The 72,089-nt window shown below is 34.3% G+C and overlaps 2 protein-coding genes across 2 annotated transcripts; one reads left to right on the top strand and one right to left on the bottom strand.

The window, feature by feature from the left end:
• The first annotated feature begins 49,898 nt into the window (after window positions 1-49,898).
• On the top strand, window positions 49,899-54,280 carry LOC149562865 (uncharacterized). Its single transcript, XM_089828031.1, has 6 exons — window positions 49,899-50,060; window positions 50,168-50,267; window positions 50,445-50,562; window positions 50,755-52,387; window positions 52,580-53,377; window positions 53,597-54,280. Exons 1-6 carry the CDS (start codon window positions 49,899-49,901, stop codon window positions 54,278-54,280), a joined length of 3,495 nt encoding a protein of 1,164 aa, XP_089684157.1.
• A 3,651-nt stretch (window positions 54,281-57,931) lies between these two features.
• Window positions 57,932-67,081, bottom strand: LOC149562864 (adenylate kinase 1, chloroplastic-like). Its single transcript, XM_089826319.1, has 4 exons — window positions 66,510-67,081; window positions 62,036-62,176; window positions 58,662-58,937; window positions 57,932-58,521 (listed from the first exon to the last, which is right to left on the bottom strand). Exons 1-4 carry the CDS (start codon window positions 66,816-66,818, stop codon window positions 58,375-58,377), a joined length of 873 nt encoding a protein of 290 aa, XP_089682445.1. The 5' UTR covers window positions 66,819-67,081; the 3' UTR covers window positions 57,932-58,374.
• Between the last annotated feature and the right edge of the window lie 5,008 nt (window positions 67,082-72,089).

Below are 72,089 nucleotides of genomic sequence, written 5' to 3'. Positions count from 1 at the left end.
TCCCTATTAGAAGATTTCAACCTTGTTAAGAGTTGTAGAAGGCGGATGGACCCACTATCCACACAACTTCAGGGGAAAGACCACCGAATTCACTGTCCAACTAGCCTCTATATTATTCCTTTTAGAATAATAGAAATGAAACTGATATTCACAAATCAAACTCTTTCTTTGTCCTCTTACTATGCCAATACTACACCAAATATCTTCTCAGATCTTAATACCAAATCTTCAAATTTGCATCACATCGATCCCTTTGATCACTTACTCACATCTACCAACTTTTCATATCCAATAAAATTTTCTTACAACTCATACATCATCACAAGGAAATAACCTTCCTTTATACCATATCCTCAAAATAATTCTTTCAGTCAGCCTTGAGGCTTTCCCAAATAATTATAATAGGACCTCATTAAGATGTTACAATTCATTACATCTTTGTGCAATTACCAAAACACTGTTAGCTCACAATAAATACAAATTCTCAAATGTGCGACCTTGCACACTCACTGACGTCGTCATCAGTTTGTCTATTGTCACTATCTAACTTTTCTCATCACATTTCTATCCCTATTAAGAGATACCATCCAAACATCAAAAACCACTTCTCAAGTACTTTCTTTGTACATTATCCTCTGTAAATCTTAAATAGATTTCTCACGTCTTCAACTCTTGGAATGTGTACTTTTCCACATCATCAAGACACATTGTAGAACATATCCTCAACTAAACTTGACTACATCATCAATAAATACTCCATACAACCTCGTTCTTTGTCTGCTACTCTATTAGTATTTATAGAAATAATACTATGTTGACATCAATGACAAACACAATCATAAATGTAACATGCCAATCATGCTAAAAATCTCCCCAAGTGTTCTATAAATTCTTAGGATACTCCCCCAAAGGAATACCATCAGCTTTCATGCTAATAATATCCCCCTTTGGCATTGATGACAACATAGATGAAAAACATCTAAGTTTCAAGAATACCAAATCCAACTTTGTTGCTGCTACTGCTCAAAGTGTCTTTATCAGTCAAATCTAAAAACTCACAGGAATAACTCTCCATCTATGTTTCCTCATTCATATATGGATGGCATTTATTTTTCACACTTCTCCCTTGTTGATATACTTCCTTTTTGACATCAATATGTCATGAAAAATTCCCCCTCATATACATCTCCCACATATTATCAGATGATGTTTTTTCATAAAATATCTCCCCCATTGACATCAATAAGAAAGGAATCATTATGTCAATCATCTACTCAAAGTCTTCAACCCACTCAAGTGTCCAAAGAAAATATTTTATACTAGTTACCAATAGTCCTTAGTAACTTTGCTCAATCACAAATATTCCCCCATATAGAAAGCATCAACACTCAGTCTAGATAAATAATAGTGCTATGTACCACTGGATTGATGCATTCTTAGCATCATCTACTCAAAATTCGGCAAGAGCATAACCCAAAGCATATCTCACAAATACTCAAATGTATCCTTAGGATAGGATTCATAAAAATATCTATAATATGCTCTTCTATATTCATATACTCTAATTTGATCTCTTTCTCTACAACTTTCTCTCTTAGAACATGATACTTGATAGATATATGCTTAGTCTTAGAATATAACACATGATTCTTAGAAATACTCACTGTACTTATGTTATCACAATATATGATAACATGTTCTGTAAACTCTATCCTAATATCCTTTAGTATTTTTTTCATCCACGTGATCTGATTGCAGTTGTTTGTTGTTGCTACATACTCTGCCTCTGTTGTACTCCATGAAATACAATCTTGTTTCTTGCTTAGCCAAGAAACCAATCTTCCTCCAAAAAAGATGCTCCACCACTTGTACTCTTTCTATCATCCATATTAACACATGTATAGATGGGAAAGTTAGGGCCAAGGGCACACCTAATAGTCCAAACACCTTGCTGAGTAAACACACCAGAAGAAACAATATAGAGAAAAACACCAAGGGGAGAAGGAACAATAAATAATTTATTAATTCATCAAATTGTTTGTATACTTTATTAACTATGAGGTCTTCTAGGTTATGGCCAATACAAGTTTTACAACTTCAAGATCCATGATCTCTACAAATATAACTCTAAACTCACTCCTCAAGGATCCTTTGTTCCAAACTCTCTAAGTGATATTTAACCTAATCCTAGACACCCCTACTTATACTTGCCAAAATGGCTTATAGAAGATTCTAGATCATTATATAATAAAAGGATGACCCTAAAATATTCTACACACATCCCAAGACAAGATCCTTACATTAAATTCATGACCCAAAATAAATGCATTAGTCAACTCCCACTAGGAACCAATCACAGACAAACTCGATCAAAGAAGGAATTGGGTATCAAAAACTCAATCAGGCTTTCTTAGTACACAAAGGAATGATTTTCCAACACTGAAAAACTTGACGCATAAAAGAATGCTTTGCCAACACTAGAAAACTTGACACATAAAAGAATGCTCAGGCAACACTTGGGAAGCAATTGCAACTTGACAACCACTAGAGTTTGACAATTGGTGCAACTTGACACTTACTAGAAGAATGCATAAAGATGAGTAGGATAGTAAGGCAACCTAAGATGCTCCTGCATTAGACAACTAGGGTTGAAAGAAATGATTCTCTTGAATCATTGAGATGTCACAACCCAAGTTGAATCCAACTTAGATTGAGAAATCCATGTAGCATCTTCAATAGACCTATGTTCCTCCACTTTACCAAATATTCATAGTAATCATTTCCTTTGGTGCATTTACCAACTCTCTGGTCTAATATCTCTTCAACCTCTTCAATCTTCTTCTTAGGATAATCATATGATACAACAACTTCATCATATGACTCATGATACTTATGAAAATCAGCAATATTGAATATAAGAGATATATCCATGTCATCAGGCAACTCAACTTCATAAGCATTACCACTATCAAATTTCCTCAAAACTCTTCAAGGACCAAACTTCTTCATTTTTAGCTTACTATATGTTCCCACATGAAATCTACCCTTCTTTAAATGAACCATCTATTGACCCTATGACAAGACATATTGTCAATTAGTTAAAAAATATTTAAGTCATTCGAGAAGGTTGGTTAATGCTGCAACCAAGCTTTCCTTCAGTAAGCATGTTTTAGTGTAGCCTGAGAAGATTAAGAGTATCTAGTGTAAATTGATTCTATAGTGTGAATTGAGTTCTCAGTGTGAACCGAGCATCCAGTTCAAGCAAGGCTTCATAGTGTCACCCGACTACATAATATCACCCAAGCATCCAATGTTACCTAAGTGCCAATGTATCACCCGAGCTCACTGAATTGCCCAAGTATCAACATAACACCTAAATGCACACTGTGACTAGAGCATCAACATTTATCTGACTTGAAGATTTAATTTGATTAATTGTAAGGGCACCACTTATTTGAAGTCGGCTTAGAATGAAAATATTGTTTGATGGCTATATAAGAAAGGTAAATTGTTTTGTCTAAGATGTGAATAAGTGTGAAGAATGAAAAATAGAATGAGAGAGAGATATGTTAGCAAGTGAAGCAAGTGAGTATGGAATATTAGAAGGAGATAGAGCAAATTGATTAGCAGGCTATCAAGAAATATAAAGGGTAGAGCATAGACACATCTATCATAGTCAAGTGATTACAATCTTCAATGGATCTATATCAACAAATAAAGTTGCAAATAAGGATCATCCTATCGATTGCATCATAACAGTTGCATCAGGTAAATCCTCTAACAAGGTGGACCTAGTAGTCCTTTGTAAAATCTCTTAATAGAGTACATACTTCATTGTATTGTAAAATCCTTTCACAAGGTGGACCTAATAGTCCTTCATTCCCCTAACAGAGTAGATCACCAAAGTGATGAATTGTAAGCTTTAACATGCCAACCTTATTACTGTAGTAGTGAAGCATTGTGGTTGTCATCCCCGCCCCAGTTTTACCTTCTCTTTAGAGGGTTTCTGGGTTACCAAATGTTGTGTCAAAGTGTTATGGTATTGGTTTCTTCATCACTTTATGTTCCATGCATGGTAGTAGATTAGACAATCTAATAAGTAAAGAAAAAATATTCTAAGTGAAAAGTTTTAAGTGGTTGCTGATTCATTCCCCCCAACCCCCTCTCAGTTACTTGTATGTCATTAAATTTCTAACAATTGGTATCAGAGCAAGGTTCTCTTATCAGAGACTTAACAACTTGAGAATAAATATCTAAGGAATTGAAAGTGTATAAGTTAGAGAAAGCTATTGATAATAACAAACTAGATATACATATGGCCATGGAACAAGTCAAGAAACTCAAGGAACAACTCACTCACTCTCTAAAAAGAAGAAAAGAGTTGGCTATGAAAATGAATGACAATCTATACATATAAGAAACAATAGAAGACCTCTACAGAGAAAGAATTTTAGAAGAAGCAGATGCATCCATAGAAGATCTATTAGGAAGGAATACCTTTCTACAAGAAGAAGTTAGGAAATTGAAAAGAGAATAGGAAAGTCACTCAATCAGGCTATATGAAGTCATGGAATAGAAGAAAAAAGTAGAGAATGAAAAATAAATGGCAGATGAAGATAAAAGATTGCTTACAACAATATTGGAAGAAAAGACCAATGAAATCCAACAGCTATCACAACATTAAGCAGACATGGCAAATCAACTAGATGATGCAAACCATGAGATCACCAATCTAAGAATAGAGAATGATAGACTCCAAAATGATCTAGAGTTGAAGAGGAACTCAATGAAAGAAGGTTGAGATCACAAGAAAATGTAAATCAATTGTATGAACAAACTCTAAATAGACCTAAAGGCACTACTACTAGCTCACGGTATACTAATCAAGGAGAATAATCACAACAAGGGCACAAAAGAACAAAAGACCTACATATAAAAATTGTGGTAAAATAGGTCATACATCAAACTTTTGTTGGAGTAATACTATGCAACCTAAATTGAAAGTTTATTGCTATAATTGTAATACGTATAGACACAAGGCAAATGAATGTAGAACTAGATCAAAGTTTAAAGGAAATTGTTTCACATGTCACAAGCATGGTTAGAAATCTTTTGAGTGCAAATCAAATTAATGGAATCCAAATAATCAACACAATGGAACTAGAAAAAGATCATTTATTAGTTGGGAGTAAAACACATGGGGAAGATATCATCTATGTCAAGAATATGACCACATTGGAGTAAATTATATAAGAACTCACTTCAGAAAAAGACATACTAATGTGAGATGCTATATATGCAAAAAGATGAGTCATTTGGCAAGAAACTATATGGATTGAGCTACAACAAATTCTAGTGAAGAAAGAAAAGGAAAACAAATGTTAAAGAAATAAAAACTTAGATGAATCAGAAATGGGTAAGAAAATCAAAGGCAAATACAAGGCAAGACATTGAAGTTGTTGTCATCCAATCCAATGAGTTGGGTGAAGCATCCACATCCAACTAAGCATTCAAGGAGATGGATGGAACTATGAATCCAAAGAAGATCCTACATTTGTTCCAAATAAGCAAGAAAAGTCTAATTCTTTATACTAAGATGTAGTAGGGCAAGTGGAAGAAACTAAGTTGAATTCTAGTTATAACCGAGTCGTCTAGCATCACCAAATCAAGTCAGGTTGGAAACTAGTTCTAATTGAGCTTCATGATGGATAGTTCATGCCAAATTCAAATTTGAAGACCTTGTCGATTCATCTCACCTACCGAGCACAAAGTATTTATTAGGCCCAAAAAGTTGAATTTTTTATAAAATATAGAATTGGGAGTTTATTCTTTTATCATGAATTCAGAGATCAGTTTGAGCCAAGCAATTTTTGAACCCCCAAGCAATCAAGAGAGAATTTTTATGTTGTTGAGAAAATTTGTAATACATTTTAGGAAGGTTATCTATCAATATAATTCTTCATTCACCAACTAAAATTCTATCTAGCTCCATTGTGAAGGCGAAGAAGGGTTTTGATATGTTGGTGAAGAATGTAGTTTGCAATGCACCAAAGTAAAAAAATTCATCCTCCAATTGTTGAGCAAAAGGACCCCATGAGAGTTCACTCATTCATTCCTCTAAAGGTACTATTGATCCATGATATTAGTTCATTTTATTACTGCACAATTTAAGAATTGGGTTCTTTTGAGTTAAATGAAGCATTTGGTGCAATGTGTGAGGATGGAGTGTTCAAACCTGCACATAGACATTTGGAAGTCAAAGGTTTGACTCATGTACTACATATGTCACAAAATTTTCAAATCAAGTAGATCAGATACATTTTGAGTAGGGTTCACGATATGTCGTTATGGCTTGAGAAACTAGTTAAGATCACAAAGAAGATGATCTATCAACTCATGGGTTACCTTATGCTAGATAGACCTAATACCACCAAAACCTTATCTCAAAGCAAGCTTGCAAAGGAAACCCTAGCTAAATGGGATGGTAGAAGTATGAAGCTAAAAAATGTTACGAATGTGGAGATCAAGTTTGGAATCCATGTAATTGCCCACAAGATCTATAACTCTAGAAGACCTAACAATGTACCTTATGAGACAGTTGACCTTTTATTCAAGGTTGTGAAGAACAATCTACCTTTCAACCTATCTGAGATGTAGTTGAATCAATAAGGCAAGAACATGGAGAAAATTTGGGCATCAAAGAAGAATGTGTGAAAAGATGCAAAGAATGTAGAGATTAAAGAGAAGGAGAAAGAAAGTGCTACATCCACCCAATTAGCTACAAAGAAGAAGACTCTGACTACCTTTGGGCCAAGCATAACTAAGCATAAATTAGACAAGGATGAGGGCACATTAACAAAGGAAGCAAAGAAGAAAGCAAGAGTCAACTGAGTGGAGAAGAGAAGAAGGATGAAGACAAAGGCAAAGAAATTATACTTTCTCTAAGCACCAAGGGAAAAGAAAAATAAAAAGTTATAGAAGAGATTGACCTTGATAAAGATATTGTGGTTCCAAATTGGGATCAATCTAATCTCTCTACTGAAAAAATGGAGATTTTGAGCAAACTATGGAGGAAAAGGGCTCAACAAAGGAAACTCAAGGAGAAAAGGGATAGAGGAAAGGTTCTTGAAGATGTCAAAGACATGTTTTTGGATGTGATGCAAGTTGAGGTAAATAATAAAGCCCCTATCATTGAGAAATTGATTGACATTTTACATAAATTCAATAAAGATTTAAATGGTCAGGAAAAACTTTTGCAAAGGGTAGAAATAAAATTTGAGAATAATGTTTTGGAAAATGTAGCCAAGAAGATTGTCATTGATCAAGTGGAATTGTCCACTCTTATTGCTACATTAGAATGAGTTGTAAATAATGTTGTCTCTTGATTTACAAAATTATGTGACATGTCAAATTTCACCAAGGAAATAAAGGACAAATTGATCAAGATAGATGGAGACTTGAAGAATAGTGCCAGTCAGTTGGCACTTGACTTGAGTTCTAGCTCAAATCATTTTGTGAAGGTCAGATTTTTGATAGATTTACAGGTTGAACTATGAAGGGAAGAAGCTAGGATTAGGAAAATAGTAACAGATATTCAAAGTATGATGCTTCCTCACATGAATGTAATCCAAAAACATCTTGCACATGCAAGACACTAGTTCATGATACGAATTTCTTAGTTGCAGATCTCATGATGGATTTATTAGTTGAACTACATATTGAACTGCACATTTTGAAGGCATTGAAAGAAAATTGGGATAAAACTATGTCTTTAATTTTGAAAGTGCATCATGATTTCCTCAATCATTTTTGTATAGCCTTGCAAAGATATTTTTATGACATTTGTAACAAAAACAAGGGGGAAAATATAGAGTAAATTGTACAAAGGGAAACATCTATGTATTTGTAGAGGAATATGTACAAAGGGAATCATATATGTAGATGTATATAGAAAGAAGACGTACATATGAAAAAAACAATTTTGAAAACCCAAAATTCATTCAGTTATGCTTGAGCCACAATTTTTCAGTTCAAACTGAGTTGTAGATCCAACATATGGAAAGGGCGAGTTTGACTGGAATTTTTTATTAAGAATTTTTGGATTGATGTCAGAATTGCAAATGATAATTTTTTTTGTCACTAATGCCAAAGGGGGATATTTTTGACCCTATGTCAAGACATATTACCAATTAGTGACAAAGCACTTAAGTCATTTAGGAAGGTCAGTTAATATTGCAACTGAGCTTTCCTTCAGTCAACATGCTTTAGTGTAGCCTAAGCAAATTGAGAGTATCTAGTGTAAAAAAACTCAGCAATGTTCACCAAGTTCTTAGTGTGAACGGAGCATCCAATTCAAGAAAGGCTTCACAATGTCACCCGAGTGCAAAATATCACCTGAGCATCTAGTGTTACCTGAGTGCCAGTGTATCACCCAAGCTCATTGAATTTATTGAGCACCAACATAATACCTAAGTGCATAGTGTGACTCAAGCATCAACATTTAGTCGACATAAAAATGTAATTCGATTAATTGTAAAGGCACCTCTTATTTAAAGCCAACTTAGATTGAAAATATTGTTTGATGGCTATATAAGAAAGGTAAATTGTTTTCTCTAAGATGTGAATAACTATGAAGAATGAAAAATAGATTGAGAGAGAGAGAGAGAGAGAGAGAGAGAGAGAGAGAGAGAGAGAGAGAGAGAGAGGAGAGAGAGAGAGAGAGAGAGAGAGAGAGAGAGAGAGAGAGAGAGAGAGAGAGAGAGAGAGAGAGAGAGAGAGAGAGAGAGAGAGAGAGAGAGAGAGAGAGAGAGATGTTAGAAAGTGAGTATGGAATATTAGAAGAAGATAAAGTAGATTGATTAGCAGGTTACCAAGTAGTATAAAGGGTAGAGCAAAGACACATCTATCATAGTCAGGTGATTATAAATATTTAAAGGATCTATATCAACAAATCAAGTGTAAACATGGATCATCCTATTGATTGCATCCTAATAGTTGCATCAAGTAAATCCTCTAACAAGGTGGACTTGGCAGTCCTTTGTAAAATATCTTAACATAGTACATACTCCATTGTATTGTAAAATCCTTTCACAAGGTGGACCTAATAGTCCTTCATACTCCTAATAGAGTAGATCACCAAAAGTGATATATTGTAAGCCCTAATAGGCTAACTTTGTTATTGCAATAGTGAAGCATTGTGGTGTCATTCTGACCTTAGTTTTACATTCTGTTTGGAGGGTTTATGGGTTACCAAATATTGTGTCAAAGTGTTATGGTGTTGGTTTCTTTATCTTTTTATGTTTCATGCATGACAGTAGATTAGAAAATCTAATAAGTAAAGAAAAATTATCCTAAGTGAAAAAATTTAAGTGGTTCCTGATTAACACCCCCCTCCCCCCCCCCCCCCCCTCTCAATCACTTGTATGCCATTGCATTTCCAATTCACCACATCATCACCAACTTAAAAAACATGATGTCTCCTAGACTTACCTTCCATTCTCCTTATATTTTTTATTACTTTGTTCCAACCTCAACTTCACCTCCTCATGCAAAGACTTCATAAAATCAGCCTTCACTTCCCCTTCAACACTTTTCTTCTCTTCACCAACAACATCGCTCAAATATGATACTCCTCTAGGATGCATTCCAGTAACAACTCAAAAGGTATTTTCCTAATACTCCTATTCATAGAATTATTATATGCAAACTCATCTCGTGCCAATACCATATCCCAATTACTCAACTTATCTCCAACTAAAAATATTTATAAATTACCCAAGCTTCTATTCACAACCTCTATGTGTCCATTTGTCTGTGTAGAACCAGGATTCAACTTAGTATCCAACTTCTTCCACAAAGTCCTCCATAAATAACCAATAAACTTGTTGTCTTTGTCATAGATAATACTTCTTGGTAATCCATGCAATCTAACAAAGAAAACCTCAGCAACATGCACAACATTTGATGTCTTCTTACATGGTATGAAATGTGTCATTTTAGAAAATTTATCCACAACAAGAAATATGCAATCATACCCTCTTTTTGTCTTAAGTAATCCAAGAACAAAATCCATACTGATGTCACTCCAAGGCTTCTCAGGAACAGAAATAAGTGTATACAATCCAGTATTATGATTTACTCATTTTGAAACTTGAAAAATTCCATAATTCCTAACAAATTTCTAAACATCCTTATACATATGTGGCCAATAATATGTATCCTTAAGCAAACTAAAAGTCTAATCAATCCCAAAATGTCCAACCAATCCACTACAATGTTTTTCCTTAATCAAATTAACTCTCATAGAACTTCTTGGTACACACAAATGAATTCCTTTGAACAACATGCCTTCTTGAATGAAATACTCATCACACTTATTCAGTTGATTTCATAGATTTGGTGCTTTGCACTCTCTCCATGCCTCAAAAAAATCAGGGTCAGTATCATATAATTCCTTCATCTCATCAAAACCAAAATATTCAACATTCTTCTTGGTCAACAAAGAATGTCTTATGTTCAATGCATCTACAACTCACTTAGTGATTCCACTTTTATGCTTTATCACAAATGTGAAACTCTACAAATATTCAAACCACTTCATATGTCTATGATTCAACTTATGCTAACTTCCCAAATATTGTAAAGCTTGATGACTAGTATATAAACTCCTTAGGAATCAAATAATATCTCCACTTCTTCAAATCTTGAACAATAGCATAAAAATCTTGATCACACATAGAATGCTTCTTTTTCACATCATTCAACTTCTCACTAAAGAAATCAATGGGTTTAACTTCTTGACTTAACACAGCTCCTACTTCACTACCACTTGCATCATATTCAACATGAAATACCTTATTGAAAAGGTAAAGTCAATACAAGTAACTCAACTACCTTTTGTTTCAAAGTCTCAAAACTCTTATCAGCTCCACGTGTCCACTTGAAATGATTTTTTATCTCCTCTCATAGTCTCAGTCATAGCATTACAAACATAACTAAAATTCTTTATAAATTATTTGTAGAAACTAACCAAACCATGAAATGCTCTTACCTCACCCACATTCTTAGGTTTAGGCCACTCCATAATTTCTTTAACATTCTCAAGATCCATTCTCAAACCATCAACTGAAATCACAAATCCCAAATACACAATCTCCTATTGCATAAAGGAATACTTTTTCAAATAAATCACCAATTTCTCCTCTTTCAAACTCTGCAACACTTGCCTAATATGATCAAGATTTTTTTCCTTAGTCTCGCTGAATATCACAATATTGTCCAAGTAAACAATCACAAATTTTTCCAAGAATATCTTTATGAACTCATTCATCAACCTAATAAAAGTACTAGGTGCATTAGTTAAACCAAAAGGCATCACCAACCACTCATTCAAACCATCTTTTTTCTTGAAAGCAGTCTTACATTCATCACCTTCTCTGATCTTGATATGATGATAACCACTCTTCAAATCAATCTTTGTAAAATACTTTGCTCCAGTTAAATAATCCATTATGTCATCCATCCTCAGCATAGGAAACCTATATAACACTATGTTCTTGTGAATAGCTCTTGAATCAATACACATTCTCCATTTTCCAATATTCTTAAGTGCTAATACAATAGGTACAATACATGGAATCAATATTTCTCTGATCAAACCTTTATGCAACAACTCCTAAACTTGTTTGTTAAGTTCTTCATTCTCTTTAGGCATCAATCTATACAATGTTTTATTCAGAAAACTAGCTCCATGAATCAGATCCATACAATGACTTATGCTTCTTACTGGTGGTAAACCATTAGGGATGTCCTCAAAAAAAAATCCTTGTACTTATTCAACAAGTTTTCAATTCTTACTGGTACTCGACTAATTTTATCAATTTCTATTGTTACTCAACCTCTACTATCTTCAGTTGCTTGACCTCTGTCCATCTCTTAGTCATTACTATACTCGGTCACTCAACCATCACTACCACAACTTGTCCCTCTAGGAATTTTAGAAAAAATGACTTGGTTCTTTTTCATCTTCTTCCCAAAAAAATTCCATTAACCATGCAAACTCTAATAGTAGTACAATTTACTTCATCAGGAACCTCAATCAAAGGTAATAATGTTTTCTTCTCTCCATGTACCCAAAGAGTATATTTATTTTATCTACCATCATGCACAACATGTTTATCATATTACCAAGGTCTACCCAATAGAATATGACAACAATCCATAGGCATAATATCACACAGGAATCTCGTCAAAATAGTTTCCAATCTTGAATTTCACAATACATTGTTCAATTACCAAAAAATTATGCTCATCCTTGATCCATGACATGTTATATGGTTTAGGGTGTCTTAACCTCTACAACTGTAACTTTGTAACCAACTCCTCTGACGCCAAATTCATTGAACTTCCACTATCAACAATCACTTTGCAATATTTTCCTACCATCTTACACCTAGTTTTGAAAAGACTTCTCCTCTGGACAGGTTCCTCATAAAAAAAATTATTACATAAAGTCCTCCTTACCATCATATTTTCTCCAACCTCAGGTCCATTTGGTGAACCCTCAAGATCCCCTTGAACCACAACATTTATGTTACCTTGTTCATTTTCACCATAGTACCTACATTCAAAGGATCTATACGCTTCTTTGCCACATCTAAAAAAATTACCATGAAAACTACCTCTAGAATAAGAATTACGCCTTCCTTGGTAAGAATTACCACCTTTCCACTTGGTCTTGCCCTTTTCATCACTTTTCCATTCAGATTTTCCCTTATCTTGTGCAGAATTGTTAGATCTATCACCTTCTCCATAAGATCTACCTCTACCTCTCTAAAATCTACCGTCTCTACCTCTTTGTCTTTGTTCATGCTTCTTTATTAAGATATCCTTAACTTTCAATACATATTGATATGCTTCTTCCACACTATCCAATTTTACGAAACTTATCTCATCTTGAATTCCAAATCTAAATCCATATAGATACCTTAAAACTTCCTCAACCTCATCATCTACATGTCTAGATCTATTGTCTAATCTATGGAATTCCTCGGTGTACTCTTTCATAGTCATGTCCTTTTGTCTTAGATTTTGCATCTTTCTCAACAAGATAACTTGGTAATTAGTAGGAAAGAACTTCTTCTTCACTTTGTTCACCATTTTCAACTAGGTTTTGATATTTTCTTTTCCTCTTCTATGTCTATCAGTTTGCAAATGCTCCCACTATAGTGAGGCATGACATTTCAACCTAGTGATTGCAAACTTCACATTCCTATTATTAGGAGTGCCTTCAAACTCAAATAACTTCTCCATATCAAATATCTAATCTAACACAACAATTGTATCCAATTTTCCATCATAAGGAACAACCTCCGTAGTAGGCTTTGAATGTTCCCTAGACAACACTCTCAATAATCTTTTCTCTTTTTGATCTTCCTTAGGTTCAAGATTAGGGTTTGGTTCCATTGCTTCATCATCACTAACATCATCAAGATGCGCTCCTATCCTTTGGGTTGTCTCCACAACATCTAATCTGGCTACAATCTATCTTAACATATCCAATATAGTAGTGTCCACATTTCCCCTACCTCAAACCATTTTGACAAATAGGTTCTTGCAAGATTGTAACCCTCTACATGTTATAGATCAAATCCAAAGATCTACCACCCTACAACCAAATCCAAATTAGGGTTCTACACGATCTAATCTCATCAAGGATGAACTTGAAGCTCTGATACCACATAACATAGGTATGGATGATAAAGTTAGGGCCAAGGGCACACGTTGTCCAGTGTTGGCCAAGAATTCTTGTATGTGTTGAGCTATTCAGCATTTTACAATTATTCCTTTATGTGCTAAGAAAGCTTGATTAAGTTGCTAATACTCAATTCCTTCTTTGACTAAGTTTGTTTCTGATTGGTTCCTAGTGGGAGCAAACTTATGTATTTATTTTGGGTCATGAATTTAAAGTAAGGATCTTGTCTAGGGATTTGTGCAAACCATTTTAAGGTCAAACTTTTATTATGTAATGATCTAGAATCTTTTGTAAGCCATTTTGGAAAGTATAAGTAGGAGTGTCTAGGATTAGGTTAAGTATCACTTAGAGAGTTTGAAACAGATGATCCTTGAGGAGCAATTTTAGGGTTATATTTGCAAATATCATGGATCTTGAAGTTGTAAATCTTATACTAGCCATAATCTCAAAGGCCTCACAATTAGGCATGTATACGGACAATTTGATGAATTAATAAAGTAGTTGTTGTTCCTTCTCCCCTTGGTGTTGTTCTTTGTGTTGTTTACTTCCATTGTGTTTACTCTACAAAGTGTTTGGACTATTAGATGTGCCCTTGACCCTAACTTTCCCATCAAGATATGTGTCACATACTACTTGCCCAATAACATCAGTGTATCCACATAGAGTAAAGTCATTTGATCTATCATACCACAAGCCAAAATTAGGTGTATCCTTCAAATATATGAATATTCTTTTCACTACTATGTAGTTTCATTCCTTAGGGTCTAATTGAAATCTTACTACTATACTAGTTGTGTTTGTTATATCTGGTCTAGTGTGAGTCAAATAATGAAAACCTCCAATCATGGATTTGTACTTCTTCTGCTCAACTATAAGTGTCTCATATTTGCTAGATAATGTGTGACTAATTATCATAGATGTATCAACATGCTTAGAACTTTCCAAGGAAAATATTTTCAACAAATCTTTCAAATACTTAGTTTGTGATAGGAAAGTACCATCACTAATTTTCACAATTTTTAAACCTAAGAAATATTTCATCTCACCAATCATACTCATCTCAAATACATTCTTCATTTCATCAAATTGTTTTCACTTGCTTCATCATTACCTCCAAAGATTATGTCATCCACAACTATCACAATAACCAACAAGCCATCTTCAATCTCTTGCAAATATAAATTACTATCTACAGTACATTTAGCAAATCTCAACTTTTCCAAATACTTGTCTAATCTCACATACCAGGTTCTAGGTGCTTGCTTTAGTCCATACAATGCTTTCTTCAACTTGCATACTATATGCTAGAAATATGGGCCTATCTTCACACACACTTCAACATGATCATTATATGTGGAATCATCCTAGAATGAACATTGGGTTGTTCATCCGAAACAATTCGGCAAGCCAATCTGTTGCCTCCTAACTAGAATGATTATATTATTGCCCTTAGACTAAGAAGCTAGCAACCAGATATCTAGAATGAAGGATTTATTAAGCTAAATGATGTGCAATATTAATCTAGATGAAATGTAATATTAATCTAGAAATAAAGGAAGTATTTTAATCTAAATGGATGCATTTAAACTAAAATGAAATTACTATGCAAGAATGAAAATGCTATGAATGAAAATGCAACTTGAAAGATTAATTCAACATAAATTTGATGTAAATCAATTGTTAACCTCCAAAATGAGGGATTGAGAACTTCTTAAATAGAATCCAAGAATTTGATCAACAGTCAAGATCGATTAGAACGAACGGTTGAGATTTGAAGAAGATTCATCTAGAATAGAAAGCTTCCTTATGAAAAGGAAGTTAACTCATTACTTTTGAGTGGAATAAGGAGTTAACACATTTAATTCCTTTTATGATTTTAGTCCACTCAGAGTTTCCATTTCTAAACTGAAGAGAAGATTTGGAGAATATATTTAATATAATAAAATAGAATTTGACCTCATAAATGGGTATTCTTAATTAATTGAATAATTAAACTCAATAATTAAAATGAAGATATATCTTATTAAATCAAATACATTTAATTCCTTAATATGAATTTTAGAAAAAGGGGTAGATTTAATTTAATCAAAGTGCTAGGACTCATAATTAAATTAAATTAATTAATAGGTTTACCTTTGCTAATTCGATTAGACTTAGGAATTAAATAGAATATATAATTAATGTAGATTAGGGAATTTTTTTCATTTGACACTTAGGTCAAGTAGCAATTATTAGAATTCAAAATGACCTAGTAAAATAGGACTTAGAATTTATTAAATAGACCAGAATTGGTTTTGCATGGTAATTTTAGGGTATTACACATACCATGTATCCTTCTATTGCCAAAGGAAATCCTTCAGGCTCCTCTATGTATACTTCTTGAAGTTCTCCATTCAGAAGAGCTGATTTCACATCTATCTGGTATAATTTGAACTTCTTGCTACATAAGCCAAGAACATCCTTACTGCTTCAATTATGGAAATAGGGGAAAATGTCTCTTCATAGTCTATACCTTCTTCTTGTGAATCTCCTTTACATACTAATCTTGCTTTATTTCTCATAACTCTACCTTATTTAGTTATCTTGTTTTTGAAAACCCATTCAGTTCCTATAACATTCTTATCTGTAGGTCTAGGAATGAATTCCCATGTCTCATTCTTTAAAATCTACTCTAGTTCTTCCTTCATTGCTTGAATCCAATGATCATCCTTGCATGCCTCATCTACACTTTTTGGTTCAACTTGAGAAATCAAACACAATTCTTCATGTACTTTGTTTCTTGTCATAACTCATTTTTATTTGCTTCCAATAATCTAATTAGCAGGGTGACTCTTTGTCAAGTTCCTATTAGGTGTAGGTGTCACTGACTCAATTCTTACTTCTTCTCTAGGTTCATATCTTGGTTCTTCTCTCTATTCCACAACTTGAATATCATTCTTCAATTCATTATTAGTCTCAAAGAAAGTTTTAACATTTTCTATGATAGGCTTGGGATTAGCTTCTTCATCATCTAAATACTTCCTCTTTCTCAACCATTCAGTCTCATCATCACTATCATTCAAGAAACTTTCTATACTTGCTTTAATTTTTTTATCACCATCAAAAAGGAAATCATTTTTAGTCTTCTTTACTCTCTTAGGACATCTAGACAAAAAATAACCAAATTATTTACATGTCCAACAAATTAAAAAAATTCATACCATCTGGCTCTATTTTCATAAGTAGGGCAATTCCTTCTTCAATTTTCCTATCTTCTTTGAATCTACTTGTGATTGCACTCCTTGATAAAGTGTGTTTATTCTTTTGTATGCAAAAAAAGGATTATGGATCTAGAAACTCGATGTTCTATTTTGTACATAATTATGATATCGCACTAAGGAACTCCATCTTATGAATATCAAAATTAACTCCATCAATCTTAGGACTTTCTTTTCTAAATTGACCTATCATTGATCTCCTTAAGTTGTTTAGACTTTCCTACAAGGACTTGATGCTTTGATACCTATTTTTAGAAATTAAAGTCCATAAAGATAACTGAGGAGTGAGGGAGTTGAATCAACTATCAGATCAATATAAATTTAATCAATCTTATTAAACCTTAAGCATGTGACTAATATAATTAGAAACCATAAGAAGATAAGCATACACAATAACACTAGATATGTTAACTAGGGAAACCTTTGATCAAAAGGAAAACCCTAGTGGGGATGGTACCCACAAAATGATGTACTAATATAAATATTCCTTGTAAGAGGATGGACTCTATCAAGATCCAATGAAATACATTCAATACATGTCAGTCCCTGTTAGAAGATTCAAACCTTGTTAGGAGTTGTAGAAGGTAGATGGACCCACTATCCAAATAGCTTCAAGGGAAAGACCACCAAACTTACAGTCCAATTAGCCTCTGTATTATTCCTTTCATAATAATAGAAATGAAACTGATCTTCATAACTCAAATTCTATCTATGTCTCTTTTTGTGCCAATACCACACCAAATACCTTCTCATATCTCAATACTAAAGCTTCAAATTCACATCACACTAATCCCTTTGATCTCTTACTCACATTTACCAACTTCGCATATCCAAAAATATTCTCTTACAACTCATACATCATCACAAGGAAAATAACCTTCATCAATACCATATCCTCAAAATAATTCTTTGAGTAAGCCTTGAGGCTTTTCCAATTTATTATAATAGGACCTCTTTAAGATAATTAATTATTCTACAATTGCACAAGAATTTTGGCTCAAATTCTTTACAACTTCTCACATGTGTGAGCTTAGACCTTGTGCACTCTCTAACACCATCATCTAGATGTATACTATTACTTTCTTAACTGTGTGTATCACAATTCTATCTTTGTTGGGAGATACAATCCAAACATTAGAAACTACTTCTCAGGTACTCTATTTGTAAACTATCCCCTATAAATCAAACATATCTTCTACATATCTTTGACTCTCTATATTCACACTTAACCTCTTCATCAGGACACAGTACAAAACATGTCCTTAACTATGCTTGACTTGATCATCAATACTCTGTCTATATGACCTCATTCTTTGTTTGCTATTATGTTAGTCTTCACATAAATAATGCAATGTTAACATCAATGACAAACAAAGTCATGAATGCAACATGGAAATCATGCTAACAATCTCCTTAATTCCTAGGATACTCCCCCAAAAAAATACCATCAACATTCATGCTAATAGAGAATACATGATCATGCGTAACAACATTACATGGAAATTAAAGTGTTGAAACATTCATATAAATCAATCATAGGAGCATGAAAAGAGATGAGTACACAATGATATCGAATCTAGTATCTCATATATCTCAAGATGAATCAAAGTACATATACATGTGAGATCCAAAAATCTAGATAATTGTCTCAAAAATACATCAATATGTCACAACAACATCAGCCTAGACCTAAGACTGACTCCCTCCCTCATAAGTGGGATGCAACTAAGGGGGAGGTTCCTATGCCCTGGCTAGAGGCTAATCAGATATGCCTTCTCTCTTTGAGTAGAGAAGCACGTTTTGTTTCACTACAATCGCAGCTATATAGACACCATGATAGTACATTGTTTTGGCTCCCTATCTCTCTACCTCTCATTGAGACTCTACTAGATCCTCATGTAAAGACCTCTCCCTGTAGGTTTCCCTTACCTCTGCTCCACCCATCATCTAACGAGTCTCTCCTCCTCCTTAGACTCCTCCTCCTCCTCTTCAACCTCCTCCCTCTCAACAACTCAACTATGAGACCATGTTCAACTTCTTGAGGCTCCCCTGGAGCTTCTCCCAACCTCCATCCTCCTATATCCTCTCCTCTAACTCTGTAGTCTCTACCATCCCCTCCCTGACCTACCACCTAAGGTAAGACATTTGGCATAGTGAACCAAGGAAATGGATACCATTGTATCTCATTCATGTACATCATCTCTACCCCTGCATCTACGACATCAATGAGATAGTCCCATGTCTCCCATTGTAACATTGTAGTGTCACATAAGACTATTTGGTAATCCATCATAGGGAGTCATATAAGGCTCTCCTCACCTCTAAATTGGGCATAAGTCATAGTCTTTATAGATATTCCCTATCAGCGCCAAAACTGCCTTCATACCTAGTTGATCACAAAATGATCTATGATCTAGGAGGAGTGGTTTGTTGTAAAACATATACCCTAACTCATTGTTGGCATCCACCCATCTCATACATTGTTGATAGGGCCTCCACTCAAATGAAGCTAACTCGTCAAAAAGCCTCCGGTAGTATGTCAAATCTCCACTATGAGGTTGTGTGATAAAATTGATGTATCTATATATAAAGGGGTACCTCCACTCTCAAGGTTGTACTCATGACTAAACCACTACTATGTGCTCCCATGTCTAGATTTAGGCCAAAATTATACTGCATGCCCAAGTCCTCCCCCAATAGTATATGATCTCATGAAGCTTGTGATACATATCTACGAGGATCGTTGGTCCCCATGTCATCTACCTCAGTCATCCCACTAGTTCTACTCTTCCCCATCCTAAAGGGAAGCCCTTATGGCTCTTATCTGTCACCTGAAATTGGGATACTAGAGAAAAAAACAAGACAGGCTATAAGGTACGGATCTCTATACTCCTCTACCAAACCATCTCAAGTGCATGTCTAGGATGGTGATATCCTCAAAAATATCTTGTACTATTGCCCTCCCCTCTATTGGTGTCTAATCATAATACACCTATGATATGCAAAAGTTAATGTTAGCACTTATCGTATGGACACCATGAACTAAAACCAAAACACTCAAAGCATATGTATCATACTTACTGGGTCTCATGGCATGGTACTTGAAAGATGTGATACACATCCTCAAGTGTGATAGTGGCCTCTCTAGTGGGCAAAGAAAATGTGTTATGCTCATTGTGTCACCACTTTGCTAATACTAAAAAGAAGCCATGGTTTTCTTAGATATTGATAATCTACAACAAGGATAACTTTAAGAAACCCCCCTTTGGAAAATTTTATAAAATCTTGGTGAATCCAACATTATTTTAGGGGCAAAAAATTAATTTGTATTAGCAAATTTTTTTTTGAAAATACGGCAAAAATTAATTTTATTGGAAAAAAAAATTCCGTTGTATGAAAATTTTGTAAAACCATGGAAAATCTTTAATTATTTCAGAAAATCACGACCAAAAGTGAAAATATCTAGAAACCATAAATTTATATCATCCAAGATATAATAACCCTTTTTAATAACTGGTAGATGATCCTAAATCAATAGTATAAATCCTATTTCGGGCTAAAAAGTTAAAGTACAACAAATTTTTGAGAAAATTTCCAAAATAATGACACTTGTCCATAGTATAATATATTTCAGGCCAAATATTAGAAGGATAAAAAGTTCCTTAGAAAGTCTCTAGAATAGAGACACTTGTCAAATCTATGTACTTTACATATAACCTGACTTAAAGGTTTACTATAGATTAGCAAATATGACCATCTATTAAGACATACCTCAAAAATTATGGGTGAAAACATTTAATTTACCATGTGGAAAGATTAGATTTCATTGGCGATGTCATTGTCAAAATAAAAATGGTTATGTATCATTATTGATGATCGATCTGAGCATGGGACCCAGTTTTCATAAATTGCAAGCAACATTGCCACCCCAAAAGTGCAAAAAACGTTACCAAATTTAAGATCCCTAATGAGTGAAATTTTTCATTTGATGAATATTCACCACTAAATTAAACCCTTACAATTCTACAATAACCAACCAAAATCCATGGTCCCTAGTACCCCCAATCCTTATCATCTAGATAGAGTACAATTTGCAACCCCACCACCTTGGGGGCTCTTATGATCAATGTGGAAAAGACAGTCTGCATAATCAAAATGATAAGAAAAGAGCATCAGTACCAATCATGATGGATCAAATAAATCTATAAGTATCTAAGACAGTACGAAATCAAAATCAACACAATCCAATCTTGCTTCAAAACATGCAAAAATGCTCAAGAAATATGTGTGATACTTATTATAATACTAGTGCAATACTTATGGTTGATCTAGTATCATGCAATACTTTGCATTATATGTGTGTAACACTTTGTGCTCATGCTATCATATGACTAATGGGTAGTCCTCATATGATACTTCCCCAAATAATTATGTGATACTTTTTCATTGCCAGAAATATCACATGATAGTTTCCATAAAATGCATGAGATACTTTCAAAGTATCACACGATATTCTGCACAAAAATATTAGAAATGAGTAAAACATGTTAAAAACATACAAAAAATGACTAAAATGCTCAAAATATTTGATGACTTACTAGGGCATCGTACTATGGAGGTCGGTTGTGCAACCATCTACACTCAAATTGACATTGGTATGTCAGAATCCCTACCTAAGCCATCATTATCTCTCTCAGATCGCTCAAAATCTCTCAAATTCACAAAAGACAAAATGAATTGAAAATGACCCTTGGACCCCTTATATATGCCTTTGACCTAATTTTGACCAATTTTTTAAACTCGTCAAAATTCAGTGAAAATTGCATCCCATGCTAATTTTGACATCCTAGATCCATTCTTGGGATTGAAACTAAAATCTGAGTTCATCTTGATGGTCAAAATCACATTTTAAAATTATGCCTTCTTCTATGCAGTTAACTGACCTTTTGAGGTCTAATCTCTGAATCTTCATTGGGGCATCACTATTTCTTTGTATCTTTGTCATTTCCACTCTCTTCCATCCTCTTGAATAACTTCATTTCATCTCTTTCCATCTTTCTTCTAGATTTGACTTAATCTTTATGACTTATCTTTCTTGGTTAAAATCTAGTCAAACTAGGGTACTCTATCACCTTTTAGTGGTCACTCTTGGCACTACTACATTTGGACCCAAATTGTGACGTCCACACATCGCCCGAGCTACAATAATAGAAATTGGCCCCCATCAAACGAGTGTAGGACTTTTGTTGTCACAAATTGTGATGGCATGGGTGTCTGTCATAATTTGGAAAAAAGAAGGGTGAAGATTTCCTCTTCATATCATCGTATATTTGATGGCTTACCGTCACAACTACGATGACCTACATTTTCAAATGATCATCACAGTTCTAACAAAAATTTTGCAAGCTTGATGGGCATCTGCCAGAAGGGATGTTGCAATGACAATGGTGTCTGACAGAAATGTCATTGGAGTGATGACCATACATCGATAGTTTTTGTCACAATTGTGATGGCAATGTCATATGATCAGTGGTTGCCCATCGAACAAGCCGTCATAATTGTGATGGACTGTTGCATTATCAAAAAATATATATAATTTAAGATGGTCCTATATGTTTGAATGGTCCTATCAAGAATCATAAAGTAAATTCAATTGACAAATAGGGTATCAATTTCAAGAATAAAGCCTTAATGTAGTGAATTTATTTTTACAAACCCATCTTCCCAATCGAGTACATTTGAATTTAATAGTGGACACATAAATAAATCATTACAAATGCAAATTGGTCATAAATATTTGATACATACCTTCCAATATGATTGAAGCTCATAGATCTTCTCTTTCTTACAACACTCATCCAATCTGCCTGCAAAATCAATTTCTCGTTCTTCCTTTTCAGTAGTTCAGATAGACATCATTTGTATGGAAACATTAAAAAAAAATTGAAGCCCAATCACTATGAAACATAGCACTTATTTAGGGCTTCTCCAATACTCAACCCGTAACACTCACATGCAAATCTATTAAAACATAGCAATTCAATATTTAAATGACAACCATTCAACTTGCTAACGATCAACATCAAAAAATTTATGCATAGAACTTGTAGGAAAGAAATTACAATTAACAATCATCAATGCCCATATAAAACTATTGAAAAAAAAAAAGAAGGAAGGTCAAAACAATCCAATGAAAAATAAAAACAAAAGAAGGCTAAGCTGGAGCCATTGCAGCTGTCTCTGGGTTTGTCAAATGTGTCGCTGACTCTAGCTTCTCATACCATAAATGTGGCTCTAGCTTCTCCTTCTTGTAGAAGAAGTTATCATTCCTTAAGTCATACCGGTCCATAGAATTCATACAGCTCACACCCAAACAGATTTAGATGCATTTACTTTGTCCATAGCATTCTCAGGTTCTCATCCTTCTATTCATAATCCGAGTTGTTCTCTCACTCACTTCTTTAGAGCTTCAGGGGGCACTTCTTTCTAAATTTTAGTGTGATGCATGGTTATAAGAGTTGGATTTAGCTCTGAATTATTTGGTTGATTGTTTACTTGACTTGAACTAAAATTCAAAAAACTGAAAAATAAAGAAACTATGAAATATAAGGATTTCAAGTTTTTATTTGTTTCATTTGCACTACTTTCTAGATCATGTTTCTCACTATAGCATCAATCTCAACCATTTGAAGGCCCTGAATTATGTAGAAAGAACAAGTAGAGGCACACATCATTTACACTCACTTTTTTTTGGTTTCATTTTTTTCACTCTTTTGGTGTTTTGAATAATCATGTTTGACTAGCCTGCACAACAAGGGCATCATTTCCAGTCATGGATGGAAGTGTTGGCATTTTGTAGTTAAGATTTTAGATTTTTTTAAGTTGCTTTTAACCGGTCACTAAGGGAGTTACTAGCAGCTAAATATTCGTCGACCTGAGTAGGATATCCACGAGCCTACAGCTAGCTATTCTTCTATAATTTTAGTTGTTGTTGTCATTGTCATCATTATTTTTTTTGTATGATGAACTTTTTTGGACTATCAATTGATCTTGAGGGCAATGAGGATAAAGAAGATTTTTTCTAGGATGGAACCAACCTAATAAATGGTGCCACAAAGTTTGAAATTTTTAATTGTAAATATTCATTTTGAGGAATCTCATAAATAAAGAACAAATGAAATGAACTTTAAAGACTTTTGTAAGATGGATTTAAGGAATGAAAAAATATATATTAACATTATTCATGAATTTTTTTGAATTTGATTCAACTACAATATCTACCATTTTTTCTTCCTTATGTTCTCTGACATTCCGATAACATGTCTTATAATATGATAAGAAACATTATGAACTGGCTCATAGTTAGAATTTCTTTGTAAAGACAAATAACCCATACTTTTTCCTCAGATTTTTCATCATAAGAAGAGATGAATAGTATCTTTAAACTTCACACAAAAGAGTAAAATTAGGATGACAAACTTTAACTAATAAAACATTTAGAATGTCCTTTATGTGCTTGTAGATTTCTACAATCTATATTTTTAATCAACAATTTAGGGTCACACTCATTGAATTAGCATTAAAATAAAAGAACATCATAAGATAGAAAAATATGGTTACAATCAAGTCCCAAATATTAAGGTAAAAAGTGCTCTAGATAAGTACATGCAAAAGGTGAAGCTTGCTACATGGTGATGATATTTAAAATTGGTTCACAACCTCAGTGCAAAATTTAAACAACAATACAATTTGGTGATGATGGTAATTACAATTGGTTCAAAAACTCAGAAGAAATGCATTCATTGCAGATTGTCATAAAGAGAATTTTCGCTTAAATAATTTTTTGTTTGTTTTGAAACTGTGTACATAACAATGGCACAAGGATTGTTTGATAGAAATAATGTGTGATACATTTGCAATAGTAAAAACACTGAAGCAGTTAAATCTTACTTGAATCTTACAATGTAAAAGTTGTGTTGGTCGTCATTGCAGCAGAAGTTCAACAGTTTGTTTGAATTTGACCAAATAATCGGTTGTGTGTCTAATGCCAAAGCTAGGACCCTGCAAATACCAAACAAGTCACTAAATGAATCACATTTTTTTATAAATCAATCAAAGGAAACCATGACTAAATTGGTGTAAACAGTAGGTAAAGTGACGAGGTGAGAGAAATTAGTTCTAGCTACATGTAAACTACATGGATCTTGAAGCAATTCAATCCATTCTATATATCCTAAATTGGAAGGGCCATATACATTATAAACAAGAACATTCTATATCACTAGAAAAATAAGACCATCTGTATATGTTCATGTTAACAGTTCATAATTTGTGTTTGAGCATTTTGAAATATATTATGTGAGTTTTTTCTTTAAGGAAGATTTGAATCAAATTCTATAATTCATTTTCATCATGAGTTATGGAATCAAATTCTACAATTTGATGTCATGATGAGCTATTCAATAAAGAAATGAATTTAGGATCAAACGCTATGATTCAATGCCATAATAAGCTATCTAGTAGTCAATTATAGATAGTTAAAAATATGATACAAAATGTTGATAAAAGAAAAAATCACATAATCTAATTTAAATATATTCAAACTTAAACATAAGCTACAGGAACAAAAATTTATTGAACATCAAAGTTTAGACAACAAATAAAAGACTGGTAGTTATTTTTTCATGTTGATCACATTTCATTCTTATAGTTGTTTTTTCACATTGATCACTCAGCCTCAATGCCATACCCATAATCATCATCATCACCACCACCACCACCAATACCAAATGTTTCATGGATCAATGCATTTGTACCATCATCTTCAAATGTGTTTTATGGTGCATGATCGTCATCTTCCATGGGATCATGATCTTCTCCTTCAATACTCGCACCTCTATGTTCCTCCATATTCACACCTCCATGTTCCTCTGAGATGTGTTGGTCCATATCATGTACTACCCTAGGGAGATCGGCCTATATAAAAATGATGATAATCAAACCCCTATTATGTGGTTCATATGTATATTAATTGCAAAAACAATATAACATGCAACTTACCAATGGATAATAATCAAACCCTACTTCAGTGTGACCATTCTTTGTACAATGTCTCTTAGTTGTTTTGATTTTGATTCTTATTGTCTTTAAGCCATTACAACTCTTGCAAGGACAATAATATTTGTCATCACCTTCTCTTTGAAAGTTAGACAACAATCTAGTGATTGTCTCCCTATTTTGATCAAATCCCCTTGTATTATTTGACATGATCCTTCTTCACAGGAAAAACTTATTCTTGTACCCTTATTGAGTTGGTTGTGTATATTTGCAATTATATTGGACACATTGTACTTAATGTTTATGCACATATAGTTTTGAAAGAAAATTTGGGTGTAATTAATGTGTATATCTGCAAAAATATTGGACATGTTGTACTTAATGTTTATATCTGCACATATGGTTTTGAAAGAAAAAATTGGTGTAATTAATGTGTATATCTACAAAAATATTGGACATGTTGTAATTAATGTTTATATCTGCACATATGGTTTTGAAAGAAAAAATTGGTGTAATTAATGTGTATGTCTGCAAAGATATTGGACATGTACTTAATGTTTATGTCTACACATGGTTTTGAAAGAAAAAATTGGTGTAATTAATGTGTATATCTACACAAATATTGGACATGTTGTACTTAATATTTATATCTGCACATATGGTATTGAAAGAAAACATTGGTTTAATTAATGTGTATATTTGCAAAAATATTGTACATGTTGTACTTAATGTTTATATTTACACGTATGGTTTTGAAAGAAAAATTTGGTGTATTTATGCCTCTTCATTTTGATTTTTTTCAAGGAAAGCCCATCAATGGTAATAGAAAACAAGAATGCATTTTCTAAGAGTTTACAATTGTTCAACAAAATTAATATTTTACAAGAAAATGAGCCTCGTGATTTGTGTTGCAATTTGTGTTGCAGCTTCTTCTTGGATTACAATTTTTTTCTTTATTCAAAATTATTTTTAGGTGTTTTTCACTTTTAATTATCTGATGATGGATTATCAAATATGATTCAACATTCTTTATTGTCTCTTTTAGCTCTATATTGTCATGATAATTGATAATGAAGTGTAATGATAAATTCCCATCACCATTAGTGAATTTTTTTTCTTTTCTCATTAAGTGTGAATCAAAACCTTTTTTCTTTCCTTCAACTCTTTATTATTCTATTTATTATAATCTCTTTTTTTTTTCATTTCTTATAGCATTCTATTAGTCTAATGATAGATCACTCAAGGTCAAAAAAGGAAAGGAAACAAAAAAACTATCACACTAGTAGTTTGTCAATTGCCCAATATAATAATATCAAATATTTACAATCTATAATATTTATCCTTCCTATTTCCTATTTCTTTAAATCAATATTTTTCATTTTTGGATTATTTTGATAATAGAACACCCAATACAATAAAAATATTTATTGATCATAAATATTTATAGATCAATGTAGAAACTAGGTACAAAAATAAAAACATTAGTCCTTGGTCAAGAATAATGATATCAGTATTTCACAATATTTATTGCTAATGTATTTAGATCAAATACGAATTTCTCTTTCACTAGTCATTTGTCAATTGTCCTATCAAATATTGACAATATATAATATTTATCCCTAAAGTAGATTAGGCAATTTTGTAATCTAATTTTCTCTTATTTCTCTTTTTAACTCTCTACTATCGAATGAAGTTTCACTTGTTTGAAAAAATCCATAAGATCTCTCTGTTTTTCTTACATTTGTGTTGCAGCTTGTGTTGTAGATTGTGCAAGGGAATGAGACTCATGATTATGGCATTTACATAGAAGAAAAACTTGCTTCTTCAACTCCTTTCTTTCAACTCTTCACTAAAGTTATTCTTCCAGCAGTGAGAATAGTTGTTGCAAATTCCTAGGAGCCAAGGGAGGCTGAACCTATTCTACATTTTCTAGAGACATGGGAGAAGTTACTACTAGATACAGTAATTCATAACATTTTGGATCATATAGGATGCCCAAATTAACAACAGCAATAGATACTAGGGATCCTTGTAGGGAGAGTGTGCCAATACATGCATGGTTACATCCTTGCCTTCTATTTTTGGGCCAGTATATGGAGCCTTTATATCCAACCATTCATTATAAGTTGGGGAATGCACTTCATGCCTAGCATGCAAGTGATGCATCTGCATATGCAATTTTATCACCTTGAAAATTTGTATTTGATCTTGCTAGCTGGTAACAACTAATTTTTCATTTTATTGTACCTAATCTGATGAAAATTTTACAAAAATTCATAATCAACCCAGTTAATCAGTAACTGGGCTAATTTAATGAGGTTATGGCTTTTTTCTTCCTAAAAATATCAACTATGATATGTTTTTGTAAAATTTCTTGCGAACTCTACCCATTTTTTGTGGTTTGCATTATTTTTGTGTAGGATCTTGAGCTAAGTCACTTAACACAGGTTGAGTGAGTTTTATTATTTTATTATTTGGATTATGGAATATGTATGTAGTTGGATCAATTTTTCTATTGTTCTAATATGTAATAAGCACCTTCAAAAAGATCGTGTTGTATACATAAAGACTAGGTTATGGCTTGTTTCTTTCTAAAAGTGTCTACTATGATATGTTTTTGTAAAATTTCTTATGAACTCTGCCCATTTTTTTGTGGTCTACATTTTTTTTGTGCAGGATCTTGAGTTAAGTCATTTAACATGGGTTGAGTGAGTTTTATTGTTTTATTATTTGGATTCTAGAATATGTATGCAGCTGGATCAATTTTTCTATTGTGAGCTAATATGTAATAAGCACCTTAAAAGAGATATCTTTGAATACATAAAGAGATACATGTTTAGAAGGAAATATAAAGACATACATGTTTATAAGGAAAAGAAAAGAACATTTACATAGGTACCTCTTCTCACCCTTGAAGAAAATCATAGAGCAAGGGCATATAGATCACAAGGGCATAGCACGGTATTGAAATCACAGAGTTGTAAGGGCATGGGAATAAAATGCAAAGATCACAAGGGCATAGCAACAAAATGCACCAATCACAAGGGCACAACAATGTTCATAGCTCTATGCCCTCATTCAGAGCTCTCCAATCAAAACAAATGGGGAATTATTTATTTTGTACAAGGGCATGGCATGGAAATGAAATCACAAAGCTACAAGGGCACAGCAAAAAAATCTAGAGATCACAAGGGCACAGCAATGAAATGCACCGATCACAAGGGTACAGCAACATTCACAGCTCTCCACCCTCATTTAGAGCTCTCCACCTCTTTTGCACACACCTCTCCACAATCAAAAAAAGGGGGAATTATATATGTCATATTTTTATTTTATTTTTATGCTCACACGAGTGTCACAATTATGACGTCAACTTTAGTATTGTGATAGAGTCAGGGACAATTGCAAAAAAATATGAAAATAAGCACAAATTACAATGTCATTGCAAACTACCATCGTAATTTGACCCCAAATGTTGTAGTGTGATTTGAATCACTCATCTATCATCGTGAACCTTTATTTATCTTAATTTGATCATATCTCTCTTATTTTCGCATCCCTTGTACCTCATTTCAATTTTGACCCTGAGGGGGCAAGAATATTCTATCATATTTTGCAAGTTGCTTTTTCCTATGGCTATCTATTTCTCAAGATCACATGCTTGACCTTTCCATTTGCTCTTGATCTATCTGATTGGCCTCATGTTAGTACTCTTCTTGATTTCTGATTTCATCTCTCTCTCCTAATGTTCAATAATGTCACTACCAGGCTAAGCATTCAATATTCGCTATCTCATTCTACATTTCATTCTTTAGAATCAAAACTCTCTATTTGTTGTTGCCTACTTGGCTTCTTCATTCTTTGATGTAATGTATTCCTAGACCGATCACACATTATTTAAAGAGGAGCAAATGTAATTACCCAAAAATGGTAACCTAGACTATTAGTCCCCTTCTCAGCATTTTGGCTAAATTATTTAATTATTTGCCTAGATCAAATCATCAAAAATCAATTTATTTGACTTTATCCTATAGTTTGACCACTATATTCTAAGTTAATATTTAATTAAAAGTAGCATGTCCCCCTTTAATTAAATAAAAGACCCCTTTCACCCTCTTATCTTAAGTTGCACACATAAGGCATTTTCCCCAATTTAAAAATAAAAGAAAAAGACTTTCTATCTCACATGGAGATGCAAAAGTCAACTATTTCTCATTGGTGGAAATGATCTTGCACATAGATCGTGCTACAAGTCAACCCCCACCCTTGATCATGCATATCTTGATTTTCATCTCGACCCTCCATACATATTTAAAAGGGAGAGGTCTCTTCTCATCTAAGGATCTGCATTCAAACTAGTGTTATGCTGCAGGTTTTTCTATAGGTTTCTTGGAGCATTTGTGGAGAACTTCTATTCTCTCTCTCATTCTTGCATGGGCATACTAGCCTAGTTTCATAATGCATTATCTTAGTTTCTTTTGTGTAATAGAATAGCTCACCTAGTTTAATTATAATAGTTTTGTAACATTCTCATATTGCTAGTATAGTTGCATCTTTTGCATTTCATTTAGTATAGTTGCATTTTGCATTGCATTCTATGGAAATTATTTGACACTATAATTATTTCTCTTGTCTTATAATCTCCCATTTCATGGTTTATTCTTAAGGGGTTGCATTCGTTAGGCTCAACTAAGAGCCATATCATTGCTCATTATATCCCTTTACACTCCATGACAAGGGAGCTCTAGATTGATATCCAAGCTTTCTAATCTATGGGATACCTTGGATAGAATGGTTTAGAGAAGTGCACATTTCTAGTGTACAGTTTGAATTTCTAGCAGTATCACTCTTATCACTAGAAATAGAAGCCAACAGAGTAGAGCTCTCGAATTGACTCACTTGTAACTAGTAATAGTGAAGCATTGCACATAGGTGTGAAAAGAAGGTATACTCAATAAGGAGAATCTTATCTATAATTCCTTTTTGTAAATTAGAAATAAAGATACAATGAATATCATGATCAGGAACAAGATAAGAAATATGAGCATACAAATGTTTAAATATACCAATAAATTTAGTAACTTTCTCTTTAACATTTTGCTTACAATGCATTAGATCAGTTAAATAAATTTAAGGATGAATAGTATTCTAAGATTGTTGGATGAAAGCATTAGCAAGAGTTTTAAAATAATCAATATAATAAGGAGGTAGAGAGCCATATCATTGCAAGGTGTTATCCCTAAAAGTAAATAGGAATAACTTAGCCATAAGCCTAGTCATGAGCAAAATCACTACGTATAGTCTAGAAAGTTTTAACATGAATTACAGGATCTCCCTTACCATTATAAGTTTCAAGATGGGGTACCTCAACATGTTGTGGGATAACAGCATGAAGGATATCTGATTAAAGGGGATTAGAAACATCACATGTAGGAATATTGTACCTAGATTGAGTTAATTGAGCAAGTTGTTGTTGTAAAGCAGTGACAGTTTGAACTAATGTACTAACAATAGGATCAAAATAAATGCTAGTAGGCATAGGTATTCTAGATGGACGAGGAAAGTTATAGGAAGTAGAAGGAATATGTAATATTTTGGCAGAGGATGAGAAGGAACAAGTAAAGGGTTCGATTATGTAAAAGGAATCGCATTCTATGAAGGCAATGAAGAAGGAATGAAAGTAGTAGGAATGCTCACAAGAAGTGAAAGGCTAGGAAGATCAACACTTAAAGAAGTGGACACGTGGGTAGACATAGTCATAAGAGATGGAGCATATGAAGGTATGCTAGAAAGAGTGGTAGAAATCAAGATGGAAGGTTCAATAGTTGTGGAAGGAGGAGGACATTCCATATCTTGAGCACATTTTTCAAAGACTTTGCATGATTATTAATAAGGTATATACCATGCAAGATAGAGATTGTTTTCATCATTATTAACAATCTTCTTAAGAGCTTTAATAGTAGCAACACTATCAAGATTTTGATTTTCTTGAGCAAGCCAAGTTTCTAATTCATCAAATTCACTAGAAATCTCATCAACTTGTGAATCCTCTTAGAGCATCATCATCATCATGGGATGAATGAGAAGAGTCATGCTCCATTATAGGATTAAGATCAAGAGTAAATATGTGAGTGTCATCATGAGTCCTAGGAAGAAAAGAGGAATCATGATTGAAAGAGCCCATGAGTCTACAGCTTCACCTAATGAGAATGATATAGGTTGGACTTCATGTAGTTAAGATCATAAAAGAGGAGATCACAAAAAGAAACCTTAATCAGATCTAACCATGAAAATTTAATAAAGAGCATAAAAGAGAGATCTAACCACAAGATAGCCAAATCTAACTCTATGAAAGAGAAGGGCAAAAATAGGGTTTATCAAAAGAAGGTAAACACCCAAAATAAACAATCTAACTCTAAAAAAAAAAGGGGCACAAGTCAGGCTCACCAAAAGAAGGTGAAGTTGAGGCCAAAAAAGAGAGATAAAGGGATCTAACTCCGAAATCAAAAAGAGGGGACTCGTTGGGCTCGCCAAAATGTTTAGTGGTAAAATGGAAGCACTTTAAATAGGGTTGTAGACTTCCACTTTATTGGGTCACTAAGCCATTCAAATATGTGTGTGATGGAAAGAGGGTAATTTTCAAGTATGATTCCACTTATGATCCAAATTAGATTAGCTAGGACCTAATGGAAGAAGGGAGCTAATTCAAAATTCAAATTATAAAGAGGAATAAAATGCAAGGAAATGTACTCCCTTTGGCCATTGAAATGAGTAGAGGAAGATATATTTTCGCACCAAAACTTGCATATCTAAATTGTATCATAATATTCATATGCGAATCTCAAAATAAAGTGATGAATGGAAAAAACACCTAGAAATCACCCTAGTATCTGAGACTAGAGGAATAGGTCAACTTGGGAAGATCTCCTACAACCAAGTTGACATAGTCTAACAATGCAACTAATGACTCCATAAATATTGTGAACTATAGGTTCCAAATCTGTCATCCTTTTCACTCCCAACTTGCAAATTAATGTAGAAAAGAAAGTTTTAGGGATTGGGGTTTGATGAGGGTTTGCCTTGGTCAAGCCCTAGGTTGAGGAATTAACCATAATTGAGAAATGTAAATGTAAATGAATCAAAGACAAAATAAATATTAGGATTCACCTTATTTATAAGTATGCAAATGTAATGTAGATGTCAAATTAGGGATGTAGGGTATCTCCACTCTTTGCAACAAATCTATCATAATCCCATCATGGTGCTATGGATATAAAAGTGCATAAATTAAGAAGATTATGAATGCTTCAATGTATATCTCCTCCCTTAATGGACAGCAATAAGATAGATCTTGAAGAGGAAATGCTCATAAAGGATCCTTCAACACTAGATAGAAATATCCTTGCTAAAATGCTTGAAAGTCTTGAATACTTGAACTCCTTGAAAGCAAAAGGAATAAATATTCACTTGAGAGGAAGAGCTTGAGTGCATGAATAAATGAGAATGTATGACATGGAAATGAAGCCTCCAAGTCTCCTTATATATGATTTTTTGGGTAGGAAAATAATACAGGCTGATTGGATAACGGTCAAAAACTAATTAAACCCCTGAGGGCTTTCGAGCCTCAAGCTCTGAAACCATCAGGGACTAGGTTGACCTGGTCTAAGACTAGATTGACCTAGTCCAAACTAGGTCAACATGAGTCAACCTAGTCCTGGAGGTCCAGTCCTGAATGCCATAGAAAGAAGAGGTAGGTGCCACAAAGACAAGGGTGGAAAGATGGAAGAGAAAAGGAGATCAAGCACAAGACTATCCGTGGTCCATAGAGGGAATTATGAAGAGGGATCTAAAAGGCCATAAAAAGTAAGTGTGTCCATTTCAATACGGTACAACATCCAAGATTGAAGAGGGATGGATTATGGTTAAAGCAAAGCATTCAAATAAATTTCCCTCTCATTCTTATCCTAACTCCCACAAGTTGGGGGTTAATGGGAAATCTTAAATTTGTTGTCTTTTTATTTTTGTAGGGCAACCATATTATTATCTTTTCCTTGATCACCAGTTTATGTAGGTGGGGGTTGTAAGATATTTGGCACCCTCTTATCTATCTATGTTGTGTTGTGTCTCTACCTCGTTTCTTCAACTTTGTACTTTCTTTGTATTTGGGCTTCAAGGCCCCTTCAAAACCTATTTTTCTTAATCAAAAACATTTTAGACAATTAAATCTCTTACTTCTTCTTTTCTCCATGGTAAAAAATTATATAGTATTCCTAGTATTTCCATGTTCATAATTCATGGTTAATGTGCAAGTCACAGTAGGATCAAAATTACTGCTCTTGTCAACAATTCCTAGACAATTGGTTGTAACTTTTTTTCCTAATTTAAAAGTTATTGTGTTGATAACTTCAACATGTATAGTTCATGGTTAGCATGCATGGTTCATGGTTAACATGAAAGATAGAGTAAAATCAAAATATAACAGTGGAAAGTTTCATACCTTACACTTTTTCCATTTAATTTGGACTCCCTTTGACTCATTTGTCCCAAGTACAAAGAAAATTTTGTTTCATGTTTCTATAGAAGTTGGAAACTAACCCAAGCCTAAACTATATGTTATTCATAATCCTATTTATCTTCCATTCCCTATAAATATAAATTTATCACTCAAGTTTAAGTGTATACCCAAGTAAACTTACTTAAGTTGCTTTTGAATTGAGCACAAAATATGCAATAAATAACATTGAGGTGTCTTATAAGACAAACCCTTATTTAGTTTAGTGAAAGCCTAAAATCTATTTTTTAGAATATGATAAATTGGTAAATTGGTTACATAATCAAATTTACAAAAACAATTGTATAATTTTGATAGTTTACTTGAATAATGATCAATTGCTTGTGTATGCATTCAAATTGTCAATTCACTCCCATGGGTTTAACAAAAGAAAGTAATGTTTGCACAACACTTTATACAACATTGTTCCTAAAGAATGATAACCCTTGACAAATTTTCTACAACACTTTGAATACCAACATTCTTGATAATGAAAGCAAACATGTTGTAAATCACAAATGATTCAATTCCAAAAAGAATTATATTTTTTTATAAAACTAGTTAAATAAATAACACATGCTTGTATAATAATTTTCTACTATGGGTTGATGTGTTGTTGATATGTTGTTAAAGGTCTTTCTTGACCTTTTTGTAAATAATTATTTTGGACAACCCTTTGATTATAGTAGTGTGGTTACTTTGATCAATTAAATAAATAAATAAATCCATTAACAATTTAGGTCACGGAAACACAATGAGTTTTTAGCATTTAAATCACCTTAAAACCATATTAAAATCCCTTAAAATTGCAAAAAAATGCATTCAGAAAGTTATTGCAAATACCTACAAAACCTTACAAAAAAACTCACATAATTGATGAATCACTCTACAGGGGGGTTGATTCTAGGATGGAAGCTAGGTCAATGTGAGATAGTGTCATAGCACCTAATTAATTAGTTCTAAATCGCAATTTCAGTTTTGTATAATAAATTTACTATAATTTTAAAATTATAACTATTAGCATTATTATAAATGAAAATTACAATTATACAATAGTGATTCTCTACGAGAATAAAAATCTACTCCCTGTCGACATTGAATATATTGTATAGCTTGATTGATAATATTTATTTTTTAGCATTGATTTTTTTTGTATAAGCCTCAAATATTTAAACTATTACAATATGAAACAACCTTATTTGTTGTGATATAATTAAAAGAGAAAGGTAATAATATTTTCCCTTATCTATTTTAGGGGAGACAAGGAATTTTAAATGGAAGAAAATCACTAACTACAACACATCTAATGGTGAAGTAGCGAGGTTTAGGGTTTACGCAGAGGAAGTATTGGTGATGGAAGGATCAAAACAAGCAAGTTACATGGGTTAATGGAAGAAACAGTTTTAGTAATCACAGAGGTTTTGAATATGGTGAACCCAAAAAACTATGGTGGCTCTATAGTAGTTAGGTAAGAAAATGGTTTTCAAAAAATGGACAAAATCATTTTGTTTTGGGTCAGACTAATGAAAAGGAGAGCCTTGTGAATTCACTAGGAAGGCATGGGAATCATCGAAAAGAACAAAGAAAAGATCATCCAAAGTTGCGATTTACCTCAACAAGATTAGGAGGGAAGATTGCTTTCAAAATGATTGCACAAAAATTATGGAGACCCAAGATTGTAGTAGAATAGAATAAGGCTTTGGTTGTTGACCCATCCCAAACAATATGATCAACAATTGGACTGGTGATGACAAGGTAGGGATGGTAGGATTTCGTAAGTTTTCTGAAATGTTATACCTTTTTTCCTCAAATGGGAAGGGAGTGGTTAGCGGTTAATAAGATAAATGGGATTTATTTGGTAAAAGTGGATAGCTCTCATGATAGGGATTTCATTTTAAATAGTGGACCCTATATGTGGGAGGGAAAAGGTTTTTATTTGAAACATTGGAAGCCATATTTTTACCCAGCAAAGGAGAAGGTTCACACATATCCCATTTGGGTAGGTCTACAAAACCTTCCACAAGAATATTGGAATAAAGAATATTATATGCTTATAGAGAATAATTTGGGTCAATACATCAAAATGATTGAAAAGATGGATAAGTTGACCTTTCAAATGCTCCCTCACATTTGCATTGCATGGAATGCTTTTCATCCATGCTAGAGCTTATGGAACTGCATTCATTGGAAGGTGTTTGGTGACAAGCCCTCTTATTAGAAGAGGATTTGATGGTGTGTGAGGACTATCTTAGTGAAGATCATGAGTCAAATGGATGTGGTGTTTCAGGCAAGGGAAAAGCTCACGAGGAAGATACATTATTAGGAGAGTGATGCTACCCTCTGACTTCCATTCACAAAAGGTGGAGATATCCTACTAGGAGCATCTAAAACTGGTTTTTCAATGGGAGTACGATATCATTTGTGAAAATCAATCAATGGGGTCGCAACAAGTAAGAGTTGAATGGTAAGTAGAGAGTTGGTGGAGAGAGGAGATGGATATGAGGATAATTTTTCCTGAAAATTTGATTGAAAGGAATGGGGGTTAGGACGACCGACTCATAGAAAATGACAATAGCAATGAGAAGATGGTTGAATAGTTGTTGCAAGATGGGTTAGTCCAAAGTCAAAATGTTGCAGACCAAAGTGAGAATGAAAAGGGAGCATAAGATCAATGTATTAGTCAATTCCCCTAGGGGTCTATTTCTTTGATTCTCAAAGAAGAAAAGATGACCATAGCTTAATGGTCTAGTAGATTGGAGAAACTAGATCAAGAAGAGGAGAGAGGTGAATCAAGATGGGAAGAAGATGGGGTTGGTTGATTATTGCATGTTGGCTCAATTGGAGGTGGTGAGGTTTGGGATATTTAAATTTCACCTATGCAGAATTCAAAAAGCTATTTTGATTTAGTTAAGTATTCAAGTGGTCATATTGTTGAGTTTGATTCAGAGAAAGAGTCAAAAGAGATGGAGAAAGAATTTCTGGGTCTAGAAGATGTCTATGTTCTTTGTCATTAAAAAAATATTTTTCTCAAACAGATGCAAAGGATCCAAAAGTTAAAGTTGGGAGCAAAAGAAGAGGGGGCAAAAGTCTAACAAGACTCTATTGCAGCAGCAAGCAATGTAGCTAGGAAAAGCAAATTGAGATCGGGAAGAGGTTATACCTCTTCTTGGAAGAAATGAAGTTCCTTTCATGGAATGCCAAGGGGTGCAATGCCCCTCACAATATTTTCTTGATCAAGTGAGGTTACAATCAAGTGAGGCCTGATGTTGTGTTGTTATAAAAGACAAAGATTAAAAAATGAGGACTTTTCTTTTATTTATAGGTGTTTTAGTAGATGGAAATGTTCTTTGGTGGAAGCATCTGGTGCTCTTTGTGTGTTATGGAAGGTTGATGTGGTTGTAGTTGAGATGATGCAATAGGAACAAGATTGGTAGTGGTTTAAAGTGGTTTCTAAACAATTGATAGTTGGGTTTCGTGTTATTAATGTCTATGGATCAATTTGGGATAGGTTAAAAAAAGAAGGGTGGCGATCCATTTCAAGAGTGTTGCAAGCCTTGGAGGAGTTTGTTTTGCTTGGGGGGGGTGGGATTTCAATGGTATCCTCAACCTGGCTTTAAAAAGGGGAGGAAGATGTTAGATATCTACCTGTCAAGCTTATTTCAACAATTTTGTAGTTGAGAATGGGTTATTTGATGTGCCCTTCAAGTGAGAGAGTTCACATGGACAAATGGAAGGTAGGGGTTTGTTAATATTGTTGAGAAATTGGATAGGTTTTTTATTGTTGGGGATTGAGAAAATTTTCAATGGATGTGTGATGGTGAGATTGTGCGCCTGCATGGTTTAGATCATTTTCCCATTAGTTTGCGCCTACAAGAGGAGTCTTCTCCAAATATATGTCATTTTACGTTTGAGGCTATGTATCTATGAGAGGAGGGTTTTAGGGACCTGGTTAAGGATTGGTGGCTAAATGCTCTAGTGTTTGAAGGTAATAAAGCTTTCATTTTTTAAAAAAATTACAGCACTTGAAAGAGCAAATGAAGATTTCGAATAGGGAGCATTTTCAAAATATCTTTGAGAAGAAACTGAATTTGGAAAACTCTTTAAAGTTGCTAAATGAAAAATTCATCAAGTTTTCCATGGTTGGGGAAGATTTTGAGAAAGAAAAACTCTTAAGAAAAGACTATGATGAAGTGCCAGCTTGGGAGGAAATATTTTGAAGGCAAAAATCTAGGGAAACTTGGTTGAAAGAAGGGGATAGGAATACCAAGTTTTTTCATAATTTAGTGAAAATGAGGTGAGTGCATAATATTATTTACTCTATCAAAGATGATGTTGACAAAGAGTTACATGATATGGGGGAAATTAATAAAGAAGTTGCTAAATTTTTTAAGAGAAGAGGGCAGAAGGAGGGGCTTGGTTGGGAGGAGGTGGAAAGGGTGTTAAATGTTATTCCAACAACTTCATCGCAAGGGAAGAATAAGATGTTGATGGAGAGGGTCTCGCTTGAGAAAGTTAAGAAGGCTTTATGGGGTTTAGGCAAAGATAAGGCACCAGGTACAGATGGTTTTTCATTCTTTAAGTGCTTTTAGGATTTGTTAGGATGGGATATTTGGGAAGTTGTGGAGGAGTCTAGAAGTGGTGGCACTATTCTTAATTAATTAAATAACACCTTTACAACTTTGGTCCCAAAAAGAAAGGAAGTGTCATCTTTTGAGGATTTTAGACCCATAGCTTTGTGTAATAGTATTTATAAGGTTATTGACAAACTGATAGCTAATAGACTAAAACAAGTTTTCGATGTTATTATATCCTCATGAAATATTGGGTTTTCTCTAGGATGTTCAATTTATGAAGGCGTGATCATAGCCCATGAGATGATCCACTCTATCAGGATTAAGAAGCTAGAAAAAATAATGGTGAAACTTGACATCAAGACGGCTAATGATGAGGTGGATAGAGATTTTCTAATGCTAGTCTTTGAGAGGTTTGGGTTTGATGGAAGGTGGGTGGAATGGGTGAGAAGTTGTATTTCTACCCCTCGTTTCTCAATATTGGTAAATGGGAGCCCATAAGGTTTCTTTGAATTGGGGAAAGGCATTTGTTAAGGGGATCCTTTGACCCCTTTCTTGTTCACTATTATGGCTAAAGTGTTGGGAGATTGATTTGTACTAGAAGAGCTAAAGGTCATTGGAAAGGCGTCAAAGTGGTTGAAGGTATTGAGGTTGTCTCTCACCTACAATTTGTAGATGATAATTTTTTGGTTGGGGAAGTCTTTAAAAGAGAAGCTAGGATTATGAAAAAAATTATATTTGTATGGTAGGGTCTTAGGTCAAAAGATTAATTGGAAAAGGTAAAAGGGTTTCTTTTTCAATCTTACCTTGAGTAAACAAAGAGCTATAGGTCATATTTTGAACATTAGAATTAGTTCCCTCTTGAGTCGTTAGCTTGGAATTCCTTTGTTCCAAGGATGCAATAAGGTTGATTTATGGAAGGGTTTGGTTGATAAATGTTTGATGATGGAGGGATGGAAAGATAGGTGGTTGACCTCGGCAGGGCGCATTCTATTGTTGAAGTCAATTGGTATAGCAGTTCCTATCTTCTCAAGGATGAGTTTAGATATTCCTAGAAAGGTGTCAAAGGTGATAGGACAGAAGATGTGAAACTTAACATTTTTTGGGATGGGACTGGGGAGGATGAGAAGCTCCCTTTGCTTGCATGGGAGAGGGTTTGTAGACCAAAAAATGTTGGTGGCGTTGGGTTGTGTAAATGGAGTCAAATGAATAAGGCTCTAGGTACAAAGCAAGTTTGGAATGTTTATAAGAGCTTTGATCAATTGTGGATAAAAATTCTAAGAGCCAAGTATTTAAACTTACAAGAGGTAGAAAGAGTTTTAACTATTGGTTCAACAATTTGGAATTTCTTAATGTCTTGTAGATATATGGTCACTGATCATGTATCCTAGAAGGTGGAGGATGGTAGAAAGGCGAAATTCTAGGACTCTTGGAGAAGTTACCTGGCTCATGTGGACTCCCAACAATATGAGGATCTAAAACAAATCCTTTGTAGGTTATTAGGGGATAAAGTGATTGTTTATATGGAGTGGGGGGAGGGACCCTTGGGAGGTAGTTGGAGATGGAAAAGTCATGTGGTGGATGGGCTATCAGCACGGCAACATGAGAAACTTAAGAATATCTTTGGCAGTGGTGAAATGTGTATTATCAATAGCGAAGACAAGTGGTTTGATGTGCTTCATCTTCGGGGGATTATTCAATGAAACTAGGATTTATATTAGTTTCAAGAAATGATTATTCTAGTTTTGAAACATGTGATCTATGTTAGCATAATGACTGCCTCCCAAAAGTTGGTTCCTTTGCTTGGTTGGCAGTACAGGGTAGAATCTTAACAGGTGAACTTAGAAGAAGGTTAGATTTTGTGGGCCTAGTAGATGTGTGATGCATTTAGCAAATGTGGAATCTATGGACTATTTACTTCTAAATTGCCTAGTAGCTAAGGCATGCTAGGAGATGGTGGTATGAAAACTTGGTTGGCATGGTCCTTGGATGCAGTCTTTAAAGGAGTTTATTGTTAGTTGGCCAAGACCAGAGTTGAAATCGGTTCTTTCAAATACATGGTTGGTAATCCCTTCAATAGTGATATGGGAGATATTTAAGGAGAGCAATAGGTGCATATTCCAAGATAGAGAGGAGTCATTGGAGAAGCTGTGGAGAATTGATTATTCGATAGTGATGAGTATTGCAACTTGCAAAGGTGGTCTAGACAAACTTTCTTATTCAAAGACATATTGCTTTATTCAAAAACAATGGCTAGGTATTAAGATAAGAAATGGGGGTTGGGGTGAGGAAGCTAAAGAAGGATGCAATGGTGGAGGAGATTCAATGGGAGGCTCCAAAGGAAGGATGGATCAAGGCAAATTTTGATGGTGTTGCTCGTGGAAATCTTTAGGGATCATAGAGGTGAGATGATTGCTTATGCAACACAGAATTTGAAGGATGGAACAAACAATGTTGTGGAAGTGAAAGTTGCTCTAGCGGTGATTCAATGTGCTCAAGCCTTAGGTGTGTCAAAACTGCATTTGGGGGGCGATTCAATGGTGATTGTTGAGGCTACTAGGCATAACAGGATTCATGCATGGCATTTAGTTAATTATGTTCAAAAGATAAGGGAGGTGCTAGGAGAGTTTGATGATTTTATAGTTAGCCATGTAAGGAAAGAAGGAAATTGTAAAGAGGGACAAGTTATCTAAATAGGCGACAGGTTTCAAAGAGGATGTTGGGTTGCAATTTGAAATTTGTGACCATTGGTAAGGTTTGGTGGATGTAGAGATATAAAAAATTTACTATTCAATATTTAAATTATTTCTCTCTTCGATAGGTAATGTAGGTAACAACACAAATCATATACAATTGGGTCATTAGATTAAGCGATGGCACAAATCATTAATGAGTTAGGTGTTAGAGTAATTAGTTGTTTTCACTTATTAATTAAATCACTTTGATTTAATTAATTAAGTTGCCTATTACTCTAGTTTGCTTAAGCTATCTTGTAGGTACATATCATTAATATTTTATTAATTATAATGTGCAACCCTAGCTTTTTTAAGCTTTAGGTTACCCTTTTCTAGTTTCAATCTCCTTTATAAGGATTGATTTCTTTGTAAATTTATAAAGATCCGTTGAATAATATTTTCTTCATCTGAGTTTTTCAGATCAAACCCTTGCCTCTTCTTGTTTTTTGCTTCTCCGTGACAGGTTTTATACATGTAGGTTTTCTTAGGCTTCGTGGATTTGTTATGCACTTTTGCTCAAATCCTACATGGTATCAAAGCCAAATCTCCTGTAGCTTGTTCAATGTTTCAAGAAAAAGAGAGAACAAGGGTTTGGCGAATCAGATCTGGTGTTTTTTCATTTTTTTTGAGAAAACAGGGGGTCACTTATTTTTGGAGCAGTTTGAGGCCAAACAGACATCATGGATGGATTCAGAAGGCATCAAAACCCCCATTTCCATATAAAATTTGTCTAATTTGGACAACATTGATTTGGGAGGCAAAAAAAAATTGTCGGGCAAGGTCGTACAGCCCCTGGGACACAGATCAAGGCGCTAAAATCAAAAAATCACAAAAAAAAAAAAAATTTAAACGGCATTTTTTGCTGCAGCGGTTTAAAAAACCACCTATGGTCACCTAGACTACTAGCGGTTAGCGGTAACCACCTGCGGTAAACCGCTAGCGGTCCGCTGACTGCAGCAGCTCCTGGTGACCGCCACCACTGGCGGCGCCTCCCAGCCACCAGCGGCTCCGCCGCATTTCTCCACTCCGCCTTTGCCCACATGGTGGCACAATTTTTTGTGAGATTTTTTATTTTATTTTTAATTTTTATTAAAATAAATAAATTTTTCATGCATTCTGGAGGCCCTGGAGTTTTTTTTCGTAACTTGGGCATACGGACGTATTTTTTTTATTCGAAAAATGCACCGAAAAGCTAGTTCCGAGATGGAAATGTTGGTACAAGTTTTTTTGGGTTTTGATGCATTTGGGTTTTGGTGCAGTTTGGTTGCCTGTTTTAGCAGTCAAAGCTAGAGGTTCTATTTTGCACTCTAGGAAGCGTATCTTGAGCATCCAATCTCTAATTTTGGACTTCTTTATATCACTGGAAAGCTCTTTTTGTGCTCTTTTCAGTGATGCTAGTTGTTGTTTCAGATTCTGCTCTAGACACATTTTATTCAGCCTTCTACGTTTTGCATGCTGGTGGATATCTTGGTTGTTTCAGGTCCGGGGATTGATTTTGTTGCTTCAGATGCTTTGTTTTGGGTTGTACCTTCTGTTGTATCAACTTTATACTTTTTTTTATCATTGTTGATATTCATTGTAAGCATCTTTATGCAACGTACTGAGATAAAGTGCGACTCTTGCATTTTGGGATCCTTTTCATCATTGTGATTCACTGTACTCGCACTATTTTATAAAGTGTCATGGGGGGGATAGTTGTTTGCCGCTTATAGGCCCTCCTCTTTTGCTTCATGCAGTGTCGATGACACGTGCCTTTATTGGTGTCTATACCTCACTCTCGATGTGTCTGGTTCTTGTGTTGTAGGAGATTTTTTGGCCCACCTTTTCAGCTGCCTATCACCTCACCTGCCTTAAGGGGGGTTATATTGTTGTTCTACGCTTCCTTGGTTGATGGTTTGTTAGTGTGAGCTATGTATTTAGTACCTAATCCTACATACTAGGTGATTGCAGTGGCTGGCTACCTATGCATTTCGATGAGATGGATCATCTACCATATAGACACACTCGGTTTGTGCCTTCTATTTCCATGGTAGTTCTACAGATCAGCATTTTTGACAAAGTTTTGCGGCTTCTTCTGCTTCAGTGGTTCTCTTCATGATCTCTCTTTGTTCCTTCTTTTGGAACATTCTTTGCTATCTCTTTTTGGAGTAGAGTTTTTCCCTTGTGGTTTTCTCTATTTCTCCTCTTTATAGAGATTTTTTTGTATTAGGTACCTGATTAGGCCTTGTTGCCGAGACCCACTTTTCTGCTTTCATAGTTGTGCTAGGTTAGCTTACCTCTTGAGCTTCGCTTAAGGGGGGGTGTTAGAGTAATTAGTTGTTTTCACTTATTAATTAAATCATTTTGATTTAATTAATTAAGTTGCCTATTACTCTAGTTTGCTTAAGCTATCTTGTAGGTACATATAATTAATGTTTTATTAATTATAATGGGCAACCCTAGCTTTTTTAGGCTTTAGGTTACCCTTTTCGGGTTTCAATCTCCTTTATAAGGATTGATCTCTTTGTAAATTTATAAAGATCCGTTGAATAATATTTTCTTCGTCTGAGTTTTTCAGAGCAAGCCCTTGCCTCTTCTTGTCTTTTTCTTCTCCGTGACAGGTTTTCTTGGGCTTCGTGGATTTGTTGTGCGCTTTTGCTCAAATCCTACATTAGGTCTGTAGAGTTAAGGGACCGCATAAGTTTTTTTCAAGTGTGTGCATGTTATTTATGAAGGCGGGGGTAATGGTTTTTTCATTGAAAGTTCTGAAAGAAAGGTTTTTATTTGTAGAAACTTTTTGCTTGTGGGTATGGAGATGGAGCCAACCTTCACTTGCTGAATGTTGAAACAGGAGAAGGCCTTGTTTGGTTTGGTGGCAAACCATGGGCTGAAGTTGTTCCTGTGATGCCTTCCTCTTCAAGTAATTCAAGTGGTGCAAGGAACATTAGGGAGTTTATTTTAGGAGTCCAGGCATTAATTCAAGCGGTGCTAGGAACATTTGGGAGTTTATTTTAGGAGTCCAAGCATAAGTGGAAGGTGACTGTTGATATTGTTGCAATGATAATGGTGTGGTACTTGGAGTGAAATAATAATGAGTTCAGACTCTCTATTAGAATGGGCTTTCCCATGCTATGGGTTTAATTATAGTGACTGTATCGAAGATGAAGTTTAGGGGAATGAGGTGGGGGGTTTTTCTTTTTTGTAGTGGCCTAAAAGATTTGACCAAGGGGCTTACCAAGCGCAGATGTTGTTGGACTACAAATGTAGGTCATGACAGGTGGAAGTTGAAGCTGATTTTTTGGTCTTTGCCTAACAAAAATGAAGTGGTTGTGGTAGGAAATTTTGAAGGATGGCTTTGGTTAGATGAAGGAAGTAACAAGTAATTAAATAATTTGTGCACTTCAATCTTTAAGTTATATATATATATATATATATATATATATATATATATATATATATATATATATATATATATATATATATATATATATATATATATATATATATATATATATATATATATATATATATATATATATATATATATATATATAGTTTTGGTATATACATGTGCATATATCACTTCATATACATACATAATGTCAACTTTGTATATTAATGTTGAATATAGAAAATTTGAAAAAGAATTCAAAACAAATTATGCTTCTATATTTTAGACAACACCCTCTTTTTCAAATGATAACCCCTTGACAACAAGTTTCTCAAATGAATAACACTCACAATAGTTAGATCATTCACTTATGCTACTTGTGAAGCTAAATTTTTGTATGTTTATGGTGCTTCTGTCCCAACTCCCATTTAGAAAGCTTATCGAAAATAAATTGTTAAAAAAAATTAAAAATAACAAGAGTTCTATTCGAGCAGGAGTCCCTGCCTATAGAACGTTAGGCAAAAGGGAAAAGACGAAGGATTATTGTGATATTGTTACCAAAATTCAAATGTACATTTTTATTAGTCAAACTCATGAACCTATAGAATCCATTAAATTTAAAAACACATAATTGAATCTTAATATTTTAAATATATAAATTACTATATGATAGATTAATAATCTATTAAAATTTATAAACTACTTATCAAATATCTAAAATCCAAAACTAATCTTATATTCTATTTCATTAAAAAAATTATAAATAATTATCATTGAAAAATAATAATATAAAAAAATAGATAATTTAATTTACTGTTATTTTATAATTAAATATTACAGTGACAATTTATAAAATATAATGTGTTGAAGCCATTTTTTGGCATCAAAAACTTACAATAAATGTACAATCATGTGCCAACTAAAATAAATGTACAATAGCGGAGTGCCAACTGTCTTTTGATGGAGGACATTCTCCTTATGCTTCCTTATCTCTATTTGCTTTGCCTGTTTTTCTAAACCGTAAAGAACCTTCTGGTAGCAGTCCAGATCAGAGTCAGTGGGATTGCAGTCGGATTTCTACAAAACGAGCTGAGCAGCATTTCTGCGGCGCTTCTTAGACTGCATTTCGACGACTGTTTCGGAATGAGCGAAAAGAGAACAGGCCACAACAGGGAAATGTCTCAATTTCAGTTTAACATGGTTGCTAATAATAGAATCCACTTTGCACCTTACTGTATTTTAATCATATGTTTAAAATTATTTTGAAAACATGTGCCGCTATGAACTTAATAAATGCGCCCCTCAATAATTTTGGCATCTACTAAATTCAGTTAATAAATATGGAGACATGCCATGCAGTAAATGTAATGGAAGGGTATGGATTGTAGTTCCCCAAGAATATGGTGCCCCTCATGTTGGAGAAGTGCAGGCTTGGGTAGCATATTCAGACTTACCATGTTTTTTGAGTACTGAATAACATATGCAAAGTTTTTGGTTTTTTTTTGAAGTGAACAAAATTAGGAAACTTTTTTTCGTGGGCTTTGACAGTGGGTTAATAAGGACTTTGGTTTGTTCTGTACAACTTTTTTGGATGGCTGAAAAAATCTAGTACCTTCATGACCATGCAGTAGGGGAAGCATTAAGAGAAGATACATAAATGAATCAATGTCCACTACAGCTGAAAATCTGTCCATAATACTTCAATTTGGTTTGATCAAATTAAAATGATTTGTTTTAGTACTTTTGATTGCCAATTGCTTGTGGGAGTAAATTTATGTTTGATTTTAGTTGCTATTGAATGCTCTTTGTTTCAAGAATATTGGAGAAGATGCTTCAGGAATGCTCTGGAAGATTCTAGAGTACCCGAGGGAAAACCAGTAGACCCAATCAAAAAATAGAAATTTACAGAAATATATTTAAAAAATAAAACATCTTAAAACTTTAGGATATATGATTTAGGAAGTCTATAAATTAATTAAATAAGGAACTACTGAAAACATTAGTTCCACTAATAACAGTAAGATTATGGAATAATAAAGATTGGATTTTTATATTTCAAATGTTATGATAAAAACAGCAAAAATGATGAAACAGTTCAATTCTGTGAAAAATCGTAGACATAAACAATTGCGAAAGAAGAAAAACAGGTGTTCAGGTCAAAATGATAGACAATCAGCTCCAGATCTATGGCAGCGTCACTGGGAACCCTCCAAAAATTGCGAAGCCAGATATTCTGTGGCGATGGCTAATAGATTTGCACCATTCGAAGGTACTCCAGGTGAATCTTTCAACCAGTTTTCGATGGATGGGCATCAATCGCACCACAATGAGAGTTTCGACAGGGTAATCATTCCAAACGCTCCTCCTATCTCCACAAACTCATAAGCTATCACATCGCCGAATCCAATTTTTACGATTGAGCTCTTAGACAAACAATTACGGATCTTTAATCTCACTAAATATGCAAACCCTAATTTCCATCAGTCGTTCAGCAGCTCCCCTCCAACACCGCCACCAGTCAAATCTGAATCTAAGCTAGCTTATCCATCATCCTATATTCCCCCCCATCGCAAGAGAACTAACAAACCTCCGCCTTCGACCCCCATAAAATCCCTGAGAGTATCCCCGAGCAAAACCCTTGATAAACCTATTCAAGTCCGTGACAAAGTGGTTGAAGAAAGCTGGGATGTTTGCCTCAAAAAAGGAGTATTTGCCATATGGAATGGTCCTGAGAATGATGTTCCACTTCTGTCCAATTGGTTGGAGGATAACTGTGATGATCAGGTAAGTATTTCTAGGTACTCGGACAGAATTTTATTTCTAAAGTGCGAAGAAGAATCTCTCAAAAGAGAGTTTATTTTAGTATCTGAATGCTTTTTCAATGGTCATTGTGTTAAATTCTTAGAATGGTCACCTAATTTTCATATAGAGAAGGTAGAATGCTTGATCCCAACTTGGTTCATCATGCCCTCCCTACCCCCAAAGTTATGTCAAGTTGATATCATTAGCTCCATAGGATCTGCTATAGGTGAATTCAGAGGGATCGATGCCTCTTTCTATTGCTGCAACAGTATTAAAGTTCTTATTAACACTAGTTTTAATCATCCAAAGGTATTTCAAAAGAAATTAATCACTAACAAGACATCATATGATATTAATTTTCAAACATATAAAGGGAAAATTGTTGATATCTTAAAATTTGATGATCATCACAAAATTATGCCCAAGATACTTCCTCTCAATTCTGATTTCAGAAGTAAATTCCCGTGGTTGAGGAATATGATTAACAAAAGGATCAAGGAAGACTCTTTCAACATTGTTGATACAGCGAATAGAAGATCAGAAGTTTGTCGAAACAATGAAGGAAGGTTGAAATCAGTAATAGTAGTGGATTCCAAAGGCAAATCCACAGTAGATGGGAAAGGTAAGATTGACAAAAAAAACATAAAAGCAAAGATCGAAAAGGAAGCCAATAAAATCAGCAAAAATAGAAACAGAGGTGGAGAGGGCACCACTTTACAACAACAACAGTCAGATAAAGATAAAGTTGTAGGAGGCAAAACAAAGCTTTCCAGTTCAATAGTTAAGCATGCCACCAAGGGTATAGAACAGAGGAACATGTCCAAAGAGGCACAGTCTGAAACTGAGATTGAGAATACAGAAAAAGACAATGAGGTGTTGGAGATCCATACACTATCTGATTCAGAAGATCCCCCTCCTCTGATTCAGCAAGTTGAGACAGAAAGTGACGACAAGGAAGCTACAACAGATGAGTTCCCAAATATAGTGCATAAAGGAGATATGGTTCAAAACGTGGAAGAATTTAGCATGGAAGCAATAAAGATTGTCCATGAACAAAGGCTCAAAAATAATGCAGATCCAAGAATCGAAGACATCCACTTGGAAATAATATCTACTCCACAACAAGCAGGATCTTCGGAAGGTCATCAAGCAAGACATCTTGAGGAATTGGAGAACCATAAGTTGTTTAACTCAAACAAGGATATTTTGAAAAATCACAGCAAGAGGACAGCAACAGCTCACATCCATTGCAGTTTCCAGAGAAAGATAGTTTGATGAAGCCACCAGGAATGTCAAGCAAATTCTGGCAGACTCCTGAAGCCTCTAATATCTCTCCTTTCACCCCGAACAGTAGGCTCCAGCAGACACATGAAGGAAAGATACAAACAAATGATCTACCAATTATAGAGTTTCAAGAATTTCTGAACAAGGAATGTATCTCAGATTGTTTCATTGCCAATACTGATTTGACAGAGATTGATATTAAAAAGATTGAACTGCTTTCTGAAGAATTGATCCAAGTTTTCTGTCCAGAAAACATAGATCAATCATCAACCTCACAGAAGGAGGAACTCATTCAGAAAATCATTCAATTGGGAGGTGAAGACTACACGTGTGAAGACCTAAGAAGTGAAATAATCAAAATTCAATTGGAAGATGCGGCATCAGCTTTTCCAAAACAATTGGATCTAGCCAATCAAATTATTTTAGAAAGCAGCTCAGAGACTCAGGAATAGCTGACAGCAAGCAAGTTAGACATAGTTTAGACAACAGAAGACAATTTGGATCAGCTTGGTATTCACATGTCTCAAGAAGGGTCCAAAGTCTCATGTTGCGGGCAAACAAAAGGCAAAAGAGGAAGGAAGTCTCTAAAGGAACTCGGAGAATTAGAGGGTCGCAGCAAGGACCAGCAGAAGTTAGACCATCTCTTTTATAATGGGAAGGGGAAGTGCCTTTCCATGCAGGTATGAAACTCACCACGTGGAATGCTAGGGGCCTCAACGCCCCTAGCAAAAAGAGGTTATTAAAACATAACCTCAAAACTTTTAATTCTAATGTTATTCTTGTTCAGGAATCTAAACTAAATTCATTAGAAATAGAAAAATTTAATAGGACGCTTGGAGTCTGGTGCTCTGCTTTTCAGGAATCTCTTGGGGCCTCAGGGGGTCTAGGTATCCTTTGGGACCCTAGGAAGGTAAATATTAAAATTCTTAACTGCTCTAGAAACTGGATTAGTGGTAAGGTCTGAAGTCTAAAGTCAGATCTAAACTTTACTGTTATTAATGTGTATGGTCCTACCAACAATTCTGATAAACAGTTAGTATGGAATGAAATTGGTTTTTTTTTAGATAGTCAAGTCAATGAGCTCGTTATATTAGGAGGTGACTTTAATACGATTCTAAACATTAATGAGAAGACAGGAGGATCTCTAGTGTTATCTCAAGCAGCTAGAGATTTTAAAGAATGGTGCGCTATGCACAATTTAATTGATATACCCTCTAATAATGGCAACTTTACATGGAACAATAGGAGAAAGGATCAGGCTTTCATGGAAGAAAAATTAGATAGATTTCTGATTAAAGGTGAACTGGACACCTAAAACTTAAATTTTCAGTCTTCAATTCTACCTATTGCAAGCTCTGATCATTTTTCGGTCAGCTTTGAGTTCAGTGAGCCCAAAAAACCAACTCGTAACCCTTTCAAATGTCAAAAGATGTGGTTTCTTGATCCCAATTTTCTCAATAATGTTAAATACTGGTGGGCTTTAGATAGTTGTGAAGGGTCCAAAATGTTTGTATTCATTAACAAATTAAAAATGCTTAAGGAAAGAATCCAGAGGTGGAATAGAGAACAATTCCACAACATATTCAAAGAAAAGTTGGACATCGAAAATCAACTTACAAATCTTAATTTGGAAATTATTTGCAAAGGAATGGATAACCATAGCTATCTGTTGGAAAAGGAATTATTAGCCAAGCAAGAATCAATACTTTCCAAAGAAGAACTCTTCTGGAGACAAAAATCCAGAGAAAAATGGTTGGCAGAAGGTGATCGTAACACCAAATTCTTTCATAATTCCACTCTCTATAATAGAGCTAAGAGTAAAATCACGCGCATAAAGAATCATCAAGGTACTTTTACGAAAAATCCAGGAGAAATAGAAAATATTTTTGTAGATTTTTTCCAAAATACCTTGAATAATGAGAAAGGCTCCAACCTTGCTGCGCAATCTTGTCTTCTGAGAGTGATTCCGAAAGTTGTTACCCAAGAAGATAATAAATTGCTGAACAAACCCATCTCTCTAGAAGAAGTAAGGAAAGTGGTCTTTGACATGAATCCGGACAAATCGCCAGGACCAAACGGATTCCAAGCCTTCTTTTTTCAAAATTGTTGGGATATAATAGGAGTAGACCTCTGGAAAGCAATTGAAGCTTCCAGAAATGGGGGTTCTCTCCTATCCGAAATTAACTATTCCTTTATCACTTTGATTCCAAAAAAAGTTGATCCTAAATCGCCAAGAGACTATAGGCCGATAGCATTATGCAACACGGTTTATAAAAAATTTTCCAAAGTTTTAGCTAATCGATTGAAAGGGATCCTCCCTAAGATTATCTCTGAGGAACAAACTGGCTTCATGCCGGGCAGATCTATTCTAGATGGTATTATCACCATTCAAGAGACTATCCACTTTGCCAGTTATAATAAAGAAGCTTGCATGCTTATGAAACTGGACATCCAAAAAGCATATGATATGGTCGATTGGAGGTTCCTCTGCAAAATGTTAGAAGCCTTCGGCTTTTCTCACCAATGGATTAATTTAATCTTCAAATTTATTTCAACGCCCAAGATTTTCATACTAGTCAATGGTACCCCTGAGGGTTTTTTTGACATTACAAGAGGCCTCCGACAGGGGGATCCCCTTTCCCCCTCTCTCTTTATTATCATGGATGAAGCGTTTGGGAGAGCTATGACAGATGCCTATTACAATCAGAGGATCTTGGGAATTACTGTTATTGAAGATTTACCCAATATAACTCACCAACAATTTGCTGATGACACGATCCTTCCTGGGAAGAGCTCGACCACAAAAGCCCATGCCTTTAAAAGCATTTTAAACGAATATATGGAAGCCTCTGGTCAGAAGGTTAATGATCTCAAGTCGGAAATTTTCTTCTTGAATACCAAACCTGAAACTGAACAACATATATGCAAGATTATGGGATTTAAGAAAGGAACATTCCCGTGCAAATACCTAGGTATAGCTCTTGAGAAAGGTTCAAAGTCAGGCAAGGTTTGGGATAACATGATGGAGAAAATGGACTCAAAGTTATGCTCCTAGAAGGACAAATGGCTCACAAAGGCCGGTAAATGCACTAAGATTCATGTTGTCCTTTCGGCTATTCCAACCTATACCCTTTCGTGCCTTCCTCTCTCGCAGCGGAATCTTAGAAAATTTGAAACCAAGATGAGAAACTTTCTCTAGAACGACCGAGATAATGACAACAAACTGGCCCTTGTTAAATGGGATAACATTTGTAAACCGAAGTCACTAGGAGGACTTGGTATTAAAAACCTACAATGGCAGAACGAAGCCTTAGGGGCAAAGCTAATTTGGAGACTTTACCACGAAAGTAATCGTAAATGGGCAAAGATCTTATATCGCAAATATCTAAAGGCAGATGACCCTCTCTCGATCTTCAGAATCATATCTCCACCTAGAGGTTCAGAATGCTGGAATTTTATGCTCAAGTGTCGCCCGCTGATCAATAAATACCTTACATGGAATGTCGGGTCAGGTGATGAGGCCCTTTTTTGGGATGATTCTTGGGAAGACAAGCCTCCCCTCTCCTCCCTCAAGATCTCTCTGACTCTCAAGGACAAATTAACTGAGTTATGGGGTAATAAAGTCAAGAACTATAGGACCCTGGTTAACTCGGATGGTTCTCTTGTTTGGAAATGGAAATCTCCACAAGAACTTGGCTTGGATGTTGAGTCTGTCCACTATTTTGAGAAAATTCTGATAGATAGGGATCTTAAACATTCCATCAAGCAGGACTCCTTAATTTGGGCAGCTTCTAACGATGGGAAATATAATGTTAAAAATGGATACTTGGCTATTCTGGATGCTCACAGGCCAGAAGCAGTGGATATTCCAGTCAAGCTTTGTTGGGACCCCTCCTGCCTTCCGAAAGCTGGATTCTTTCTCTGGCTTGCAATTCAAAATAGGATTACTACGATGGATAGATTGTATATTCTTGGTATTTGGGGACCCTCTAGATGTGTTCTTTGTCTTCAAAACTTTGAAAATTCGAATCACCTTTTGTATCAATGCCCCTTTTCCCTCACTTGTTGGGAGTGGCTCAGTTAGAAGCTGGGATGGTCCACACCCTTCCCTAAATCTCTATCTGAATTGCTCAAGGGATGACCTTCATTCAATGCTAAAGGTGTTTATAATAAGCTCTGGAATATTTCTCCTTCTATTCTGATTTGGGAAATATAGAAAGAAAGAAATCGACGTATCTTTTGTAATCTGGAGCTCAAACCTGAAGCTCTAATCTTCAAAATAGAAGCTAGTATTGTAGAAACGATGAACTCTCATTTGAGGAGGTCAAGATTTGAAGAAGGCTCATTCTCTAATTGGGATGGTCTCATGAAGAAGCTATGGCCTAACTTGATCAATCCTCCTTTGCTTTACTCCAAAAGCAATTTTGCAGCAAGAAAAAATTGTAAATGGGAGCCTCCTCCCTCAGGTTGGGTAAAATTGAACTTCGATGGGGCAGCAAGGGGCAACCTGGGTATAGCCAGCATTGGATGCATCATTCACAACGCAGAAGGGCTTTGGATTGCCAAAAAAGCTAAATCTATTCTCCCTACTTCCAACAACTTAGCAGAACTTGAGGCCCTCTGCCAAGGGATCAAGTTATGCCTGAAGCTCAACCTTTTGAATGTCGTTATCGAAGGCGATTCCCAAATTATTCTAAATGCTATTAGAAATAGATCCACGCCTAATTGGGCTCTAAATTCACAACTAGAAGTAGCCCTTTCTCTGTTAGAGAAGCTAGAAGATTATAGGATCAAGCATATCTACAAAGAAGGTAATTATCTTGCGGATCATTTAGCCAATTTGGGAGCGGATGGGGTGGACACCATATACGTTAATAAAGGTGTCTCCCTTACTCATTGATCCTGCTAGACCAAGAATATACAATCTATTTATGATCAATCTCGGAGGTCTATTTAGATCAAGTATCTTTTATGGTTAAAATATCATATGCTTCATTCTAGCTTTGCGTTGTGATGGATCTTAGACTGGATAATTGTTTGAATCTTAACCATTCAACATTATCGTGCTTTTCTTTCTTAAGTTTGTTTTTTGGTTATAGGATTCTGGCCTTGCTAATGTAGGATTGAGCATGTAGGCCTTGATATTTCTTCAAGTATAGTTGCTTCCCTCTGAGATGCAACTAAATCATTTACTGATGGTTACTAGCTTTGATAAGGACTTGTTGTAGTCACTGTCTTATAGTTTGATCTCTGAATCATCCCTCTAAATCTTGTTTAGAATCTCCTTTAACCTTTAAGTATCTCCTTCTAGTCTTTCTGACGTATCAAACTCTTAATAAGGGTTTATGGAAAGAGCCCCTCAGATATCTATGGATTATGTTCTTATGTTACTCCTACTTCGATATGTTATTGCCTCTTTCAATATCCGCTATACTTGTATATATTTCTTCTCACTTTTTATTGTATGCCTCTGTTGTATAAATTATTGTATCTTTCAATCTATGTATTTTCATATGGCAACGCGGGTATTTTGGAGGATCTTCTATCAAGTAGTATTGACCATAAATATTGGTTATGTACTGAGCTCAATAAATTTGATACGGGTATATCTTAACATAGTAGTCTTATTTCTTTTAATGAATATATGATCCATGCTGGCATTGGTTAATAAGGTCTGTACTAACTGTGTGTTATCGCCTGCACTTATTATAACTGAGTTCTTCAATTCAAATAGCAAGTCGTGTCATTGGTCTTCCTATTCCTGTCTTGAAGGTTCTTGACTTGAAAGAGACTTTGCAGATGTATGGAGAATTTATATGCTTGCCGATTCAAATTTCTTTCTTCCTTTTTCTGGACTGGTATCTATCTCGGTATTATCTATTGTCGATTTAGTATTACTTTAATGATTATCGTATATATCTGTATGCTGATCTGGATACCTCTCATCTCTCCTTATCGTTGATGGGTGTGTTTATTACTAGAATAGATGTGTCTCTCAGAGCAGGTGATGATGTTGGAATCATTGGTTTTATTTGCTGACTGTAGTTATCTCTAGTCTTATTACCAATTATATTTTCGTTGCTAATCTGAGATTGCTCAAAACGAAAATAGGATGCTCGAGAGATCCTTTCAGTTTCAACTCTGTCTGTAGGTGTTGGGGTGTTCACTGTTGAGTATGGTCCAATTTGTTACTACCTGTTCGCTCCTTCTAACTCGGCATTGCAATGTCTTGTTGTGATTAGTAATTGCAATCTTCTCTTAGATTATTTGATGGTTTTTGGCGCTATCATTCCTCTGTCCTCGGTGATGTTTTTCATCTGATGTTTTTCCATTATGCATTTTGTTATTTTCTGTGTTTAATTTTGGATTTAGGTTCTCTCTACTTTTGTATTGCTATCAAAATTATCATTTAGATCCAATGCACCCAGGAATTATAAACCAAGTTTTCTATGTTCCTGAGCATTATCTATTTTGACGGATGATCTACAGATTTAACTCTTTCTACTGCTTTGTTTTAGCGTAGATTTCAGTATGATGGTCTGTCGATGTAGTATCTCTTTCTGGCATTTGCAAACCACATTTGGGTAGCTGATAGGCAGACAGAGGTTTTTCTAAACCCTGATAACGTTCGAAAGATCTGGTTTCATGGAGAGGCTTTTATCCCGGGATTCAAGAGGAGAACATGATTGATATTTACTAACTAATTAGATCCTGCTCATTATTTACAGTAAATCTAATTAGGATATGCAAAGTTGTCACTTTATTGCTTTGTAGATTTTTAATTAGGAAGTTTGTTCATCCATAATCTTGGTTTGTAGTTAGTATTTTTTGCCAATCCTGGTCTATTTCCCTTTGATACATAGTACTTTCGGTCCTTTGATCAGTATGATAAAGGGTTCCATACTTTTCTCCTCATCCGTGATCTTCATTTTTCATCTTGGAGTAGGGGACATTGCAGTAGGCAGTCTACATTTTAGCACAGTAGTTTTCTTTAGACTTGAAAGATTGACATATCCTATGTTGTCTTCTTTAAACTCTAAATGTAAAAGGATTTTGATTTGTTGAAGTCCTGTAAGGTAGAGAATTGATTCCCGCGCTCCAGTGTTTACAGGAACTAGTGATCTCCTAACTAAGATACTTTGGAGGCTTTCGATTACTCTTAGAGTTGTGTTACTCTAAGTTTCCATTTTGTCTCAATATCAAGACAGCAAGATTATCTTACTAGGAGATTATTTTTTAATTTAGCCCCCTCATCAGATTAGGTAATGTAATTACACTTTAGTATCGATTTTCCTCATCTTATTTTGTGAATTGGATCAACTAACTCTACTAATGATTCACGATGTTTTGCACTAGATGTTTTCAGACAGGTATTTCAATAAAATAAAGTTTGACCTCTTTGCTAATAAGAGGGAAGGAGTTTTTTAGCTAGGGAAGGAATTTTATGTAATTTATTAAATCTGAAGTATGCCCCTATGAAAATGTAATAATATAAGACGCAAGTCCCGAGCAAGACTGGAAGTTTTCTTCTCCGTTCTTTCCTACTAGTACCCGTTTGAACGAAAAAACGCTATGTATCTTTACTTTTCCTTTTAATAAAATGATCCAAGGCTCTGGCCGTTTACCGATCAAAAAAAATAATAAGATTATGTAAAACATAAGAATTTAAGTTCAATAGAATACCAAAATGAATTATAGTGTACATAAAATCCAACAAAACTCATTCGATATCGTGCCTTAGTCAAAAATAAACCTATCATTGCAGACCTCAACTCCAACGAAAAATTGCTTCAAAACTCACTAGCATACGTAATTTAGGCAGTTGCTTAAAGTGCTTTTAGTACCATCAAATATCAAACACAATTTGACTAACTGAATAATTTATATAGTTAAGTCTGAAAAATAATGGCTCGAACTATAGTGCACTTACTCCAACTATCAACCATCGAATATAATCATCTGTTGTTTATGTGCCACACCGTCCTACATTTTTGCAATTTGTAATAGTACTGAGATAGACTTCTTTTAATTATAGACTTGTGTTTGTTCCCAAAAAAAATACTCATGATTTCCTGAATTTTACTCTCCATTTTAGCTTAAATGTTTAACTCTAAAATTCAATAAAGTGTTTAGTCTTTAAAGTTTATACATTAGTAACAATTATATTAAAATATATAATTTCACACTATTCCTTTAAAAAAAAAGAGAACTGATGCCCCCACCTACCTATGAAACTAACAAAGCTTAAGCCCCCACGATGAAATCACCACCTCTATTTTCCACCAACATAATATTGTCTATACAGAATAAGCATGCAACCGATGCATGTTCATAACACACTGATCTAAATATGATAGCTTTTGTTGGCGCATATTAAATGCTAAGTTATAAACTCTTATTTTACAAATTTGAAAAAGAAACTTGCATGTATTTCGTCACATGTCCAAAAGAATGCGATTGCAAATGATAACTCCTGTAAATCTCCAAAAGCGCCATGAAAACCAGATATGGCACTATGATGTCTCCCATGACTAGTCAGTCCAGCTCAAAATTTTAGAAATTAAAAATATTGTTAAACGATCAAATAAAACCAATACTCCCATTTGGATTGGAACTAGTTAAAGCCACTCACTGTCCGTGGCTTCTTATAATCTAGAGTATATTTTGGAATTTTGGAATTTCCATTTATATATTGAGAAAATCTAGCATACGTTACACTTGCTCCCAGATAAAGAGAAGTCTAGCATACGTTACACATGGAGAGCTCCCGCTTCAAAGAAAGTCTAGCATCCGTTACACTTAAGCTAATCGAAGCACTGTATTCCTAAAGCCTCCAACCAGAAGAACAACAATCCCCCGTTAGTGGAGAACCAAGGACTGCACCCAAAACTAAAATTATGGGAAAAATAGACCAAAAAATTCTACAAAACTTGATAAACACAATATATTCTAAATAGAAAATTCCCCTCATTTTCTCAGACTGCTTGCAAATTCTTAGCAAGTTAACTGCTGGAAAGCCTTATCAACGTCCTTGAGATCCAAGGCTGCTAGAAGTCCTGTCCATGTTTCCTGCTTGTCTCCGGGAACCTCAAAATTTAGAAGCTTCCTTTGATTGCAGTAATGAGCTTCAAGAGCTTTGCTCTGTTAAACAGACAACACAACACAAAGCTTTAGATTTGAATGACAGAAATTGCCTACACAAAGGCATACAAGCAAATATGGACAGACACCAGTCGACTCACAATTTTACAGCATTTTATTATTAAAATTAACAAGCTTACCTGCTCTGAGTAGATACGGAGTTTTTCCTTGAGAATTTCTTCAGCATCACTTGCACCAGTGACAAACTTTCCTAAACAAGTACAGAGTGTCTGTGAAGGTGACATGGGAATGTTCAACCCTACATTTGAAACCTTGGAATCGGTATTTGCCACATTGAAAGTCCTCCCGCAATGTGAACATGTTCTCCTTCCTAAACACCTCCTGATTAGGTTGACCTCCTCTTTACATTTGAAGTTGATAGCCATGTCAATGTCTGCCACGCGATCCAAGATCTCCTGCAATAAGGAGAAAGATATTTAACCCTGCACTATAGTGCTCTCCACAAATCATCAACGAATTTAACATCAGAAAAATTAACAAACAAAACTGCCCAAAAAGGAACTACAGTGCCAAGCATGCACTAATGCATTATACATACAGAACTTTGTTAAAGACCCATTTATAAAGAGGCAGATCAACATATATGCAGATTGCAGGCTGCACCCTAGGATTCAAATCTGGATATCAACTACGATAAAACCAAACCTGTTCATAACTAATGATATTCCTTGAGGATTTGTGAGACTATGCACTTCATAAAATACAGGATCCTAAAAAGTATCACAAAATTGGGAATTGTACAGGAACGATGTCTTCCTGTAGAATGAAATGATATCCATAATGACAAACTACAGTACCACATCAAAAATGGGAAAGAAAAGAATCATATAAGCACCATGTCAATCAAAAATGACCTTTTCTCCCCGCCCATCTTAGCATGGGATTTTCGGTGTTATAAAACCATTAAGCTAATGGAGCCACATCCACAAGCATCAATTTTAGATTCAAACCATACCAAGAGGACTCAGTTCTTTATATCAGACTTCAACTTATGCTGTATTTATTGACAGAAGACTTTACCCTCCCATACTAGATATTGAATTCTTGATTACTACTTTTGCTCATGTTCATTTTGAACTCAACATTTTTTAGTGCATTTCAAATTCAGTTAGTAATGATCAGAAATAGCCCTTTTCCCCTCACTTCCAGCAGTGGAGTCAATTCTTGCTGTAATGAATGAAAATTAAACAACCAGTTTCAGTAGAGTTGCATCACCTCTTTTAATTGTCAATAAAAATTAAACCACTCTTCCATCCTCTTTTCACATATTAAAATAAATGTTGTTTTCTAAACATTTTTGACATCAAGTTACACGTGGATACAATTTTAAACATTAAATTTAGTTTGGTGCGTTGTGCACTCTTAAACAAAATGATAGGAGAGATAAGCGTCAGCTCATTTCGTTGTTAATGAAGGTCAAATTTTTTGAACTTGATGAAAGATCAACCTCACAGCTCCCAAGAATCACCTCTACGCAAACAACTGTCACAGAAAGAGAGAAGCAAAAGCTATGGAGGCAAGAAATGCCAGATCCATAAATGAGACATTCTAGATGAGCAAAAAACAGGTTGCTATTATCAACAATGAATTAATCTCAATTCTCAATTGAATACAATGAGAGATCGTCCTTATAAAGGAGATTGAAACTCTAAAAAGGTCTAACCTAGGTTGCATTAAAATAATTAATAAAAGAATTAATTATTAGATGCCTAAAGTTTAGCTTAAGCAACTAGAATTAATTAGAAAATATCGAATTACTCTAACAAAACTGTTCTTCATCCTATACTCTCTGCACATTTAAGAGTTCATTTTTTTACTCAACTACAGAATTCAATAAATCTAACAATGTATAGCCCTTGACAATTACAATTCCTTGGAGAGGAGAGAATTTATGACTGGCATCACCCATCAAAGTAAAATTTGATGGGGGCCAAATCTTTTGAATTGCCAATGTCGTATAATGATGAAGCATATTTTTCAGACTTTCTGGAATGGGAAGGTCATGGGATGGTGGGATTTTTTTCAGGGACAGCACTATATACACAGGTGGGTCACTGTGTACATATAGAAATTCAAAATTCCAAAGTTAATCTATAGATGACATCATGGTCCTATTTTAGACATTCCTCTAATGCATCAAATTCAGGAATCAATTTTCAATGTCCATTGTTTCAAATCTAGCAACGATAAAAGAAGTAATTGTTCCCTTATATTTTTTAGATTTTATGGAATGGGAGGGACATGGATTGACTGGATGTTTTTAAGAGACAGCAGTATATAGTCATACACTAGGGTGTACCATGGAAATTCAAAATTTTCAAAGCTTGGCTGCACATGACATCAAGATTCTATTTGAGGCATTCCTCTGATGCATGTTACTATAGATTCGATCTTCAATGTTCACTGCTCCAAATCTAGCAGCAATTTAGAATACAAATTTCATTAAACCATTATGGAAAAATGTTCCAAGGCTACAAAATGGTAAAATGTCCAACGACATCTTTTGCAATAAGATTATACATAAAAAAATATGCAACTGTGAAAACTCAACCTCTAATTGCACATCCACATTTACTTCTGTCCTCTCTACATCTGCAACTAAAATACAAATTTATTGCGGTAATTGTGAGATGAATAGGGATGGGTCGATTGGATATAAAGAGAGTTTAGGATTTAATTAATGGGTTGAAAGACCTTAACTTCTAAGTACTCCCGACACATTTTTTTTTCAAATCTAGAAAAATGGATGTAGAGCCAAATCAACAAGCACTTCAGGGAAGTGTCCATGAAAACTATGGCTACAGAGAAAGTGACCCTGAAAACAATAAGTAAAGAGAATTGCCCGCAGATGCCCCTTGCTGTCACCATGTCCTCATGGATGGACAGGTTTGGGAGCGGAGCGCATACCCCCATGTAACCCTGGTTAAACTTCATTTGTTGGCAGAGCGGGTGAAAGCTATACACTGCTACTGTAGTATAAAGAAATTTTAATATTTTGTACATGATACATGAGACTGATATAATTATAACTTCAGAACATGTCCAGAAAATAAGCTCATGTCAATCATGAAAGGTGTATTTTACTGCAGGGTATAAAATACATCTGAAAACTTTAGAAACGGCAAGAAAGGACATTGAAAAGGACACTTTCTTATTATAGTGTCATACACTACATCTATAATCTGCAGTGCACTTAGGTTCTTCCATTTTTTTAAGTTTGAGACCATTCAAAAACGATTTAAGCGTATTAAAAGCATTTTATACCAAAACTATCAATCAGAAACCTTTCTGTTTCAATCCAAAACCAGTTATAAGTATCAAAGTTTATTACATTCTATTTAATATTTGATGCCAAGCAAGCAAATTAATAATAGGCAGGCAATTAACTAAAAGCACACTGTTCAGTATTTAGTCTTTTCACAAAGCAAACACACGTTGCAAATTACTCCAAATTCTAGCACAAGATGAATGCCATTGAAAAATAAAAACTTACAGCTTGAACCCTTGTTCGTGGAAATCCATCTAAAATAAATCCTGTTTCTCCAAGCTTGTCTCCAAGTTCCCATCGTTTTGATAGCAATTTAAAGATGATGTTGTCTGGAAGAAGTTTCCCTTGGCTTACAGCAGCTGAAAGCTACAAAAAACCATCAGATAAATCAGAAATGTGAATACTTCAAACTCAATACCTAAGGCTTTACTGAATAGAAAGACTAGGTAGAATCATTTCACCACAGTTTTGACTATAAAGGCATTGATCCTATCAACACCTACCACATCATCTTCTTCACTTTTTTATTCTTATTTATGATGTTACTCCTATAAACTTCTCTTATTTTGTACTCTGTATTTAATAATTCAACAGTCAATATTCCTATTATCTAATACCCCAAGCATAGTCAATATCTCCAGACTCCTGTGTACTCCTGCAACGCATGCATCAGACACAGTGTCTAAAATTGACAGTAGAAAATTCCACCCATCCCACTCTGAAAAAGAACAATGAAGTTCGCCAGAAAGAACCAATCGCACAGAATAGAGTAGATAAAGCCTCCTTTTAGGTATACATGTTTCAATGGACCTTGAAGTGGATCCACATACCTTGTTAGAAAGGAAGAACATATATAGTTAGTTCAGATAGCCTTTCCCATCATGCTGAAAAAGAATAATGAAGTTTTCAAGAAAGAATCAATCACACAGAATAGGGTATATAAAGCCTCCTTTTAGCTATACATGTTACAATGGACTTCAAAGCGGATCCACAGACCTTGTTAGAAAGGAAGAGCATATATAGTCAGTTCAGAACTTCAGATAGCCTTTTCAGAAGAATAATGATTTGTAAGAAAGAATCAATCACATAGAATATAATAGATAAAGCCTCCTTTTAGGTACACATGTTACAATGGACCATACACGATCCATGTTAGTAAGAAAAACATATATAGTCAGTTCAGATAGCCTTTTAGGTGTAAAAGTTACTATATTTATGTTCAGACAAAATTTGAATTGCTTTTACAGGACATGAACATTATGTTTTTAGCTTTACAATGTCACACAAGCATTTAGATTACTGGACCTCACTGCTCCAATTGTTTAAATATTTAGTTTTCTCAGTGACTACAATATATTGATGACATTCAATTCAACAAAAAAAATGCAGCCTCTTAGAAATATCAAGAAACTTAATTGAACTTTTAATACCCTAATTGCTTAAAGCAAACTCCACTGAACTCTATCCTTTGAATTAAAATTTGACAGAATAAGATAAATTAATACAAAACTAATATTGAAACATTGAAAAATTAAAATTATGCTTTAGAAATCAGACCATTGGAGACAGAAAGGCAGGTTATTATTCCAGATAAATTTATTTATCTCTTTCCTTCTTGACAGTACCACCCACTTCATAGTCCTAGTACTGAAATGTAGTTCCAGGGTACTGTTAATCCCTATTTGGTTATATAAAGGGTAAAAGATTTACATGGCTGTCACGTTGATAAGGGAAAAAGAGAGAAGTGGACTAATTAGCAATAAAAGGCTCGAAATGGTTAGCAAAGAGAGTTGTTAAGAAGAAACAAGCATTAAAATTTCCACTAGCAGACCAAAACAGACACATTGCCAAAATGCAGGTTATTGTTTATATGATATTTTATCATTTGTCCAATTTTGTAAAGTTTAATTCAAAACAAGAGACGCAAAGTGTTATAGTTTCTGCCATATGTGTCATGATTATAGTATTTTAGAGTGTGGCAATAAAGGGTTGAGATGGATGAATAAACTTTTTAATTTGAAAGAATGCTAAATATATTAGAACAACATTCTTTATATCCTTTGATGTTGTAGAGGTTGATCTATCTTTAAACCGTATTAAAATTAATTGTAATTGTACATAGAACTTAAGAACTAAAGACAGTTGAGAAACATAGACAATTACATTTTGCATTAATGTTTGTAGTTGAATGCAAGTAGATAATTTATAGCTCTTACCAGATGCAAAATTACTTCTTTGTGTCATTAGAATTTTAACATCAACGCCTTTACAAAAAAAGTTACAACAAGCTCTAAAATTGATTAAGAGGACTAGATAATAAATGATATTGTATGGCGTGCTCAACAAAATACAAGGTTTACTTTTCATATTGTAATGAATTTGGTGTTAGGAATGCTTTTGTAGAATAACTAAACAACAAAAATATTGATTTTTTTTATTATAAAACAAGAAAAATGGGTCATACTTTCGGTCTACTTTGAAATTTATCACAATCAATTGTGGTTTCTTAAAATAAGCTACTATACTCTATATATATACAGAGAGAAGATATTTAGAGCATTATAAATGTCTAATGACACGATTTAATTTTAAAAATGAGTAAATCTAAACTCTATCGTAGAAAACTCAAAAGTGTATAAGAATTTTAGAGCACAATGGAATTCTTAAACTTCAAGAGTTTTGAGACTGGAAAGCATCTTCATAAGCCCTCAAGAAATGTTGTTCAATTTCACTAAATAAAGCATGCATACATTACAAGGCAACACATTTTTTGCAATTATAAAGTTGTCATAAATGTCTTGTAATGTGTTGTGAACAAATGGATCATTGAAATCTTGTGCAAGGTTAAACAATACCAACCAAAACCCTAACAAAAGCATAAGCATGTTATAACTAAATTCTACATATAGAAAAGATATCCACAATTTAAATTGCTTATTCTTTGTGTCTTGGAGTCTATAGTACAATAAATTTTATTTTATTTTTAGCATAATTGCAGTGTAAGAAATTAGAAACCAATTGTTTATCCTAAAAGAATGAATTATAAGATTAAAAAACTAGAGAAATTGAAAATTACGAAACAAAAATAATTTTTTTACAAATATTTAACATCAAATAATTCTTTATTTTTAAAAAACTATAATTAATTCTCATCTTTATACACTATTTTTATTAATTAAAAAAAATTTAATCAACAACTTGACACTCAAAAATGATATAAGATATTGTAAATTTAAAATAAATAAACAATAAACATAATTAAATGTACAATAACTACTATTTTAAAAGTCTTTGTATTTAGTTTCTAGTTTTTAAAATTCTTTGTTACATTATTTAGTTTCTAGTTTTTAAAATTCTTTGTTACATTATTTAGTTTTTATTACTTTTAATTCTTTTAAAAGATAATGTTTTAAGGACAAAATAAATCAAAATTTAATTAGTTAGTACATTATATTATTATTAATTTGACTAATGGTAAAGTAAAGTGTGGTGTAACATATCTTTTATAATAATTATATTAATTGCACAATTAATACAAAAAGATAGAATTTTAAATTTTCATTGATTTTTAGTTTTAAAAATTAAATTTCTCCATTACTATTTAGTAGGACCCAATAAGATTTCAATTAAATACTATTCTTGTTTTTCAAAAAATAAAATAAAAAATGTTCGAACTTTATAAAAAATTTTAATTGTGAAATTCTTAAAATGATAAAGTAAATGTTGTGTGTCACATCATCTTTTATAATAGTTTCAATCATATTAATTGCACAATTAATGCTAAAAGATGAAGCTTTAAATTTTTCTTAATTTTTTGGTTTGAAAATTTAATTTTCTCCCTTACTATTATTAGTGAGAGCCAATAAGATTTCAGTTAAATGACTTTTTTCCATTTTAAAAAATAATAAAAATGTTCAAACTTCATAAAAAACTTAAAATCTAAAAACTAATTGAATCTTATTGATTAAACTAATATATTTTATAATTTTTAATTGCATCTAATGAATGCAATAGTATCCCTGCCTATGACAGAAACTAATAAGTTCTTTATCTTTTCATTCGCAAATTGCTACATAAATGGTAAATTATCCATTACACTCGAAAGACTGCTTCCACACAAGAAAAGCGTTCAATGCGTTTAATGCCTTGTAGATCACACTACCCAATAATCACAATTGCTTTCCCAAAAGAGGGATAAATTGTGGAAAAAAAAATGATTCAGACCACCACAGTCCAGAAGTAGCCAATAATTCAAATATTGGCAACCAAAGGCAAATAAAGGTAAAGAACTAGTATCAATGAGCAAAGGCAAATATGTCTGCTCAGAAGCCATTGAAAGCCTTGATCGGGCAACGACTCATAGATTAAACACACAAGCAGCCCGTAGACACGATACAGATGTATTTTATATGTGTGCATATGCAGAAAAATACTTAGAAATCTCCTGGCATATAGACTGTATCTATGTGTGTCTGTGTGTATCTCTGTGTGCATGTGGGTATCAAAAGAATTGTACATAGAGAGATGAGCCCTTGTAAATATAAATAATGTGTATATAAGGTCTATGTGTACACAATTGATTTTGTAAATAAAAAAGAATTCGAGAAACTGTACAGGAAACCTAATTCGAAAACCCTACCTAAAATAGAAAAAATAAAATGACAAAAAAGAATGCGAAGAGTACTATAAATGAACAAACCTGCTTTGACAGCGATGATTGCACTCTAAGTTCTTCCCTGACCAAATTCCCCATGGAAATGTGTGGTACATTCAGCAATTCAGCAAGTTTACTAGCGTAAGCGCTCTTATCCACGCCAGGGCTGCCAATGAAAACCCACTGCACTCCCCTGCCGACCAAATGACCGTCCGCTTGTGCCGCCGTCAGAGCCGCCAAAGGATATGTTAATTCCCACCGATCATAATCATAAGCAACAGATGATGTGTAATTTCGCGAAAAGAACCGACTGATCAGCGGATTTTTTCTACAAAACCGACCGATCAATGCCATCGTTGTTGGAGAGCTTCAACCCACGCCAATGCGGGTGCAATTGCAGAAGGGTCAATGCTCTACTTCTACTAGGGTTTTGCGCAGTTAAAGCAAACTACAAACACGAAAAGGGTTTACTGAAAGCAAGGCTGTGCTGATTGCTTGTGCTTCTGCTGACGCCCTATAGTCACAGGAGGGATGGCTTCGGCTGAAGGACCAATTCCCCATGCGAAAACGGTCTAAACATTGCATGCCAGCAGCCAGAAAATATCAAAGGTGTGCTTGCTATTTTTAGGGTTTAGGTTTAGTGTTCAAGGTTGAAAAATTAGGGTTTAGGTTTAGCGTAGAAGCGGAAACTTAGAGTTAAAAGTGTTCAACGTGAAAACGTTAGGGTTTAAGGTTCAACTTTTGTTTCTCAAAGAAGAATCTTTGTTAGGCATGGCTAATGGGAAGAAGACAAAAACTGACATAGTTAGACATGTGGGGAAAAGGAAAATATCATAAGGATATGAATGGGTTTTTTTATTGCATAAATATTTTCTCAGAAACGATTATGTTACACCCTTTTAAGATTTCATTTGTGTTTAGTTTGATTTTACAAATGATTAAACAAATAAATAAAGATACATGTATGCATTTACTTACGTACATATTTATAACATGTTGAGGAAAGAAAGCTAATGGATATGAAATTGGGAACATCAATCAAATTTCTGAAGATCTCCAAAGTTCCTTCCCTACTACATACACATATGTGAGAAAGATCTCTTTCTTTTGCAGAATTTTTTCCTAAAAAATAATTGTGTAAATCTTTCTCCTCAGAACAAATTATTGTTTTATGTGTATATACATGCATAAAAATTTCCATTTGTGTTTAATTATTTCTAATGTTTGGTGAGGGATGAGCATTTAAGTAATATTTAGGTAAAATGTCAATAAATATGTGGTGGTTTATTAAAAAATCAATTATTAATCTTTTCGCACGTTGGAAACATAAGGAAGATATGCATAACCTTTTGGTAAAGGCATTCACTCAATTTCATAGATATTTCGCTGATATGGGATTGCTTCTTCTTATTTCATGGATATCTATGAAGTGGAGAGGGTTTGAATGATGCATCTCAAGTTGGATTTATTTTCATCTCTTTATCCCCTTCCTTTTGCTTCTATTGAATCTTCGTAGGACTTGAGGTATGGACTAATTAATTGCATTATTTATTTGATGAAATATAGATTAATTTTATATGTTATCATGATGTATTATACGTGTACTTTAAATTCCTAGAGTTATTTTAAATTTTTTAGTTCTTTTTTTGTGAAAATTGTCATGTATTTTCCTAGGATATTTAGCTACCAGTTTTTTGAAGATTTGTTATATCATGTTAGAGGGTTGTAGGTAACTTGGGGCATGAAACGTTGTATCATGATATCTTCTATGTGTTTTATCTTCATGCATTATATATCGTCTTAAGTTGGAAGCCCCTCAACTTAATGATGATTTAGCATCCATTTAATGTGATCTCATCATCCATTTGCATTCATCCCCTTTCTTTTCCTTTCTCTTAGGTAGAATTGGGGTAAGACCTAATTGATCAACTTTAAATCTCCTATTTTCATGGCGTAAAGCTCGAGGAAGAATTTAACCACCTAGGTCCTCTATTTCCTTCATTCAATCACTCCACATTTATTTTCCCACATTATAACAGTTATATCTTGAGTTTTGCACATGATTTTTGGTATTCAAGACCTGTTTTAGAACCCCAAAGGAGTCCCTAGGGTTCTGGGCCCTCGTTCATAGGGATGTAGTGCACCCCTACTGGGCTAATCAAGGACATAGTGCATCTATACTTGGGCCCTATTTTGGGTCCACTTTTGGGGTCCTTTCTAGATTATTATAACGCGTCAACTTTTAGGTGGGTTAGCCTATGGGAGAAAGTTAATTATGAGCCCTTTATAAACCCATCCATTTACTCCATTTCTTATCCATAATCTACAAGAATCTATCAAGTTCATGTTCAACCACTCACGGTCTAGCTCTCAAGCATTCAAAGCATTCAAGTAATCTCTCCATTGAAGATCAAGGATTCACACATTCAAGCCATTGAAGGAGTTTATGCAAGATCTAGCATTTTCAACATTCAAGATCTCCCTTCATATATTTAAGATCCTTTGTTGTATTTTCTACGTTCCTAAGGTGGATCTCAAGCATATTCATTCATGAAGGTTTTTGTTTCACTTTTATTTCCTTTCATAGGATTTTTGAAGTTGAGTTAAGGCTATTACATCTACATACTTGATTACATTCCAAATTCAAGAGCATATTCATAGATTTGCATTGTTTCATGTTAGATCCATCACTACTACTTGCTATCATTTCGTTTCTATCTCAATTCAAGGTTAATTCCTAAACTAATGTTTAACCAAGTGAACCCCCCACCCCCAAACAACTACAATCACCCAAAAATGGTCACATTTTACACACACTTTTTTGGCTTTCACGTAATTTTGATGTTAAGAGATTGATCCAAAAGAGGGAACTTACTAAAACTTGACTTTTGAGGAAGGAACTTCAAGATGTGAAAAATGAATTATCTCACATAAGGAAAGAGAAAGAAAATCCTAAGATGACATTCTTTATTTATTCTATATTTCCTTTGCCTTTTGATAAGAATTTGTACATGACTCCTTTCCCACGCAACCAAATTTCCACAATATGACTAGTATGATGGGCATGGGGACCCTTATGACCATGTCAGACATGGAGTTTATGCACGATGATACCTACCTCATGATATTGTTCCCTAGAGCCTTTGTGGCCAAGATATGGAATGGTTCACTAAAAATTACACCTCCTCTCAAGACTTTTGATGAGCTTGCACAATGGTTTGTCCAACATTATTCATACAATATTCAATAACTTTTCACTATGTTGAACTTATGCAACCTAAAACAAAGGCAAGGTGAACCCTTTGTCACATTTGTACAAAGATGGAGGAAATTGCACTCACAATATCCATAATTGATTCCTAGAAAAGAAAAGATTGACATCTTTGTGAATAATCTTGTTCTTGAGTTACACTATGATCTTAGAAAATAGCTATTTGAGAAATTCAATGACATGATAGAGAGTGCTTTTCACCTTGAAGATGTCTTGGTCAAGCAAGGAATACATACTCTCAATAAGGATCAATCCAAAAACAACAAGGATAAAAGCAATAACACTTATTGGAACAAAAATAAACATGTTGCCAATGATAGAGTGGTTGATACTTCTAAGTGTACAAGCCAAATTCAAATCAAGTTGAATTCAAGCCACAAAACTTCAAGAGGCTTCTTCAAACTCTACTAGCAACAACAAGCCTAATGACTCCAAAAGTAGATCCTCATATAATTCCAAGCTAGAACAAAATTTCACTATCTTGGGAGATTTTTATGATGTGATTCTAAAAAGCTGGCTTGCAAACAAGATCATTACATTACCTAACAACTCATGACCTTACGAACCTGATTTCAAACCTCCATAGTCGAGAGAGAGGATCGCTGTTGCAACTAGCACATAAATAGCATTGATAATTGTGTAAAACTAAAACATATCATACAAGACCTTATTGAGAGCAAAAAGGTTTGTGTAGATGGATTGATAACAAATATTGATCACAAGGTTTTTAAAGAACCTTTGCCTAAATATGAGTAAAGAGAATCATCTAGACTTAAGAACAAAGATGCAAAGATCAATAACGCCTATAATAATGTTGATAATGTGATCAATATACTTGAACCTATACTTGAACAAAATGTCAACATGATTCTATAAAAGGGTAAGAGCACTAATTATGACTAAGATGTTGATGAACCACCTAGAGTGGTCCTCAAGGCTTGAATTCATGAAAAAGAGCAACCTTTGGTTATCCTTAGAGGTGGTAATCTACCTTCTTTTGAGAATCTAAAAGTAGTTACTAGAAGTGTTGCAGGAGCATCTTGGGTTGCCTTGATATCCTTCTCACATTTGTGCATTTTTTTAGTTATTGCTGAGTTGCAATTGTTGTCAAGTTCTAGTATTGGCCGAGTGCAATGATTGTCGAGTGCAATAGTGGCTGAGTTTCTACTTTGGCTGAGTCATGTGCTTGTCAAATTCCTCCATATGTCGAGTGAGCCCATTGGCTTGCTGATGCTTGGTTCCTTCTTTGACCAAGTCTATTTGTGATTGGTTTTTAGTGAAAGTCAACTTGTTCATTTAATTTGAGCTATGAATTTAATGTACGGATCATGCATTGGGATGCGTACAGATCATTATGAGGTCAACCTTCTCTTATGTAAAGATTTAGAATCTTCTATAAGCTAGTTTGGCAAGTATAAGTAGCAAGTCTAGTTTAGGTTTAGAGAGGATGGTAGGAGATCAAGTAGAAGAATTATAGAAGTTAGCAAGTGAGAGTTTGGATATCTGATCGCAAGTGCATCATGTTGGATGCATTTTGATGTACATCTAATTATTGTATTGGTCGTAACCTAGAAGGCCTCATAGTTAGGCATGTTTGTTGATATTATGATAAATCAATAAAGATATCATTGTTTCTTCTCTCCTCGGTGTTATTATCTATGTTGTTGCTTTCGTTGTGTTTACTCTGCGAGGTGGTTGAACAATTAGGTGTACCTTTGGCCCAAATTCTTCACCCTCTTTTATGTTAGGTGGTATCAAAGCTCAAGGTTCATCCTTGTGGAGATTGGATCGTGTAGAACTCTAATTGGTTTTTGGTTGTAAAGTGGTAGATCTAGGGATTTAACATATATCTAACAGAGGATTGCAATCTTGCAAGAACATGTCTGTCAAAATGGTTTGAGGTAGAGGAAATTTTGTTAATGTCATATTGGATATATTGAGATAAATTTCAGTCATATTAGTGCAACCCAAAGGAGAGGAGCACATCTTGATGATAGGAGTGATCATGAAGCAACGACACCAAACCCTAATCCTAAGCCTAAGGAAGATCAAGATAAGGAGAGATTGTTGAGCGTTTTGTCTAGGGAATATTCAAATCATGTTGTGGAAGTTTCTCCTTATGATGGCAGGTTGGATACCAATATTGTGTTGGATTAGATCTTTGATATGGAAAATTTATTTGGCTTTGATTTAAATACTCCTAATAATAGGAAGGTGAAAATTGTAGTGACTAGGTCAAAAGGTCATGCCTTACTATTGTGGGAGGATTTGCAAATCGATACATAGAGAAGAGTAAAAGAAAAGATCAAAACCTGGTTGAAAATGGTGAACAAGGTAAAGAAGAAGTTCCTTCC

The sequence above is a fragment of the Cupressus sempervirens genome, chromosome 4 (genome assembly GCF_028749045.1).
Source record: "Cupressus sempervirens isolate cs-2001-9-10 chromosome 4, ASM2874904v1, whole genome shotgun sequence".
In the NCBI taxonomy this organism is placed as follows: Eukaryota; Viridiplantae; Streptophyta; class Pinopsida; order Cupressales; family Cupressaceae; genus Cupressus; species Cupressus sempervirens.
The sequence above is the reverse complement of the archived record's forward strand: the minus strand, read 5'-3'. Positions and strand labels throughout refer to the sequence as shown.

Excerpts from the sequence above, each read along its gene's own strand:
- LOC149562865 (XM_089828031.1), top strand. The coding sequence starts at position 49,899 with ATGTCTCAAGAAGGGTCCAAAGTCTCATGTTGCGGGCAAACAAAAGGC. Across the intron at positions 50,563-50,754 it reads GCTAGAGATTTTAAAGAATG|CTTTGAGTTCAGTGAGCCCA; the intron begins GTGCGCTATGCA and ends TTTTTCGGTCAG. Across the intron at positions 52,388-52,579 it reads AAGGTTCAAAGTCAGGCAAG|AACGACCGAGATAATGACAA; the intron begins GTTTGGGATAAC and ends AACTTTCTCTAG.
- LOC149562864 (XM_089826319.1), bottom strand. The coding sequence starts at position 66,818 with ATGGCATTGATCGGTCGGTTTTGTAGAAAAAATCCGCTGATCAGTCGG. Across the intron at positions 58,938-62,035 it reads CACGAACAAGGGTTCAAGCT|GAGATCTTGGATCGCGTGGC; the intron begins GTAAGTTTTTAT and ends TCCTTATTGCAG. Across the intron at positions 58,522-58,661 it reads TCCGTATCTACTCAGAGCAG|AGCAAAGCTCTTGAAGCTCA; the intron begins GTAAGCTTGTTA and ends TCTGTTTAACAG.